The following is a 56518-nucleotide window of genomic DNA, read 5'->3' as shown; positions in this document are numbered from 1 at the left end:
AAAATTTACTTTATAGTTTGTATAATTTTTATATTTTAGTTCAAAGACCTTTAAAGTGCAAAAAAAACTAGGCTTCACTTCTTACTTTGTATTGTGGTGAAAAGATTTAACATTCATCAAAAAACCATGAAGGGACCCGTCCTATAGTCGCCGTTTTACAGATTTATTTACACAGGAATAAATGAATACAATGAATACAACGGCCATGAAGCATCAAATTTACAAAGCCTTGTTCTTATAAATGTCATATCAAAAAGCATTTTCAGAGTGAAACAAGAAAGACAACAGTTTCTCATGCTCCAAGCTGTATCACTTGCAATGTAATCAATAATTGTATTTTCCTCTTTTCCTCCTGTTAATACGGAGTTTCTTTACAAGAAAGTAAACAGCTGGCTGATTGTTGTCCAGTGTTTGCTCACTGCCAAAAATGTAAATTCTATAACTGTCTTGGTACCAGGGTTGCTGTCCCAGGGTTTTGAGTTTGGACTTTTTTCATTTAGTTTTTCTGTTTCTGTTCCCTGTTTTATTTTGGTAGTGTGCTATGTTTAGTTTTGCTTGCCCCATTTAATTAATCAGATTTGTTCCAGCTGTGTTTCCACCTCTTTCTCATTCTCCCATTGTAGTGGAGATATCAGGAATACACACGGTTGTGGCGCTGATTCACTCTTTAGCACTACGGTCCCCCCGGTGTGTCGGCCAGAACACCACTTAAGGCCAAACTGTCTCAGAGTATAGAAGAAGAAGCTTGATGTTTGTTCTGAGGCAGTTTATTCTTTCACAGCTCAAGTCCTGTGGCTGTAATCACATGTGTGTGTGTGTTTTTATCATTCACACACACGTCACATTTCACAGAAATCACTGCACCCCCACTGGATCAACACCGCTCATCCGACACTAAAACTGCCCACCTAAAAATACAGAGAAGAAGATGATCACCTTAAGCAGTCCCACCCGCCCTCTCAGCCACACCACCCCGAGAGCTCACTGTAACACCCCTCTGCTGCAGCAGGCCGGAGACCACACCCCCGCCACATAGATCATATCACAACTGTGAGATAAAAGTGAAAGAGCAGCTCACAGATCAGTGGGAAGTCACATCAGGAGAACATTAAGTATTTGTAGCATGTGATTCCCTTGTGTTTTCAGTCTGTGAAACAGCTGTTTGTCCCTTCACCAGGCAGGTAAGATCAGCAAAACTGCACCATAGGATGGTTTATACCTAAGATTTCAAACAAAAAATATATTATTAACATAACAAGAGGAAACATGATTCTTTATTTATTCATTTCTTTTATTTTATTTCATTTTCTCTTAAGCTCAAAGGCTGTTTTTATTTCCACAGTGATGGCAGCAGCAGCGTTCAGGAGCAGAGGACTGGCTGGTGTCAGAAACAGCAACGTTTTAATCCTCATCTTTCTGCTGTCCCTGGTTTATGTCACAAATTCACTGATGAAAGTAAGAACAAAGTCACTGCTGAATTAACTGTTGCTGAAGGTACTTCTATGAAACATTTATTTGCAAATGTAAAACTACAGTTACTATGTAAGTCATTATAAGCGTATCACAGTTTGGGTGTTTTTCTCTCTATGCAGAGTTGTTAATATGTAGAGCTTAAGCAACTGACGCATCCTGGTTTTGCACATTTCAAAAAATTCTGAAAAGTTTCTTAGAACAATTTAGAAAATCAGAAAAAGCAAAAGCAGCCAGAAGGAAGGCGGATCAGTCAGGTTCATGTAGATTGCATGTTCTCAGTCAAATTTGGTCATGCAGGAAAAAACAGCTGCGTATGAGTCATATCCGTGCACACTAAGAGAACTGCAACTCCTACAGTCCTACAGTCACAGTTTTACAGATTTCTTTACACAGAAAGAATTAATCTACAGTTTAAACATAATGAGAAACAACATAGGAAATCATGTTTTTTAAATATGTGTATGTTTTTGCAAATTTACAATACCGTTCACTTGAAAAAAACTGCATAGTTTGAATCTCAAAATCCTAATATTTGCTAAGTCCTTTTGTAGCTCTTAATATTAAATACAAAAATTTGCTCAAATTCTATGCAACATACATGTTTGTACAGTTTGAATCTGTCATAGGCCCGAGGTGATTTTCACAAAACAAAATGCATGTCCAACATATTTATTCTGTTTACAATCTGTGAAAGGCCACGATCAGAAATGGAAGTCTTTAAAACTATAATAGTGAAAAAAACAGATTTTTTTTTACCTTTGTATTTGTTGAAGAAGTCAACAAAATGTCTCAGTATCTCTTGCTTAATTTTTCCCCCCTCACATAATGTAACATTAAACCTGAAGGCTAACTGAATAAAAATATAATGTTGTATTAGTGTAGAAACAAATTTGTATGAATAAAGTGTATTAAGAGTAAAAACTAGAATTCTATTTGCTACCTATCTTACCAAGGTGAGAAGTTCAGCTTTTCTTTGAAACATTTCCCTCAACGGTGTCTCTGAATTCCAGCCTTGGTTCTTTGCAAATGTGTAAACACACCCAAAGAGATCAGGAAACAATGCCAGAACATCATTTTGGGCTGCTTCCTTGGCACTGTGAACAAGGAAGGTTTGATTACTGCATGGTAAATAAGACAACCAAGGTTATAGATAGATAGAGTCACTTGTCATTTAGTTTAACTCACTAATGCTCATGGAGATTGCGTATGAAGCGCAGTAATCCCAGCGTGTTTTCAGTGTAGGGCTTTTTAATTTCCAAATTCTGAACCATCACTTCTGGAAACTGCAACAAAAACATTAGTCATGAAGTTGATTTTAGGAACATAGACATTTGATCTGTGGTGTTACAGTCACCTTATTTTTCCACTGCTTAAAGGATTCGTCCACAGCACATTTTTCTAGGGAATCAATCAGCTCCTGGCCAGCCTTTCGATAGTTTGCAACCTCTTTCCTGTTACCGATCTTTCTCAAGTATTCAGTTTTCCTGGGAAGTTCAAATTATGCTTTATAAATTAAAACATACAAATTAAACATAAACAAAAGAAGAATTGATGAACATTTAAAAATATAAGAGCAAAAGTGTAGGAAAAGGATTTAGCATTAGCAGAAAATGTTAGCATGCATGCCTAACCAGATTCATCATGGATGATCAACTGTGGCTCAGTTTGTTCTAACATGAAGATCTCTATCCCCGTTTTACAATGAAGCCAGGAATCATACATCTTGTTCCAGTAATCAGGAAAAATTATTTATCAATCACTGATCAGCATGACTTCCTCACTTTTCAGAAGTCCAGAAGAAGGGATGGTTTAAGCATTCTTCTACTTTGGGTCTGTCCTTTGGCTCTTTGTTGATCATCCACTCGATGAGATCCTTTGCCACCTCATCTTGAACATGATCCAAACTGTACTTCCCATCATAAATGTTGGACTCACATTTAAAGGATATGTCACCAAATGGATGGTGGCCTCCAGAGAGGATATAATAGATCAGCATGCCTGCCACCTTAATAATAACACATATTATCAGTTTAGGTACGTTTAGTCATTTTTCAGTTAATCAAGTTTGTGTTCAGACTTTACCTGGATGTCAGTGCTTGACTTGTATGATATCACAGATTCTTCTGCTAAAGTCTCTCGGGCCATCCAGCATCTGGTTCCTGCACTGCGTGTACGTAAAGTTGTTTGGTCTTTGAGTAAGCGTCTGCTTATGCCAAAATCAGCTAATCTTGCTCTACAAGTAACATCTGCAGGAGGAACAACATACAAAACTCATTAAACTAAATCATTAATTTATATTTACCAGACAGGTTTTGTTTAGTTTTTCCCTGAATTTCAAACATGTCTTACCAATCAAAACGTTCTGGGGTTTGAGATCTCGATGAAGAATTTTAGGATTTCCACAGTGAGGCACCTTTAGACTTTTAAGAATTTGTTTGATAAGTTTCTTTAACATCACTGGGTCATGGTCATTGTTCCTGATATATTCTTCCAATGTGTATTCACAAAGTTGCAGACAAAGATATCCAAAGTTCTCGTCCTCCTGAAAATCAACATATCGTACGATATAAGGATGATCGAGTTCAGGGAGTCGTAGGATTCCTTCTTCGTTCTTCAGCTCTTCATAGTTGCTTTTAGACATTCTCTTGATGGCAACTTCTGTGCCGTCCTCTCTCAGCCCCAAGAAGACTTCAGTGCCATCGCTTCCCTTCGCTATTCTGAATTCTGCATCATTCACATAAATAATGCTTCTGATTCTGGATATTTTACTGTCATCTGAACCAACAAGTTTCTCCAGTTTGTCCTTCCACCTCTTGCTGACTGGAAGCCAGTTTTTTTTTTCTGATTCCCCACACTTTCTAAATGGATAAACTCCATTAACTAGAATGCTCTTTAATTTCCAATATACTAACAGTAACACTATGCAATGAAACAGACAGCTAAAATTGTCAATGGAATGTATGTTGATGGGGCGACTGCCACTTGCTCGTCAGGGATAAGACTCATTTTTTTCCTTCAGATTACCTGTGAAAGAGAAATCACTGAAATTAGCCAAGTAATGCAAAATCTGGTTCCAGTTTAATCTTAAGAAAAGCTAAAAAAATATCAATAAAATTTGAGTTTAAAGAATATTAACAGTTTATAATGGTTTTCAGAAGTGAATAATTCTATTTTGGCTACCAGACTGGAAGATTCATGTATATTATATATAATTCACATGCAAACACTGACATCCTTAGTTATAATTCATCAATTTCATCACTTTTGCTTTTGTTATAACTAAACTTTCTGCATTTATCTTTAATAGTTTTTGAGACAGTCATGTTCAAATATTTGCTCAAATTACAATGTGCAAGAAAAATGGCTTGAATGTGGCTTGGTGGGCCTTTAAAACAAAGATATCTACAGGTAAAGGTAAAATGAACAGAAATCACTGTATACTGTGATATTCAAACTTTGAATCATAAAAATCAGAGATAGTGGAGCACAAAATATTCTAAATGTTATGAGGATTTGAGACTGGAGTGACGTAAGTTCCATCTCGAAACGCCAGTATTTTATTCTACGTGGACAGGACAATTTACCGATACTTTGTTTTTGTGATATAACTAGTTATAGCTGTTCTATCAAACATGAAAATTGAATGAAAATAACATTTTCTTTGTGACTGAATTTCCTGTTAAAAAGTATTCTCCATTGTTTATTTTACTGAATTGTGTAATAAAACTATATAGCATTCAGAAATTATCACCAGTTGTCTTCTGTAATTTGAGATTTTTAATAATACGTAACCAAATATGGGATTTTGCAGAAGTGCTGGCCGTTTTTCCCCATGTTATAATTAGGAAAAACTTAAGACATTTTTTGATGTATGTGTCCCAAATTACAGATCCTGTCTTATTTTAGGGAAATATATTCATGTATATATTTCACACATTTCTTTCAGTGTGTGAAAGAAAGGTCTGAAAGTGTGCATCTTCAAATGTATTTGACATGTCAAGCTAATTTTTCACACCAATCATTATAATGTTCCCATTTTTCTGTAACTTGGAGATGGTCGAGTAGAAGGCTTGCTTGATTTCATGATGACCCAGCTGACATGTATACCAAGATTTATGTTGCTGTGATCAAACAATAACATCGGTGTGGTTTTCTTAATCAAGCAGACAGAGCCCACTGTTTCTACTGGTGTCGCTAATCATGTTAATAAAATCTCTGTACCCAAAGAAAACTTTTATTATTATAATTAGTAACACATGTGTTTACCTACAATTTTATTTTAGGTATTACAGAGAACAAAGTAAAGGTTTGAACAGTGAGGACTGCAGCAGTATATGTACTTGAAGCCCTCATATTTATTTTAAAAGTAAAAGCCCTCCGAATTCTCATTTTTGAACTACTCTTTCAAAGACTTCAGAATGCTCTTAAAAGGAACATTTGTGTTTCCATAAGATAATTGCAGTCCATATCAACAGTATACACCCTCACAGAGATACCATGTCAAGTCAATCTGATTTTGGATATCACAATTTCCCTAAATATTACTGTCTTAAAAGAGTTAAGACACAAACTTTTCAAAACTTTACCTTTATTTTATTTTTTCCTGTTATGAAATACAATTACTTTTCAAACACTGATGCACATTTTTCCAAACTTCAAGTAGTGTTCAACTCACCTGATTTGTCATCGAAGGTCCCGATCCTGGTGGCGTTGGAAACGAACACATGGCACAGTTGCTGTTCGTGTCAAATACTAAAATACAGGGTCAAAATAAATTAGGTAGATATTGGACTGAGTGAAACATTGAAGCCAATTTCTACATATGCCAAACTGTTTACTTACGACTTTTGACACTACACTAGATAAATATCTAAATATCTGATAGGACTTGTCATTTTTGGAAACTGGTGTAACTATGTTGCCATTATCTACTGAGTTTCATTCTTTTAATCCAAGATCCCTTGAAGTGAAATTTATCATTAGACTTCTGTAGAACTTCATTTTTGTTTTGCAGGATGAAACTCGACCCTGAGTCCAGACTCTGCAGCCTTTTTTGGTGCTGCAAAGAAAACACAAATAAACTGAGTGTGAGTGTTTTTCTAAAAGTTACACTGAGTATTTGCGCAGACATGCTGACTGTTTGCTGGGAGAGCCAGCTGTCTGTGACGTCATCTCTTCCGCTAATCTGACGAGCGCCGTCAAGCTGACCTGCATTCAGCACGTGTCTGAAAGCACACACTCACCGCTGTAAGCTGAGGAGTCCAAATGGCTGATCACGCTGACCAACGAATAGCGAGCGGTTTCCTGGGAGAGAGCAGCGGCACCACCCGTTAGCTTAGAAATGGGCTCCATCTGTGCTTGAAATGAACTGTGTGCCTTTTCCCTTACCTCTTCACTAAAGGTTGAGTCCTTGCTGATCACCAGCTGCTGCGTCAGAACGATGGCACTGTTCTTCTTCTCCACTGTGAAGGATGGAGTGAATGTAAATCGCTTCAGCTGGAGGATCAGCACACTGGAAGAGATGAGATGGAGAGGAGAGGCTCAGAGGAAGACACAAGGAGGACATGACATGAAAGAAACTGTTAGGCCGACACCGACTGAACTGTGGTGGTTTGAGGCTTTTGGGGACCGATCTGATGTTACTCACTTGGGCAGGTTCAAGAAAGACAGCTCCTCTTTCATCTTCTTGGCTCCGCACTGGCACTCATAGTCCAACAGGCCACCCTGCAGCAGGGAGCAGGAGGAAAAGGTTCATTAGAGTTGAACTCTTTCACAGATGAATTCATATATTTGTGAGAGCAAGCCCGTTCACAGAATGGAGTCTAAACAAGCTCTTACTTTCAGGTATGAGTCCAGGCACTGGCTCACTGAGCCTCGATGTACCAGGTCCAAGGAGAGGTGGAGTTAGTCCTCCCGCCCAAAGAACTGCACACCACATCTGCAGAATCACATCATTTCAAACATTACAGACTCACGGTGATTAAGAAATATCAGCAACATCATGAAAACATTCAAAGTTTACTGTGTTCCTACTTTTTGCAGCTCTTTGCTCAAAATCGTGAAGCCAATGTGAGCTCTAACTGGACAGATGGAAGGTTTGTCCAAGGCAGCTGCTTCAGCCTGCAGCTTAGAGAACTCACACTGGAGCACGTCCAGAGCACAGACGAGGAACTCGTGGGCGTCCTGCACACAGACACAGACAGAACAAAACACAGTTTCATGTGCAAATGTACAAACTATAGCAGAGATGAGCGTGCTGCGTAGTGCAAAAAGACAGCTGCTCACTTTCTGATCATCATCATCAAACTCTGGATGAGACGCAGCAACCGTGTCTCTAAAGGCAGTCAGGACAGAGCTTTTGTGCCAGCTGTCGTTGTTGAAACGGCTCAATTTGATGTCCACAAACTGACTGCAAACAGCAGAAGTGAAGAAGAGACAAAGTTAGTTTGTGTTTCACATTGATCAGCAAATTGGTGGAGAAACCAAAGAGCGACGGTGTCTGCGCTGTACCTGATGTGCAGGCACTCTGGGTGAAACCTCCACAGCTGCAGCTGGCTGCAGAGCTCCTCAGTAAAGACTCTCAGTGTGAGGAGAGTTTGCAGAGCAGGGCCCATGTAGCATGTATGCTTCAGGTTAGGCAATCTTAAACACGAGCACAAAGAGGAAGCAAGTCAGAGGATTTTCCTCTGTTGTTCTTCAAATCACTGACTTTAACCTGATATTCATCTGAACACTGGCTCCATATTCAGTGTGTGTGCATGACTCTTACCTGAGGCAGTCCAGCTCTCATTGGGAGAGGATGTTTGTGCAGGAGGTCAGAGACGTTGAGCGGTATCCATACTCTGTGTCCAACGTAGCCCCCTGGCTCCCACCGTGACCTGCTGGGGTAGACGGCCTGGAAACTGGCTCACCTCTCTCAGGGACTTCAGGACAGAGCGGCTCATCATTGAAGGTCACCTTTTTCTTTGAGGAACACATCACCAGTTAGTTCAATCAAAACGTGTGAGTGTCAATCCTAACATTCAGACTCCACATGTTCCTATAACAGCTGTTCACGTGTCACACTCGGCTCTGTAGAATGTACTGTGCAGAAAAACAGCAGCGAGTTGGGAGAACACGAAACCTCTGTCTGGACACCAACGTCCTTGACTTCACATTTGTCAGTGCTGATGTTACCGTGATAAAAAGACACAAACAGTGCAGTTACAGTGATGAAATTACAGGAGAAGAAACACAAAGCAATCAATCAGCTTTAAACAGCAACACAGTAAAATGACCTTATACCTCAGATCTGTAGCAGAAGGTGGCAGGAATGTTTCACGTGCCACGGCTTCTTTATCAGGTACAGCTGAGACTGGAGGCTTCGGACCTGCTGAGTCCTTCTCCAGAACATCCTCAGACTTCGTCAAAGGAGCTTGCAAAGAAAAGCGTCTGGACTTCTTTAAGTTGCTTCAAGTTGCTGAACTGAAGAAGCTTCTCAGTTCTGAACTGAAGAAGCTTCTCGGATGAGAGGTGAAACGTCTTCAAGCAACTTAAAGAAGTCCAGATGCTTTTCTTTGCAAGCTCCTTTGACTACGATGACCTGGATGACTGAGAACCTTCACAAACAACATCCTCAGACTTCTTGCGCCACCAGGAAGCCTTCTTTGCTGTGTTCCTCTGAGCCTCAGCTGGAGGTGAGGCTGGGGCAGCAGAGGTGGCTGGAGTGTCAGGGACCACATGTTCATTTGTGAGATCCTTTCGTGCACTCACACTGGAAACTCAACGACAACACAGAAGATCAGTCTGCTGTAATGCACTCAAACTGCACTCAGCGCCTCAAGAAAGTCAGCTGAAAGGACTGCATGAAGCTGTGGACTCCACAGAGGGAACAAATCTACAACTTACACATTGAAAACTGATTCAGCTCAAATATTCAGACAAATGAGAAAACTGTGCTTAAATGTAGCTAATGTCCAATAAACAGTGTAGTGGAGGGAGTTTACACCTCCATCAGCCTCTCCAACATAATGATGTAATGCAGACCTGCTGTCAGTGTAAATCTCCAGGACATGTCAGCAAAATAAAAGTTTAATAAACTGAAATGGGGGACGTACCTAACGCTAATATTTCATATACTACTTCAATCCACTAATCAATTCAAGGAGTTTGTTTTAAAATATAGTTGAACAGGAAAACACAATGCACATGTGCAAATAACAGTAGCCAGATGCTGCCACAAGATGGCGGCGAAGTAAAAGTTGGCTGCAAAGCTTTATGACAGAAGCTGTTTGATAAGAAAGCAGAGAGATCGCTTTACTTTGGGACTTTTAATCAATGTGTATTATTACATTCGATTAAACAAGCACTGCTTTTCCTCCAGGCTTTCTGAAGCTCTTTCAAAGTTTTTCTCTTCAGTACCCAAAATTTATTGCAGCATATCTCAGACTGGGGTGTCCTTAAAAGAAATTCATGAAATTGTTTGAGTGGAGGACAAAAGATTTTTCAGGTCTAAACCACCCACACTGTCTCCACCAATAGCCGAATAGCATCTGAAAGTCATGTCTTTAAGAAACAGGAAAAAGTCCAGCTTTGCATTACGTCATTATATACAAAGAGTGAGAGGTATTTGATCATTAGTGCTGATTAAGTTGTTTTATAATATTCATGTGAAATGTGTTCACTGCCCTGTGCAGGTTGGTGTTTTTGTTGGAGTCTAAAATTGCCAGCCAGGATTCAGGATCCCCAGCTGCGATGCAGGAAGGTTTCCAGCAGGGCTGGGCGATATGGCCTAAAATTCATATTGCAATATAATTTGAAGTACGTGCGGTAACGATATATATCACGATATATTCTTTTCTTCTGTATAACGTATTTTCCACACAATAAGGCACACTTAAAATCCTTTAATTTTCTCAAAAATCGAGAGTGTGCCTTATGTATGAATTCTGGTTGTGCTCACTGACCTTGAACCGATTTTGGCGTGCAGAAATCTGTTAAAAATGTTTTAGTACAACTTTGGTAAGCCTGCCGATGGACTGCTTGATGGATTGTCAGAGCATTACGGCTGCCGTAGTAAGGAGTAATCTGGGTCCATAACGTCATACGAACACTGAGAGCTAAAAACAGTCTAACTTCTTTCATCTTTAATTAAATCATCAGCGTTGCTGCTTTATCGGGTGTAACAATTAAGTTTAACATCCATGCATCCATGAAAACAGAATTTATTAAATTTAACGGAGTTAGAAGTTAACAGGAAGTTAGCTCGCTAGTTTATACCTAAACATTTCATACCATGTTCTGATTGAGAGATTTTTTAAACTAATTCAAACGTACAGCTCTGCTATCACTTCCAACATAAATGAAGACAGAAAACTAAACAGCAGTGGCGTTTGCAGGGTTACCGAAGTTAGACTACCTGGTATATAATGTTGTGCTACGTGATTGCTAGCGACACAGCTATGTTAGCATAACATTAGCACAGTGAAGCTGGTGGATGAACGGCAACTTTTTTTCCACTCGTTAAATGTTAACATGAGGGATTCTGGTGGTTTGGGACAAATGCAATCGCAGAGCAGGATGCTATACACGGGCCAAACTTCAGTCAGGAGAACATAATTTACAGATGATAATGGTTGTAGCCGCTGCCATACTTTCGACCAAAACAGGCGCAGCTTGATGACGTCATCAACATGCGCTATCGCGATAGAGCGATATAGTCAAAATCTCTATCGTTGGCCAAATCTATATCGTTTCTATCGTATATCGTTTATATCGCCCACCCCTAGTTTCCAGCCTACTTAGAAGTGACAACTTTGTTACTTCTTGACAGATAAGCTTATGAGATCTTAAAACAACACACTACCTGGGTAGTACCACTAACATTAACACTACACACACACTTCACACACCTGAACTGAAAAGACTGAAAAGAACTCTGAACTCTGGAGTATGAAACTGAATACACGGACTGACAAATATAGACTATTGGAACTGTTGTGAACTGTTGAATGACTGTTTATGGTTTTGTTTAAATAAATCTTAACTGTTCTTTTAGCTGTGTGTCATTTGCTCCTTCGTCGATTCCTAGAGAACATAAGGCCAAGATCCTAACTTTCCCTACATTGTGTAGTGGTAAAGTATCGTGTGATACATTTTCAAAATGTAAAGAAACGAGGTCTGGCTAAAGACTTTTGCACAGTACTGCATATATGATGTGATCCTGTCATCCTTCTGTAAACTGGTTGAACCTCCTAAGACCCGAACTCTTCCACAGCATGCATTTTTAATTTCTCTTTGATATTTGGGCATATTGGGGCCCGATGAATGTAAAAACAAAGAATTACCAGATTTTTGTTTTTAAGAAAAATGAGAGTCACATATGAGGATATTCGTTTAAAATTTTGATAGAACAGAGTATTTTGGTCTAAATAACCCAAAATGTGATGTCCACATATGTGGACGCCAGGTCCTAGGAGGTTAAATAACAGAACGAAAGAGGATTTCCCTTCAAAATCATCAATTTACATTCAGTTTGCAGGAGAACTAAGTGCTGTTTTTTAAGCTCTTGCTGTCAGCAAGTGCTGGGTGTCTGGGGTGGCTTGGACCTCTTTCCTGTCGGGGCGGGGCTCTTTCAGGGGCGGGTCTTGGGTGCTGGGACCTCTGGGACCTTGATCTCGGCTTGCACCGGGTTAGCCGGCCTCTAGTGGGGTTGGCTGTCCATTGCCTCAGGGCTTCCCAACTCTTGGTCATGGGAGCCCCTGTCAGGACCTCCCTCCTGCTCCTGCAGAGATGAGTGCGCAGATATGTGTGGCTTCAGGCCTTTGGTACTCTTGTGGAGCTGCCGATGGCTCGGTTATCCTGAATATATCTCTGTCTGTCTCTTGCTCGTGGGGGGCATTATTGCTGTTTCCCAGCCTCATTTTCAAGTACATTTCATGGCAAAGACACACTCACAGTTGACACTGTCTCTCATTCTCTCTCTCACACTCACACACACAAGAATTATTGTGTTCCAGGTGCTGTATGCTTGTTCTTCTTACAGGTGGACAAACATACAAAACAAATACGAAATCAGGAAAGGGAAAAAACTTTTTCACATGAGAGTAATTGAGAGTGGTGCAGGACATGTATAAGGGCAGCGAAACAGTGTAGTAGAAATGATGGATGGTTTCGAGGTAGGGCTGGGATTACAGTCCAGTTCATCACACAGGATCTTTGTATGCCATCAAATAGGTGAAAGGACGGTTCCACAGTGTGTGGCATTAACTGTCAAACACAGAGGAGGAAGTGTGATGGTCTGGGGCTGTTTTGCTGAATCCAGGGTCGGTGACTCGTACAGAGTGAGAGGCACCCTGAACCAAAACGGCTACCACAGCATTCAGCATTGAACCTGCTTCCCCTCTCAGTGTCTGCCTTGTGCCAGTTTGCAGTGTTGCAAAGAAGTGAACTTAAATCTAATCTACAACAGCAAAGACATACACAGCCTTTCTGCTGTGGGAGAAGCATTAAGTCTGTGTTAAATATACAAGTTGTGGCCATTTTCATAAGATTTGATTGTTTAACATTCATATTGACAAAGTAAGGATTCTGGGGGACACGAGGTGTGCTCCAGGAAATATTTCCTCTGTGGTCCCATTAAAGATGGATTTAAACATGAGAGAGATTCCTCAGTTTAAATACCCTTGGCATGAGATGGCAAAAAAGACATTCTGTACTGACTCAGATATTAGTGGTAAAACCACTCCAGTAAAAGTTGAAGCACTGATTCAACTTGTTTTCTCAAGTAAAAGTGTGAAAGTCTAAAATGTACTCAACGTAAAAAAAGTAAAAAGTAGCTCTTTGGAGGATTTTTCTGCAAGATATTTTTGTGCACAGCTAATAATACATTAATATAGAACAAGGTTTTGTTCTATATTAATGTATTATTAAAGTAACATTAATACATGAGAATAAAAACTTTACTTCCTTAAATTTTAATTCTCATAAATATACTCAGCTTGAATCAGTTTGGTAGAACATGAGCAGAGAAAAAGAAGAAAAATGTTAAAGAATCTCTACATTGTAGAGAGCGAAAATGAGTAAGGAACGAGTTAAAGTGGGATTCAGCAGGTGGGGGAACTCTAAAATCGGTTGCAGTGGCGCAGCAAGAGGTAAAGAATTGCAATTCCTATTCAGAGCTCCAGTAGATTTTCTTTGTGTACAGGCTGTGATCAGCTGATCTGGGCTGCTGGTGCTCTGAGGTTTACTGCTCTTTGTGGATTTACACATCTGAATTTAACAAGATGTGAGCAGTTGTTTTATGAGTTGTCCTGGCTGATTTCCATCGTCTACACTGACAGCACACTATTTGTCTCGTGTTTATACTAAACAGTATGAAGGGTATTCAGTGAATAAATCTAAGCATCATCAGCTTCACTTCAAAATCATCTCAGCTACACTTGATGTGACCTAACTCTCACCATGAGCACCACAGCCACTGTGCACCAGTCACACACACTGCTTTATTTTAAACTACGAGCTGCAAGCCAGTTTATCCTGTACTGAACTGTAGATTATTTTCATGCAACCTTTATAGTTAGTCTAGCTTAGTTTGTTTTGCAGCACTTTTCAATACATAGAAAAATGTAATGTCACATGTACAGATCCAATATGTGATTTTAAAACGTGAGGACTTACATGTAATATTTTAATTTCCAGTTTCTCACATCCCACTCAGCAGTCCTTACCTTTAAATCGAACCTCTCTCCTTCCTCTGCTCTCCTGTCTTTCTTATCTTTCTCCATCTCTGGGTGAAAAACAGCAGCTGGACCTTTCACTAGCAGCACACTGCACACAAAGATTGTGTTTGCTGATGTCTGTTGAGCTGATGGAAACATTGCATCTGAAATGACCTGCTACTTAAAATCATTGCCCTCTTTATGCTCCTCTCACTCCTCTTTTGTAGTGCTGGCTAGATGCTGAAGTACAGCAACCACCTGTCGTTCTGCACCCCTTACTAAGGCACACGAGTTTGCCTTTTTGACTCTTTTTATGCTAAAGGGAGCAGATGAAAGACAAAGTTTTTCATTTTATTTTTAGTCTGAGTTTGTTAATGTTTTCAGAAAATAAAATTCTGTTCAGGCTGCCACACTGAAAGATTCATTCAAGCAAAAATAATAACTTGGAAACACTGACAACCTTAACTGTGATTTAAAGTATTCATGTGTAAAAGGACCCCTTTGATTTCTGTGTTCACACGTGTTAGCAACTGCTGGTTCTGTAAACGACTCAATCACAGAATGATTACGATATCGAACTAAAACAAATGCCTGAATCCTAAATTGTGGATATCCTATTGTGGTGATCTAAAATGTAACACTAAATGTGATTAAAACACGAATAATCTGGACTCCTGGGCTGAACGACCGCGAGGATCACCAGCCCGAGGAAAACACAAAATACACATGACTCTGTGACAAAGACAATTCATTCTTGAATGAAGACACTGATCAGACACATTTAAAATGCAGCCAATTGTGTTTATTATTAAATTATTGAGGAAATAGAAGGGGGGGGGGGGGGGGGGTGTCAAGGAAAGGGGTAGAAAGGAGGAAAGAGATAGAGGAGAGAAAACCCCAACAATCCCCTCTGAGCAAGCACTAGGCGACAGTGGATAGGAAAAACTCCCTTTAAAGGAAGAAACCTATGACAGAACCAGGCTCTAGAGGGGGCAGTCAACTGTCGGGACTGGTTGGGGGGTGAGGGTGAAAAGAGAGAGAGGGGGGAGGGAGATGGGACAGGTGTTAGGAGTTCAAGGGAGCTAGGGGAGGGAGAGGTGTCAGGAGAGAGGGAGAGGGCAGGAGAGGGGAGGTCAAAATTACGATGGAACAGAGGTGGAGGAAGACGAGGTGACATCAGCAGTGGAAAAACCAGACAAAGCATGAGTGTCCTTCCTCCAGAAGAAGCGGAAGCGTTTCTTCTTCTTTTCCAGGAGCTTTTCCACGAGAACCTTTTTCTCTAGGATCAGGTTTCTCAGCTGATCGATTGTTTCTGTATTCTCCTTCTCAAGTCTCCTGCATGTTTTCTCCACTTCTTCTAATTCGGCTTGTTTGTCTTCGAGCCTTTCTTTCAACTCATTAGAAGTTGCCTCCTGCATTACCTTTGCCTCCTGCATCTCTGTATAACTCTCTTGTAATTTGTTGTGAGTGTCTTCTAACTGTTGACTTTTCCTCTCCATTTCTTGAAGTTTGCACTGCAGGTCTTCATTTGTTTTCTGGAGTTGCTGCTTTAGCACCTGCACCTCAGTGTTTTTGCACTTCAAGGTGTTTGAAAGTTCCTCGAGTTCGGTGTTTTTTGTCAGCATGTCATTGAGCTGACTCTGCATCGCTGAGCACTGTTTTCGCAGTTTCTCCTTCTCTCCTTCCATTTCGGCTGCTTTGTAGTTCATTTTCTTGTAAAGTTCTTGCAGCTTTTGGTTTTCCCTCTCAAAGCCCTGGAGTAAACGTTTGTCTTCTTTCTGCTTTATGTCCTGTTGTTCTTTCTCTTGAAGCAGCTCTTGATATTTCTGCTTGTGCACTGCAGTTTTATCAAGTTTTGCTTCCAGGACTCTGCATTTTTCCTCCATGCTTTGGAGTTGGCACCGCATGTCTCTCTGGTTTCTTTCCAGTTGTTCTTTTTCTTGAAGAACCTGGTTATTTCTTTGCAGTGCTTTATCAAGCTTTGTTTTCAGCTCTCTGTAGTTTTCCTCCGAGTCTTCAAGCTTGCTTTCTTTCTGTTTGATCGGTTGTTGCTTTTTCTCTTGAAGCAATGCTTTGTATTTTATCCCCAAGTTTTGGAGTTCTATGTCCTGCCGTTTCTTCTCTTGGAGGATTTCTGTATTTTTTTGCAGAGCTTCATCAAGCTTTAATTGCAGCTCCCGATCCTTTTTGTCCTTGTCTTTCTCATTTTTCTTCTGCTGGAGGATTTCTTTGAGTTTTTCTATTGCTTTATCAAGCTTTGCTTTGAGCTCAAAGTTCCTTCCACGCATGTCTAGGAGTTCCATTTCTTTCTCCTTTTGAATATCTTCCTTTTCAAGAAGCTGGCTGAATAATTTATCTACTTCAGCAGTCTTTCTCTCATTTTCTTGTCTGAGGAAGATAATCTCCTTTCGCTGTTTAAAAAAACTCTGCCAGACGTAATAGATGTACTCTGGCTGGGCCGGGTGTTTCGTGTTGCGATTGTTCATGAGATTTTCCTCATGCATTTCTTCCGAGCACATCTTCTGAACTTGAATATTGTCTTCTTGAGCCAGAAGAGGAGAGCTGGGCTTTACTTTTTCTTTTCTTGTGTGTTTTTTCAGAGACATGTTGGAAAGTGTAAAAAGTCACTCTGAAAAGGATCCAATTGTTTTGAAAGGCTTCTCTGTCAAACGTTTCAATGCTGCGAACATAAATGCTGCGAACAACGAACTAAAAGTTGTTGCTTCTCACTCCTATTTATGGGTTTTAGGATCAAAGGCTCAAAGGATCAAAGTGGTGGTAAGATTCTAAATGGGCGTGATGTCACGATTATGGAAGCCAAAGAGGTTGTCACATGACATTTCTGGGATTTTTTACTTGGACAAATTATCACAACAGTCACCTGAAGTGCAATTCATCCTGATCGGTGATTGGTCAAAAGTCTAGAGTGAAAGAAGAGGCTTGTGATTGGTGGAAAATGTTCAATGAAGAAGCCTTCTTTCATTCATTCATTCAGTCTGTTGTCTGTTTTTTCTTTATCAGGTGATGTTTCCAGCTCCTTTATCTCACCTGACGCCTGGAATGCTGTCTGTGGTCTTCAGCATGATCACAATGTGTTATTTGTGTATTTTGACTGGTTTACAATGACAGGACAGTAAGCATTATCGGTGTATATTCCAATAAAAGCATCTAGTTTTTACTCCAACATCGATGAGGATTTTCTTTTGGCTCTTTTGAACCAACAGGTTGGAAAGTCCCCTGAAATTAAGAGCAACTGAAAATCAATTCCTTTCTTTTCTTCTGTGATTATTATGTGCAAAGACTAGCCATAAGAGGAGTCTTTTAGGTTCTCCTGATGAGACAATGTAATTGTTTTACTTTTCTACTGGTAAAATCTGAAGGATTATTCATGCCATGACACTGTCATTTACAGACAGGCAAGAAATTAAAGGCATGCCCTGAACTCTTGACCCCTACACAGAGAGACATTGTTGCACTTTGCTGCCATGTTAGGGTTCACTTGTCAAAGGTAAAAGAGTTGTAAAATCATTACAAACTTGCTATGAGAGATTATGTTTGTCCCGTGACAAATAGACTGAGTAGTTGATTATGAAAAAGGCGTGATCATACACCATGGCTTTCACAGTCACCTGATGTCAACCAAGACTATTCTGGGGAAATTTGACACACATAACATATAGATAATAGCTCTGTTAGTGTTTACTAAACAATTCCAGGATACACTGAAGTTGTTGTGGAGGCATGTGTTGTACAAATACTTCCAAAACTTGTCTTTGCCTGCTTGTACACATTGCTTCTTTGGTTCAGGTCTGTTATGTGTTTCTACATAGTTGTGTCTACATGTCTAAGGCAGATTAAAGCCCAACTTAGGCATTCATGAAGTAAATCCACAACTCACTGTTACTGTAACACAGGACACTTTATTAAAGTGGATGAAACAGGAATACAGGAAAACAGCACTGCAGGGTAGTCAATCAGTGAACTGAACTACAAAAAGTCAAAAGTGCCTATCAGGTAGGCTGGAATCATACACGTTACCATCAACAATATCATTGTGAATGTTACACATACTTAAAGAAAGTTTACAACGAGCGAGATGTACTGACAATAGCCACACACGGGTAAATGTGTAGTAAATGGCAGTGCGGTAAATCTGCCTAGTATGATATTAAATACACTTACTACTTCATATATCTCAGATGGTTTGTAACGAGCCACGGAAAGCATCATGTTGACTTGAAGGCGCGTGGATACCCTCCGTGCGTGAGTGAAGGCAGCGGCTCGGCTGAGCAGCTGCTGTGTGCAGGTTTGGTGAAGACCATAGTTCTCACCAGGCCTGCTGACGAGGTGCATGGGCATCTGGATTTACAACATGAATTGCTAATGTCGCGATCATCAGTTGTAGCCACTGAAAAGACTAGAAATGGGCGTAATACATTAGATGTCGGCTAGCGCGCGGCTAACATTTACCACAAAGAAAAAGGCTTAAATGCGCTATTCAGCGTCGTGTAATTTCCGCTAAATCCAGAGTCTGTAACTTCACGTAAACATAGAAGAAATGCCAGTTTCCATTTCAAAAAAATAGCGGACTTGCCGGCTTCTTCGCTGTGTGTTGTTGTTGTTTTGGTGACGCAACTTCCGTCGACCAGACGATTGGTCGTCTACAGTGGGTTTCGGCGCAGAATAGGGCTTTGGAGCGTGATGTCACGGGAGGTGGGCCACGCCCCCTTCCGTCATGACAGTAGGCCAGACACAGGATACAGCTTCAGCTATGGTTCGTACGTGTTATGTTGTCAGTTGCAACGTTAGATCACACGATCGTGAAGGCAAGAAGCTGGATAATGGGCTCTCTTTTCATCGTTTTCCATCCTGGAGGCAACGTGAGGGATCCCATGTATCTGATATTACTAAACAAAGACATCAGGCTTGCATTGCAGCGGTGAGACGAGCGGATCGAGTTCTGTGCAAACCCAGCTTTTTGTTGGTTTGCTCGCGGCATTTTCTTTCCGGTGAGTTCTAAATTAATTCATATCACTCTTAAAAGGCTTTTAGTGTTTTTTCAATGTGCTGAGGTCATAGATGATGAGATAATACATGCTAATGTGTGATGCTGCAGAACCACGTCATGCCGTCATGTCGACTGAGTAGCTTATGATTTAGCATTATTGCAGGCAAACCAGCATATGAAATGGATGTAACAAATCCAGACTGGGCACCAACACTGCACATGGACCTCTAAAAACATACTAAATTGCTCTCATTGTACACTAATCCGCACATAACTTCCAGATGAATCACATACCTGTCATTGGAATATTGGTGTACATTTACCTTATGTGTATGCACTAATTTTATCTTACAGGCTTTTATTATGCAGCTGCAGAGTCTGAAGGTGTGCCCCGTGCAGAAGTAATCGATGAAGATCTGACAGAAGACCAACAACAAAATCACCATGTCATGGAGGCAGTGGACAGCAGTTGTGTTGGACAAGTGGAGGTTGAGGTACCAGCTGCAAATGTAGACAGTGGCGATCGGACAGACAGCATCACGGAAGCTAAAGGGCAGACAAAGGATTGTGTGTGCAATGAACAGGGCAGAGCAGAAATAAACACAACACTGCTTGATAAGATTGTTAAGGTTTGCTGTGTTTTGGTTAATATGTGCCCCAGTGCGGTTGTCAAACCAGCGCCAAATGAAACTTGCTCTTGTTGAGTATTCATAAAGCTGTTGTGTTGCATGTGTAGTTCATTGTAAATAACTGTACTTTGTGTGAAGTAGTTTCAATAAAACAGAAAAGAATAGTATCTTTGTTTGTTTTTTATTCTTGATGTGTTCACATGTACTTAGCAAGTACATAAAAATGAAATGCAAACTATTTACATGGCAACACACAGCTGGCATCAATCTTGAACCACAACATGAAACATTACAGGCTATTTAGAGCAGCACGTTGTTTGGAGAAGTATTTCCCAACAAGTTCAGGAAGACACACTTTAAGAAAGAAATCTTGTGCTTGCTTTAAACGTGGTTCCCAGAAATCCACATCAGGGAAGATGCGTATCACAGCAAGGTCTCTCTGTGTCCACACAATGAGGTCACAGTGGTTGGCGCCGATAACAAAGATTTGTGTTTGTACCTGACAGTAGTGTATCCAGTAATGGTGACAAATTCTCCAGCGTTGCAATAGGAATCTGCCTTTTTTGCGATCGCCTCCTTTTGCCTCTCAAAGGCAAAAGGAGGGTGTCTTTATGTTTTCATCAAGACCACGTTTTTGGGCAGCTGCTGAGGAGAAGTCAATGTTATGTGCAACCTCGGGCTGTATCCTGGTCATATTTCCGGGCAATACCCAATATGCTGGCTCGTCTGTTACAGTTCTGGTGCCTCTGATACGCACTGTAGCCTCGACTTTAAACAAAAGAGCAGCGACATGGGTGCAGGTCTCTGCAACTCCAGCCATGCATGTGCAGTGAGCAGCCTCAACCCTCCCATTGGTGCTCACAATGACCCATGGCTGTAATGCAGTTTCATTCAGTCGTTGTGAGTGCAGTACCTGAAACACACAAAAACCGCTTGTTTTGCTTTCTGGCCTACTGACATGGCACCGCGATCCCACAATGCATTGCGGCGTGACGTCAACTCCAAAGCCCTATAAGTTTATAAAGTATCATTAACTAAAAGTGGTGAAATAAATATCTCTAAATCTACTAAATGTGGACAGTTTAGTATTACAGCTGCTGATTAAACAATAGAGACAGATGTGTAGTAAAACTTTTATTTAGTGTTTCAAGTCAAAAACAAACAGAGCAGAGATACAGAGAAAGTCTTTTGATGAAAAAAAGAAGATACTGAACGTTGAGTTTCCCCTAATCATGTGTGTGCAGTTGGGTGAATGAGGCTGTGTCGAGTGTTCAGACTGAGTAGAAATGCACTGTGCTTGTCCATTTACACCCTTTAGATCCAATCTTGACTCTTGCCCACTAAAATAATAAACCAGTACTTTTTTCTGTATGTAATATAATCTAAAGCATCCACAGTAACATTTTCCACCATACGACTGCACTCTAAGGTCAGCACCGTGGTGCAGTGGTTGGTACTGTTGCCTCACAGCAAGAAGGTCGTGCATGTGAATCTGCTGGCTGCTGTTTGCATGTTGTGTTCTCTGAGGGTGCTCCGGCTCCCTCTCACAGTCCAACAACTTGCTCTTTAGGTTAAGGCGATCGTGGCTCAAGACTTGGGCGTTCGCCTTGTAAGGGGAAGGTTGCCGGTTCGAGCCGCGGCTCGGACAGTCGTGGTCGTTGTGTCCTTGGGCAAGACACTTCACCCGTTGCCTACTGGTGGTGGCCAGTATCTGGCAGCCTCGCCTCTTTCAGTGCGCCCCAGGCCCCACCCAGGGTGTCTGTGGCTACAATGTAGCTTGCCATCACCAGTGTGTGAATGGGTGGATGACTGTATGTGTAAAGCGCTTTACAAATACAGGCCGTTTAATTGGTGATTCTTTTGGGAATTACAATCATCTATTGGGAATGGGATCATGAGTGGTGAACTGTCAAGTGTGTACCCTGAGTTTTACCCTGTGAAAGCTGGGATAGTCTTCAACCCCCTCTCCAGCAACCCTTAAGTGCTTAAGAGGAAGGAAGAAGGAAAGGAAGGAAGGATAACTACAGTTTATGATCTCAGCTGTGATTATTAAAGGTTTGTGCTTTCTAGACATTCCCTGTAATAGAAAGAGCAGAGGGGTGTGATACTTCATCACGGCCAGAGGGAGGCACTGTGGAACCATCAAACAAAAGACCCCAGTGCTGATAAGGCAACATGCTGTCCATTACCACCAGGTATGAGGACACAAGGTAGGTGGCAAACTCATCTGATCCATCCTCAGTCGCCCCAAATGAGAGTAAATGTGTTACTTTCCTTCAAGTCCTGTCATATTATTTTGTATCCACAAAACTATTAGAACAGAAATATTTAACTTAAAAAGATAAATCCAAATAGATGAATGGATCTTTTTTTACCTTCATGAATGTCATGAATATTTTCAGGAGAATAGAAGTGGTACTTATATAATGGTAGTGCCCATTGCCTGAGATCCCATGATTGTAAGGTGACTGAGAAATATTTTTAATTACACGGTTGTTGATGTGATTCAGTCTTTAGCACTACGGTCCCCCCGGTGTGTCGGCCACAACACCAATTAAAGCCAAACTGTCTCAGAGTATAGAAGAAGAAGCTTGAGGTTTGTTCTGAAACTTATAAACACCTGTATAAGAACAGAATAGACTTGTCCTATAAACTTTGGGGCCTTTATACACTCATTATCCTTTCTATCTCTGCTCCTGGTCACGTTGCTGTCAACTCCTCGTGTGTGCGCCTGTTTAATTTAGCCATTTGTGTTCAGGTCTCTTAGCTCCTATAATAAAACTGTTCATATTCCAAGCCAGCCTGCAAGTCCTTGCATTTGGTCAGTCCCAGCACCCATACCTGCTCCCAGGGAGAGAATGGCCAGCCGTCAACATGAGCGCCAGTACCAGCATCCAGAGCAGACTGCTAGTCCTGCTCCACCTGAGCCAGAAGTCTCCGCTAAGCAGGCACCTGCCAAGCCGCCCAAGGTCTCCCATCACCTCCGTCGTTCCCCAGTGGAGCATTGCTGGCCATGCGGTCAGCCTCCTGAACTGCTGGATATGATTTTTTTAAATAAAAGGGCCAGGTTATTTTTTCTGGTTTTACCTCAATGCCAGGTGATGAGGATAATGAGCTATCTAGTTAAGTTCCCTTCAGTGCTGCTGGACTAAAAGCAGAGGGTTATTCTTGTCTGAATCTGTGATTTTTATGTAAACTTAAAGCACATGTCTGTGTTGTTTGTTAAGTAGCATTAGTAAAAGACATTCAAATTATTATAATTGCCTAGTTTTACAAATTGTGAAACTCACAAAGAAAGAGGACAGCTGTGGCTCATTACTGAATTGGCTATGTGCAAACATGAATGATGATAAGTATTAATAAACAAATGAGACACTGTTGGAACACAATGTTCTGCTCTTTTGTACTAATAGCAGAGTAAATTGTAAACTATTACAAACAGTTAGGTTCTCGAAACTGTAAAGTTACAGTAGATACATTAAATTTAAAAAAAAAACTTTACGTTTTAAGGATTGTAGAGCACGTCACAAACATACAATCATTATTTAATGATCACATGTACAGAAAAAAAAATTGATGCAAAAAAAAGACTGTAAATTAAGGTCTCAGAGGGTCTGACCAGGGCCTCTTATACTTTTAGTTTTCAGTGTTTGCATCAAATTATAAACACTTGTATCTCCATAGTTAGCTACCAGTAGTACATTAGTTATATGCATATATTGCTCAGTCCTCTGTGATGTCCATTTTTATGTTAAGATATGCTACTGATTATCTGAGAAAGATGAATTGAATATTAAATGAAAAATCTAAAATTTGAATTATTACAAAACTGCACTATGGACTGGTGTCATGTTTAACAAACTTGCTGCTGGCTCTAACATTGGATTGGCTTCTGCTTCATTTCTATATTCTGTTCCAGTGTCCTAAAAACAGAGTTCTTTGTCTTTAAACGTAGTTAATGTTGCAGTCCTTAACTGCATTCATGTGCTTTTTCTGCCACCTGCTGCGATGGCTCTTGATAAAACTTAAATATGTGGGATGATCTTGGACAGTTTAAAGTGGGCCTCTGTTCCTGTAAAGTAGATTGTGGTAAGGACCCGACACGCACACTGGATTTCATTCACTATAGGTTAGTTTTATTTTCGTTCTGATGTTCCAGCATCAGTCACACAGGAACAGCTGCTTCTTCCTCCCAGTCTCCGTCCCCGTCATCACTATTTAAAAATAGAGAGAAGAAGATGATCACCTTGAGCAGTCACACCCGCCCTCTCAGCCACACCTCGGCACCTTCACCAGGCAGGTAAGATCAGCAAAACTACACCATAGGATGGTTTATACCTAAGATTTTTTTAAAAATATATTATTAACATAACAAGAGGAAACATAGATTTGATTCTTTATTTATTCATTTCTTTTATTTTCTTTCATTTTCTCTCAAGCTCAAAGGCTGTTTTTATTTCAACAGTGATGGCAGCAGCAGCGTTCAGGAGCAGAGGACTGGCTGGTGTCAGAAACACCAACGTTTTAATCCTCATCTTTCTGCTGTCCCTGGTTTATGTCACAAATTCACTGACGAAAGTAAGAACAAAGTCAATTGTTGCTGAAGGTACTTCTATGAAACATTTATTTGCAAATGTAAAACTGCAGTCACTATGTAATTCATTATAAACATATCACAGTTTAAACTGACGCATCCTGTTTTTGTAAATTTAAAAAAATTCTGAAAAGTTTCTTAGAACAACTTAGGAAATCAGAAAAAGCAAAAGCAGCCAGAAGGAAGGCGGGTCAGTCAGTTTCATCTCTATTGCATGTTATCAGTAAAATTTGGTCATGTAGGAAACAACAAATGCGTATGAGTCATATCAGTGCTCACTAAGAGAACTGCAACTCAGTCTGACTGTAGAAGTAAATTTGACTTATATCCCCATTAAGTTATTCATATGTAACTTTATTAAATTAATTTGGCACAATGTTGTAGTAAACAGAGAATGTCTTTTGCTTTACTGATATTGACCAATAATTCATTAATGTTCGATTATATTTTTAAACATTATACATGTGTATGTAATTTGTATGTAACTGTATCATGTGAAGATTTTCTCTTGAGCTTTCTTCATCAAGCCCTAAAGTTAAAATAAATCAGAGCTGATGCTTCTTGTACAAACTGTAGCATCCTCCCCCGCCCACTTACAATGGAGACGATGACAGTCTTTCTTTGCTTCCTAACTTTTCTTGAATTGTTCTTGAAATTAACAATTCTGAAGTTTAGGGATTTTATAAAATATAAAACTGCAAAAATTATGTACAAAGCCAGACACAGTACCAGGAAATGTACAGAGGATGAATTGAGGGGAAAATTAAATCTGAAGACTCTTAAAGCACGGACAAGGGTTAAAACCTTTTGTTTTACCATTTGTGAGGTAAAACTGTGGAACAGTTTTCCTGTGGACCTACAGCAATGTTCAAGCATTAGTCAGTTCACAAAGATGTTTCAAAAACTGCTTTTGGAAGAAAATGAAAGTAATAAAGTTGTAGACTTTTAGTCAAGACCGCCTAAATCAAGACCAAGACAATACCAAGATTAGAGGGTATCGAGACCAAGACAAGACAAGACCAAGACAAAGTCGAGACGAGACCAAGACCGAGACAAAAAAGTCTTTAAACTGCAGCCAGATGCTGCTTTGTTTACGGGTGTCAGGCATATTTATGTGTTTTTGCGATGCACTCGCACAGCCCTCCTCACCGCTGTCTACTGTCTCACTCACTTACTGAGAGGACAGACGCACGCTCCACTTGACTGCAAAGCAGATAATGCTATTAGAAATTGAAATAAAGTAGAAAAACTTACTTTTTGGCATACAAATTACTTTTTTTCGTGTTAAATTGTCTGTGTTTGACAAAATGTGCTGATTTTTCACATGTGATAGCAGAACTGAATTGGGCATGCACAGGATGAGTCACATCATTTGAAACTTAGCCCTGATTGGAGAAATTGGAAGTGTTACAACTCACCCACGTTACAACTATCCCCGGTCTCCCCTATTATGTCTGTGTTAAATATACAAGTTGTGGCCATTTTCACAAGATTTGATTGTTTAAAATTCACATGGACAAAGTAAGGATTCTGGGGGACACGAGGTGTGCTCCAGCAAATATTTCCTCTGTGGTCCCATTAAAGATGGATTTAAACATGAAAGAGTGTGAGATGGCAAAAGCAAAGACATTCTGTACTTAATCAGAAGTACAGATATTAGAGGTAAAACTACTCCAGTAAAAGTAGCTCTTTGGAGGATTTTTCTACCAGCTATTTTTGTGCAAAGCTAATTGAACCTTGTGCTATATTAATGTATCATTAAAGTAACATTAATACATAAGAAAATTACCTTTACTTCTTTAAATTTTAATTCTCATAAATATACTCAGCTTGAATCAGTTTGGTAGAACATGAGCAGAGAAAAAGAAGAAAAATTTTAAAATATCTCTACATTATAGAGAGCGACTCTAAACAGAAAATGAGTAAGGAACGGGTTAAAGTGGGATTCAGCAGGTGGGGGAACTCTAAAATTGGTCGTAGTGGCTCAACAAGAGGTTAAGAATCGCAATTTCTATTCAAAGCTTCAGTAGATTTTCTTTGTGTCCAGGCTGTGATCAGCTGATCTGGGCTGCTGGTGCTTTGAGGTCCTGATCTGAATTAGACAGGTTTCAAGGACTTCGAGTGCTCAGGCAAAATAGAAAAGTGCTGTACAAGAACCAGTCCACTTACCATTTGGTTTACTAGCTGGCAAAATGTTGAAATTGATCAAAAAATATACTTTTCTTTTTCTTCTTGTTGATCCACAGATTCATTGAGAGTAACAAACTAGAGACTACATCCAAATATGCCTTCAGAGGACTCAGGGACCTGACTCACTTGTATGTTCCAGTGACTGAAAATACAACTGTTATCTGTTATACATGATTTAATGATGTCTCTTTTCATAATCAACTGCATTTGTTTCCAGGTCTTTGGCAAACAATAACATTAAAGCCTTGCCCAGGGACCTCTTCATTGACCTTGACTCCCTTATAGAGCTGTGAGTTTGTACATAGTAATAGGAAAATAGTGTACTGTGTAATTCTTGCAGTCTGTCTTTCTCCCAGTTTAGCCGTGAAATACAATATGTTTTCTACAGTCATTGGTGCCAACAGAAAGCAGAAGTTTAAATTTGGGTGTTACTTTGCCCAGGCTGCTACCATAGAAGAAGAATGTAGACCAATAGTACCTTAACAATTTCCGCTGATCGTTTCCGTTGTTACGGGTTCACTGTATTGGAGATGGATACAAGAGGAAAACCAAAATGACAACACTGGTCCGGCTTGGTTGAGGTTACCTAAAAAGGTAAACCTGTTTCTCCATCACCTGTTCAGCTCTGATGATTCAGTAAGGACATCTCCTGGTTTCATCTTCATGTTTCCCTCTCACCAGATATACAAACCAATATCATGACCAGCAGGTTTTACAGCTGTGGCTCCAGTAAACCTCAGCTGATACTAGAAATTAATATTAAATAAATTCTAACAACAGCTGATCAAGCTTAAACGTGCTGCTGTTGTTTAGCGCGACATCCGGCGGTTTCCTCTTTCTGGCACAAAGTGGGCATAAACAAACGAGAGAAAAGCCGATCAGCTGATCATTGATCAGTCTCATGATTAAAGTAGCAACAGGAGAGAGAGGGGAGAGAATGAGAGAAGAAGAAACAGCTGTGCAGCATAACGACAGAATAAATCCACCTTTGTGTCTTTTTCCATCCTAGCTGAAGTCCGGGCCAAACTGTGTCCCTTCTCAGCTCAACACGAAACGCGTAATAATTTCTCTGAATGCGGGACAATTCCGTCTTTTTACAGGACGGTTGGCAACTCTACTAACTAACCTTATGAATAAAATAACTATGAATTACTATCAGTAACATCATAGCACCGACCCAGCTGTATAGAAACTACGTCATGCTAGCTAGTACGCAGTACTAGTTCAGTTCACCTGATACTCGGACCAGCCCCGCCTCGGGTCTCTCCTCCTCCTGCCTCCCTTCTCCCTCATCCACCTGCTGGCCTCCACCGCTTGCTAATGTTGCTGAATCTGTGGAAGCTCCGCCATAGCCACCACCAAACAATTGAGTTATTTTTTACACACCGGCCAACATCTGGCCAATCCACCACCTTTCATTGTTTATACCGTTACAAAAAAAAAAAAAAAAAAATCATCAGGCCACCGAGCAAATGCCCGGTATGGCCAGTCCAGCTATGGTCGTGCCATCAGTTAACCACGCGTGCCTAGGGTTGCTGACCCCTGGTGTAAATAAATGAAATGACATAAAAAATGTAATTTAATTTGAATTGCAGTCCCCTTGGGGGAAAAAAGAAAGCAGGATTCAAGTACAGAGCAAGGCTAGGATCAGATCCAGAGCCGCGTGTGAAGCGGTGGATTCGAACCTTTGACCGTGGTATTTGAAACCTGCCCGCATAGCCTGTCAGCCGACAGGCCAAGTGAATAATGGCAAATTTGGTGTATTTAAAGTGCACATTCTTTCTTCATGAAATGAGTACATATGAAATAATTTGCAGTCAAAGTGTTAGAGCTGCAGAGAGCTATTCCGCTATGTTTGGAAGCTGTTTACATAGCAAATAACATATACATGTATGTACATAACATATATGTACATACGTGTATATGTTGCCATGGAGACATAGTCACTCACATTAGCTGGCGGTGCATGTTTAGTACAGTCAATGATGTGATTGTGCGCACAGTGTCATCATGATCATGATCATGTTGAGTTATAAAGCAGGTTAAAACAAGCACAGCTGACAGTCCCCAGCTGCAGATAGCGGGAGCGCAGAGCTGCGCAGCCGCGGGGTGTGCCCTTTAAATAGAGCAGAATTGCTGCCGTTCGATTGGCCTGCCAAATGGCCTATGGGAAACAGTGACTTGGCCTGTAAGCAGAGTTTGAACCCGAGCGGCGATGGTTCGATTCCCATGCTTGCCATCTGCATACGCTCTGTACTCTTCTCAGTACACCTTCAGCCAGCTTAATCTGGCGAGTCTGTAGAGCTCCAGACTTGCCAGCCAAACCTGGCGAGTCTGTAGAGCTCCAGACTCACTCTGCCTTTTTACCGTTTTCTTCAAATCCCTCCTTAACTTTTGCCTGGAAACAGGGCAATTTTTCACACACAACATGGCTTCAATCTCTCAACAAACGCTCCCAACTCACTCAATTTCCGCTCCATCCACACAATTTACACATCAAAACATAGCTATTTTCCTCACTGTCATTAGTTAGTTTTCGTTAGTAGATAGTTTTCCAGTTACACAAGGTTTTGTAACAGCAAGAAACGGCGGTTTTCACTTCTCATTGTACACTAGAAATTTAAGCTTTGTTCATAGAGCTGGCGGTAGCCCACGTTTAGCTCAGCCAGTAGAGAAGGCGTTAGCGGTCCTGGTTCAAAACCTCCCAACAGCAGTATGTTTTGAGCACACACCTCAGCTTTTTTGCCTCTTTTCAGCAGACCATTTGCAGCTACACCAGTCACTACTTTACATCCTTTCTTTTTTGGTGGATATACCAGTGCTTACAGGTAAGACCATTGAAATGCCCACCATTTATAGAGTGCCAGCGAGTGTCAGTAATGTTAATGTGCTTGTGTGGAATAATGACTCTCCCATTGCGCAAAAATGAAGCCGCTTGTCAGAGCTGCACACTTTTGGAGCCGTCACTTCAGGCTCCCGTACACTTTTTAGGTAGGCAGACCGGTCCAGTTTATCTGCTAATGGGTTTACCTCGACTGACTACTCGGTCAATTAAGGTGAATACAACCACGTCATTATGAAAAAGACACACAGCTTATCATCTTATCTTGTACAACACCTAAAATCACTCTGTTAATTTGTTTGCTAGATTAGCCGCTAGCATACACACTGTGTTAGAGGCTTGCTGCTAGCTAGTTAGCATGCTACACCCCTGTTACTCTAATACTCTGTATTTTTTGAATAATTCAGCACTTCTTAGGTTTTGTTCTCCATTTTTAGACAGTAATGAGATCAGCTGCACACTCCACAGAAGTCCAGAGTTACTTTTAATATCAAAAATGTAATGCTGTCCTTTGGGATTTTTAACAGAGATCTTCACCAGCAGCTCCCTCACAAGGAAATCTTCCGAACTCCACTGTAGGCACGGCCCAGAAGATGGATAAAGCCAGCATTTCATGAACACACTGGAACCAATCTATCTTCATAACAGTGAGTTTTATCAACAGATCATATGCTCTTGTTACATAGTCTCATGATTACGATTATACACAAATCAGTGGTGTAATTGAACTGTAGCAGCTATGTGGTGTAGCTTATACCAACATGTACTGTGTGCTCTGGACTTTGTAGGTGAAGGCAGCATAGGTCACTACAAAAAGCTTTCATGGTCAACATTTGTACAACTATGAAGCAAAAACGTTTTTAAGGAAATCATAGATAAAACTTTATGAATCTCTCGGGTGGGTTCAACCTAGCATGCATATTAATCTGCCTTACAATAAACACACTGACATTATTTGGAACTTGAATTGAATGGATTAAGCCTAGTGCTAGGCATAAAGTTGTTTAAATGGAGGTCTTCACTGAATTATTCTTTTAATCTGGGACTAGAAATAATCCATATCTGGGAAACACTTTGAAAACATCTTTAGTAAACATTATAAAAAACATAAAAAATAAAAAATGAAATCCTACCCACAGAAAGGCAGCAGCTCTCTCCTGTGTGTAGAGACAAGGTCCAAGTTTCTGACCGCCAATCATTTACAGAGAAAAAGTAATCTCTGCCTAAATGTAATTGTTTATTATTATGAGGAAACAGTAGCAGTGGCTTACATCAGTCTGTGACGCTGACATATCGCTGTAATTTCCGCAGCCCCTTGTGTCATGGCTGTAGCCAGCAGTGTAATGCAGATGCACACGATTCAACAGCAAGAGGTGCAGTAAGCTGTGTGTGTGTGTTTTCTAAAGCTGCTTTGTTCTCCACCTGCTGAACCTCACACTTCCACTCTTTAGAAGCTTTTAGCGGTTCTGAGTAGTGCTGGGCGATATGGAAAAAATATTTATCACGGTATGAATTATTTTATATCACGATAACGATATATATCACGATATACCACAATGTTTCCAGTTATTCTCTGAAAAGTTTGACAAATTTCATTCCTCACTTTTCTCCAACTTTATTTTGAAGAGACATTTAACGGAACTGTCACAATTGAGAAACATACATTTTAGTATAAATGTATCAAATGAAAACAGCTGTGGCCTTCACATTTGTTTTCCAAAACGTACATTTAAAATGAATTGTCAAAATAAACTTAAAGTGCACAACAGTTTCAAGTTTCTGAGAAGAAAACTCAGATTTGCACAAAAGTTCAGCTATAAAAAATAAACACAAATTATTTCTTAACTTTCTGAAATCTGTAACCTTGTAGTGCAAAGTTTGCAAACCAATATAAAGTGACAAAAGTAAGCATCAGGGTTGAACAGAACTCTGTTTAAGGCATTAACCATAAATTAAAGTGCAAACAGAAAATGGCTACTTTGCAGAAGTAGATATGTTACTGTTGAATTTACAGGTTGAGTGCAAGGAAGACTAGTTGGTCAACGGTGTTTGGCTTAAGACATGACCTCTTATATGTGATGATGTTCCCACTCGCACTGAAAGCCCTTTCAGATGAAGAACTAGTAGCAGGAATGCACAAGTACTTTCTGGCCAGCCTGGCCACCAATGGAAAGTTTGTCTCGTGCTGCTTCCACCGCTCCAGTGGGTCAGTCTCTGAGTCAGGCCCAGGTGTCTGAAGATACATGGAGAGCTCCAGTTCAACGGATGCTCTGCTGGGATGGGAGTGGGTGGTGGATTGACCTGCCTTTTTGAAGTAGCTACCTAAACTTTTCTTTTTCTTTGTGGGACGGGGAAGCTCTGGATCATCTTCAGCAGCTGGGGGTGAACTGGAGGCTGCTGCTGTTTGTGCACTTTCTGGTGCTGTTGCTCCCACCATGTCCACCAGCTCTGCTGCAGCTCTCATCTTTATGAACTCCACCCTCTCTTCCTTGATGTAGGCTGTCTTAAACCGTGGGTCAACAAGTGTTGCCATGTCTAGGAGGTTGTTGGTGGCATGGTCATCATACTTTTCATTGAGGTACTTGAGGATACCGTCTTTGACTGCTTTTGTGAGCTCTGTGTCTCCATCCTTCTGACTGACGATTTCGTTGTTGAAGAGGTGCAGAACTGGCTTCAGAAAAGATACGCTGACGTAACTCTCCCCTGACAAAGCGTCAGTAAACTCGAACAGTGGACCCAGTGCCTTGTTCAAGGACTCTAGCAATGCCACGTCTTGCCAGCTTGGCACCAGATGTCTTGTCTAAGTCAAATAGCAAAAAGAAAGGGGGAAAAAAAGGTTACTTTCATGAGATGGTGAATCTAGGCTGCAAACATAATCAGAATCCACAATGAAAAGAATCAGTGTACAATGTCCAGTGGCTATGTCTCACCTTCTTGTCTGCAAGGAGAACCTGTGAAAGAGCTTTCTCCTGCTCCAGGAACCTGTCTATCATCATCTGCCGTGAGCCCCATCTTGTAGGGCTTTCATGGATGAGCTGATGAGGAGGCAAGCCCAGCACCGCTTGCGCCTTGGCCAATTCACGTTTTTTCTTCCATGACTTGGAGAAGGCACTCACCACCTTTTTACACACTCCAACTGCTCGTTCCACAGCCTGTTTTGTAGATACTGGTGTGAGAGCTTTCAGAGCATTCTGTTGAAATAAAACAAAAAAGTATGTTATAACGTATTTTGACAGCAACTTTATTTTTTTATCGTAATGTATCACTTAAATTACTTATGAATTGATTGAATAATTAGATACTGTGAGCAGCTAGTATCACAATTCATTCTTTACTGTGACAGGCAAAAAATAAAATATAAATAAAACTTGTTCAATAATGTTTTGTACATGGGCTGATCTAATTTAGATTTACTAATATTTTTGTTGCTACTATATTACTCTCAACACAATATTACACTAAGCCATTTTTAGATTGTTTTACACTAACCAATGGCTAGCTGTAGGCGGTGACCAAAGCATTGTAGCCGTTCCCACTGGTTCAGTTCCATTGCAGAGATGTTGTTAGTGGCGTTATCCGTGGTGACACAGACAAGGTGGCATTCTTGCAATCCCCATGACTCCAGTGTATCTCTCAGACCTAGACACATCAATTCTTAATTAGGAGTGACTCAGAATTACTACAGCCAGAACAGTAGCTGAAAATATTTGTTTTACTAACATGCATATCATATATGTTAGTAAACTAGTGTGTGTGTGTGTGTACATATATATATTAGTACTACATGCACGTATATATGCACATAATGTACTTTATGCACGGTTAAATATGTAGCAATGGCAGACTCATACCTTGGGCTAACATGCCTCCAGTGTGGTCTTCTGGAAAGTACGCAGTCTGTAAACAGCGAGCGCAGAGGGTCCAGTCTTTGTTGATGAAATGGATGGTTACGCTCATGTAGGGCTGCGTATCTCTGCTCGTCCATAGGTCGGTAGTCAAGGCATAATGCATGACACTGCAAACATCCTTCTCTACTTTGGCCCGGCATGCGTCATATAAGCGAGGCAACTCAACTTTACTGAAGTGCTTACGACCGGGCATGACGTACCTCGGATCAAGGACTTTGACGAGGTCACGAAAGCTGTCCTTCTCAACTACGTAAACAGGGGCCATGCCTTTACAAATGTAACGCGAGATGGCTTCTGTGATTTGTTTATGGCGCTGGGACGTTTTCTCATACGGCGTCCCTTGTGCGAAAGACTGCTGTATCTTCGGCTGGCTATAGTTTTTCTTTTCCCAAATTGCTCCCGTTGTTCCACAGCTTGGTTTAGCTCGGATTTTCTGGATTCTTGAGTATTCTTTTTCGTGGGCCTTCTGTAGGTGATAGAAGAGATTTGTTGTGTTGCCATCGGGCGCGGGAATAGTTTTATAGCATAGCTTGCAAATGGGCGTCTTCTGCTCTGTGTCAGTGCTGTTGAACCCAAAATGTAACCAAATCACAGATGTACCCCCTCTTTTCGGTAAAAGTGCTTCTTCTTGGGCTGCCTGTGTAGCTGTCTCTGTCTGTTGCATGTCCGGGCATGAAACTGCAACCTGTCGCGTGTCCATCGTTTTGAGCATGTCGCAAATCCGGGTGCACGTAAAGCAGCACCATGTCGCAAAACCACGAGACGGAGTTTCTTTGTGGATATTTCTTTGCCGAAAAATATCATTTTTTTATACTTCATTTTCTCTTGCATAAAGTTAGAGTATGAATAGTGACAAAACAACATTAATATATTTGCCCCCAGGCTATTTAATGATATTTTTTATGTATTAATTTTTAAAATTAGGTTAGAAACGATAGAAGACAAATGGCACGATAGACACTTTTCTATCGTCCACACGATATATATCGTCATATCGCCCAGCACTAGTTCTGAGTCAAACAAACACAAATAGTTTGGGATTTTTACCTGACCTGCGTCTTATTTGTCAAAAACCTAAATGACTTGGTAAACTTTGAATGATGCAGTGTGTCATCTGGAAGTACGGATTAGGTTTGGATGTGCACAAACATGAAATGCTGACAGGACCCGTCAGGATCACAGCGGTTTTTTTGAAGAGAGATGAGAGAAAAAATACATCACAGTACCTCCGGCCATGCTTGTTCTGGCTATTGTGATGTTAGGGTTAGGGATGTGTTCACTGTTTTCTAATGAAGTGTGTAAATCTTTAATAATGTTTATTTGCTTGGGTATTTTAGGAGTGTTTTTCTAAACATGGAGAAAAAAGATGGAAGAAACCGATCTGAATTTCCCGTCTCCTGCCTCCGATGATCACTGTGACCTCAGAGGGCAACTGGTCTGCAAAGCTGGAACTGGAGTGAGGGAGAGAGGAGTCATCATCCAGCCTGAAAGAAAACATCCGGGTAAAGTGATGTGGATCAGTGGATAAATTACTATGTATGTTTACTATTTTATCTCTACTATGTACAGCACTTTGGCTCAACCCGTGTTGTTTTTAAATGTGCTTATGAATAAATTTTGATTTGATTTTTGATTTGACACTGTAATGAGTACAGTTTAGAAATAAATACTGTAATGAATAGTGTTTATAAATAAGTACAGTGCAAGTGTTCATGAGTGTTAACAGCACAGTTAACCTTCAATCAGGGTGGAGGTAGGGCATGTTTGACAGCCTGTGGGTAAAAGCTTCTATTGAGTCTGATTATCTTTGACCTGATGGATCTGTAGCGTTTACCAGAGGGAAGGGGGGAAAACGTGAGTGTCCAGGGTGCGAGGGGTCCTTGATGATGATACTGGCTTTCCGCTACAGTTGAACCAGAGTGTGCAGCCGTAGGTCAGAAGAACATATGAGACACTTTGACTGTTCAATGCAGTGTGGAGCCTAACAAAGATCTGTTTTGTGTCCCAGCTGATCAGCAGGAGGAGAAAAGTCTGAGGGAGCAGCAGAGGAACATTTTCAGCCGTTTGCACTCAGCTCAGCTACTACAGAGAAAATGATGAGCTCAACACAGAAGGTGAGGAAAAAATACCACTGTTTCACCAAATGGATTGAATTGAATTTATCTACATATACACATACATATATATATATATATATACACATACACACACACACACACACACACACACAAAGTACACATTGAAAGCACCACAAACGGTAGCCTGATATCAGACAGAACTGTCACATAATATTAAACAGAAGCTGTCAGCTGAGCTCTGTAGAGTGGGCAGTTATAATGAAGCACTTTATTTGTAAGTTCAAGTTACTCTTCATGTTTTTGGCCAGCAGATGTCACCAAGAGGACGGTGTTGAAATGCTTTGAGTAACGAACCCTTTTTCAATAACAATAATAATAATAATGCTTTATTTAAAAGGAACAGTGCAGTTTAACATAGTCCAAGTATAAAACATAAAACTGATGTACTGCACATGAGTTTATAGCTATTGCTAATTTCCAACCATTGTCCCTTGTTGTGCTTACATTGCTTATAATACAAGCTTCAGTGTTTCAGAAAGCTTCATTTGGCCATCACTGATATCAATAAAATCCGTAAACTCTCTCCATACTCTTTTACGTCCATGCTACAGAGGTAGCCCCTCGTTTAGGAGTAAGGTCCTCGATTTGTTTTGACTGGTCCTTTTGTTTGAAGCTACTTTTTCTCCCTGTGAAATACAGCAGCTGGACCTTTAGCTAGCAACACACTGTTAGACAAACTGCACACATACATTTTGTGTGCTTTCCAATTTTTGTTGAGCTGATAAAAATGCTGCATTTGAAATTAGCTGCCACTTAAAAACTATTACTCCATTTATGCTCGCTCGTCTGTCTGTGTGGCTAGATGCTGAAGTACTGTGACAGCAACGTATGAGCGCTGCAGTCATTCCAGTGTTGTGCCGAAAAAAACCCACTGGCCCACTTTAACCCCTGACTATGGCCCACAGTTTTCTTTCTTTCATTTTCATGTGTCATACTCTGGTGATTAATACACCATCTGGATTGCCTTTCATGTGTTACTGTTTAAGCTCAAATCAGTTAGTCGTTTGATGCCTGCAGTGATGAAATAACTCCTCTCAAAGGCCTTACACCAAGCCTATTCAAATGGCGGCCCGCGGGCCACATGCGGCCCAGAAGCAACCTGCGAGTGGCCCTGCCTGTGGTCCTGGCAGAAACACAAAGAAAATGCAAAAAATTAATAAATTAATAAATTAAAAAAGCTAAAAAAAATTAAAAATTCCTACAGCGTAGTGTAGACTGTGAATGCAACACTCCTAGTAGCCTAGCAATATTTAACCCACAATGCACCGTGATGTAAACATACTAAACTATCATCGTAATATATGATGCGACAACAGCATGTTTTTCTCAGTCCAAAAGTTGACAATGAAAACCGTCGGTTTAACCCTGCCTGGACTGACAAATACTTATTCATTTTACCGCCAAATCCAAATGCCAAACCTACGTGTTTAATTTGCAGTGAGTGTGTTGCGGTACTTACGAAGGCACCACAATGACAAACACCCGACTTCCTACACAAACTTTCCAGAGCAATCTCAGGAGAGGGCTGCAAAAGTACAGTTTAATTGCGAGTTTAATAATCTTACAACCGGAGTTGTACTACCATGGTGAGGGTCCTGTACAGCCCAAGAGAGAGCTGCAGCAGCTTCCCTTCGTGTTTGCTGGATCTTGGCGAAGAAGAAAAGGCCTTTCACAGATTCTGAAACAGTGAAATACTGCATGCTAGCCGTGGTCGATGCGGTGACAAGTGACGAAAAAATTAAAGTAAGTGTGACATCTGCTATTAAAAACGTACCCCTGTCAGACAGTTCAAATATTCGTAGAGTTGAAGTTCTGGCGTCAGACGAGTTTGAAATGCTGTTAGATGACCTGAAGAAAACTGATGTAATGTCTATAGCAGAAGGTGGGTTCACAGACAGAACTGATAATGCACAGTTGTGCATATATGTCCCTTTTTGGATGGCAGATTGCTCGGCTTACTACCGTTAGAGCGACACACAGCTGGCGAAATAATGTTTGAGAAGATTTCAGCTCTTTTTGAGGAAAATGGTCTGGATATGAAGCGTGTCTGTATACTTGTGACGGATGGGGCTCCATCCATGGCAGGAAAAGTGAGTGGTCAGCAAAATATTTCTTTTAATTTGAAAGGGAATTATCAAAATGTCAAAAAAAAATTTTTTGTTATTGTTACAAATGTGCAAAAAAAATAGTTTGGTTATAGCTCCCTTTTTTTAAATGGACCTTTTGGTGTGCATTTGTGAGAGGTCACCAGAATTACAGGGGAAAAAAGAATAAAAAATTACTTGTTTTTCAATACAGTTGTGTGGGTTTGAAATTGATCATGATCTGCTGCTTACTGGCTGCAAAAAATATCTGGCCCAGATAAATTCCTCGGTTTGAAAATTTGGCCCAACTAACTTTTTAGTTGAATAGCCATGCCTTACACCAAAAGTAACACATCTGTTTTGAAAATGTAAGGAGTATAAAGTACAGATTATTTTTTTAATGTCGGGAGTAAAAGTTAAAAAAAACAACAACCTTAGTTTACAAACAGACTCTGACATTTTCCTTCACTGAACCAAGCTTGCCACTATTACACTGGATTTATTATCATTGAATAAACTAGCAAATTATAGAAATATATGATAGGAAACAGGAGAAAGAAATATAAGAGAGTATAGACCTGGTAAACATGTATTACTATTCTGAGTGTGTTAGCATGCTAGCATTAATATTTGTGTACAAGCAGGAGGGATGGGCAGGATTTTAGAGTGTTTGGTGCCACACTCCACCTTCAGGTTTAAAATTAGTGTTAATGGAGGGACTTTGAAGGTTCAGTTTGTTCAGCGACTGCATTTCACTCACTGCCTGCGTTTGTATCTCTGTCGCTGCAGGACCAACACAGACCGAAAAGTCAGCGCTCTCAGGAGGCCGACAAACCTCACAGAAGAAAGAGAGAGAAAAACTACAGCTGTGACGAGTGTGGGAAGGATTTTTCTCGCAAAGCTTCACTAACAACGCTTCAAGTCATGCACACTGGAGAGAGACCGTTCAGCTGTGACTTGTGTGGAAAGTCTTTTCCCTGGGATAGTTGCCTAAGAAAACACCAACTCTTCCACAGAGGAGTTAAAGCATACAGCTGTGATCAGTGTGACAGAGCTTTTGATTGCAGTTGCAGCTTACAGAGGCATCTGGTTACCCACTCTGGAACTCAGGCATAGAGCTGTGACATTTGTGGAAAAACTTTCAGTCGGCGAGACAGCCGAAATAGACACCTACGCATTCACACCAGACATGTTGTGTACTGGTGTGATCAGCGTGGCAAACGGTTTGTAACAGATGTACAGTTACAAAGCCACATGTTTACCCACACTGAGGAGAAACCTTATAAATGTGACCTGTGTGAGAAGACTTTTAAATCTCCACGTTACCTGAGACAACACCAACAGATCCACACCAGAAAGAGACTCTACAAGTGCAGTTACTGTGAGGTGTGTATGTTTATTTTTATCTTATAATTTTAGCCTGACTGTTTGGGAAAACTCAGCTCATTAAATTGTTTTAACATGTTGGAAATTCTACTGGATGGAAAAGCAGCTCTGAGTGATTATTCAGATCTTAATTTCACTTATGATTTTTGCTTACACAGTCATGAAAAACTAAAATTGCTGTAATTTAGTCTTCAGGGAGTTTTGTGGTATATCATGGTTTTGTTGTTATTTCAGCATAAATGAGCTTTGGTTTACAGCGACTCATTCCTCTGTCAGGTGTACATGGAATACAATAAAACACAAAATAAGTACAAAACCAAACCATTCAGTAATCTTCTCTTATGTTAACAAAGTTGTATCGTTACATATTGGCATTGTAGTACTTTAGCTGTAGTATCATTGCTTCCTTGTAGCTCACGTACTTTTAGACATTAGTGTTAAAATACTCATTTAATATTATAATTGCAGTGTCATGGGGGTAGTAGTGTTTTTTCTTGTGTCCCAATCAGCTGAGTACTGTAACTGCACAGTTGCATTGTTTCTAATGCAGTTTTAAATTAGTATTATTGGAGTGTTGCATTAGTAGTTTAGCACTACGTTGGTACCCTGAAAATATTAGCGTAGTGTAACATTAAATAAGTATTACTGTAGTATTATGGTGGTAGTATTGTAGTTATCGTAGCCCTGTGAACTGAAAAAGTAATTGGAGTAAAAAGTAATTGGACGTTGGCAGAGATGCTCTTTATTTCAGGCGACGTTCACGATACAAATGTTGAAGGACTGACTTCAACTGTCTTTGTGTCTTTGTTTAGAAGCAGAGCGACGCAGATGGATCCAGTTCTCAACCCTGTCATCGCTGTGGTGGTGGGAAAGACTTTTGTTGTGACCTTTGTGGAAAATCTTTCGGTCATGCAAAGAGCCTAAAAATACATCAACGTAGACACACTGGAGAGAAACTGAAATACTGCAAAGAATGTGGGAGAAGCTTCACCAGATCACATGAGTTAAAACACCATGAAGTCATTCACAGTGGGGTTAAAAAGCACCTCTGTGATCAGTGTGGGTCATCGTTCACCACTGCAGGTGAGCTTAAAACACACAAACGAGTCCACACAGGAGAGAAACCATACAAGTGCACACACTGTGACAAAAGCTTCTCACAATCAAGTAGTCGTAACCATCATGAACATACCCACGTGGAAGGAAACTACAGCTGTGACCGGTGTGACAAGACTTTCAGGAATCTCAGTTCATACTCCGAACACAAACGATCCCACGCTGCAGATAAACTGTTTCACTGCTACAAATGTGCAAAAACCTTCACTTCACTATCTGTTCTGTGCAAACATCAGCGTGATCACGCGGGGCGGAAATCATTCCCATCTCCGGATCACGGTGAATCTGGTGTCAGGGTCAGAATTAAAACTGTTGAGATCAGGCTCCACAGAGTTCAGCTGGAATCTCATGTAAAGAACTGATGAGGCTGCTGTAAATATAAATGTTCCCGTAGTTACATCTTAAGCTTTCTAAACTCTTCTACTTTAGTGTTCTTATCGAGTGGTTAGCTTTTTTTTTGTTGGAAGAAGAAATCTGTTGTTATGTAATCAAGTTTTTATTGAATGTATTTTGATCCATGTGTTCTGTAGGTGTTCTTTGTTCAGGCTGTCTGTGTTATGAAACGTTGCAACGGTTAAATAAAAAATCAAAATGTTCAATAGAGAAATGGTTTAATGACAGTTTGAGCCATGATGTCATTTCCTGTATTTCAGAGTAAAGACTCGAGGGATGAATGGAAACATGTTTACAGTCAGAGTCAGATGAACTGTTTTCAGTGACACAGATGGAGGTTTATCAGAGGACACTTGGCTTTCCCTCCCTCACACTGAACAGGGTTCCTGCAGCTTATTACAAACTCTGATCTTAAATTTAAGAAAAATAAGATCTTTAAAATCTTGCATTTTTTTTCAAACTTGCTGTTAAAACTTCTGATTTTCTTTTTAAAATGTTTTAGGAAAATAATCTTTTATAGTTGTGGTTTCATTTGCTCAGAGTTTATCAGCGTTTCCTGATACAAGGCAGGATGGATCCATGCTTTTGTGTTTTTTAAGACAAATTCTGACGATATGAGGCTATTGTCCCCTTTTGTGTACAACAGAAGATAACAGTGGAAGGAGAATGAACTGGGAGATCTCAGGTCATTTTTACCTCCCGGGTACGTCAAGCTCTTCCTCTACTAAATGTGCCAAACACGGGAAGCTTTTAGGAACATTTAAAGTTTTTGTTTTTAAGTAAATTTTGTGGAAGCTTCAGTCTGAGATGATGGTTACAGAAACTGTGCAAGGATGACGTTTCGTACTTATTTGATATAGAGAAGTGAGTCACCAGAGAATGGGCCCATGTTAGTTAGTCATGCTGGAGATGGTTTTTGTGTCACAAAAGACTTCCAAATATAAAAATATTCAGACTCACAGACATAATAATGATCAGAAGAGCATAACGAGCATACGGACGCAACTTCCATTTTTTCTCCATTTCATGCATGAGAGCAGATTTTAACAGAAATGCATTGTCAAAGCTGTCGTCAAAGACTGCTTTGAAGGTAAGGACAATAAGAACAGCCAATAGGAGTGAAATAATAAATACACAGAATATACAGTATATACAGTTTTAAAATTACAAAGTTTTAAAATTAAAGTGACTGAAGGTGAATAAATAACTGCAAGTGACTAAAAGTGAATAAAGTGTCAGTAGTGTAAGAAGAATGTAGTTTATGTTTATGGGTGTGGGAAATGTTCTTATTGGCTGGAGTTAAAAAGCAGGGTGGCTTTGGGGACAAAGGTGGCTCTCCTCCTCTCAGTCCTGCATGAAATGCAGCGGAGGCGTCGCCCAGAGGGGAGCCATTGAAATGCGGGGTGAAGAATGTGAGAGGGGTCATTGATGATTTTGGCTGCCTGTCTGAGGGCCTGTTGGCTGAAAACCTGTGCCAGAGTTCTGACAGGCAGTCCAATGATTTTAGAGCACACTGATGCCGTGTGCTGCAGTCTGTTCTTGTTCTGAAGGCTGAGGGAGTGGAACCAGCAGGTGATGGAGAAGGTCATGATGCTTTCCAGGAAGGCATAGTAGAAAGTCATCATGATGGGTGTGCTGACTCCAAAGGAGTTGAGTTTCCTAAGGAGGTATAGCCGTTGGTGACACCTCCTGAGAATCTCCTCTGTGTTGGCAGAGAATTTCAGGAGGTTGTCAAAGATGGTTCCCAGGTATTTGTACTCCTCAACTACCTCCACTGGCTTCCCGTGGATGGTGGTTGTGACTGAAGCAGCCAGATCCCTCTGCCTACTGGAGAAGGTCACCATCATCTCTTTGGTTTTGCTCACGTTCAATTCAAGTTTGGAGCTGTCACACCACTCTACAAACTCCCGAAGAGCGGGCCCGTGGTGTTGTGAGGGGCCTGACAGCAGTGACAGCATATTTAACCAGGTGACAGTTGGGCTGTGTGGATCTGCAGTCATCGGTGTAGAGGATGAAGAGCAGGGGGGAGAGCACACAGCCCTGGGGGGAGCCAGTGAAGGTGGAACGGAGAGAAGAAAGGGAGTTGTTCACCCGAACTTTCTGTGTCCTCTTCTGAGAGGACACACCTCTGCTACCCAAAAAAGCGCAAACAAAGAGACTCAAACTCTTAGCTTATTCCAGGCTGCCCTGTAATCTGCAGTTAAGCCAAACTGTACTAACCCTATTCGCCGATAGGTCAGTGTCCTGCAGCCATAGACAAGGAGGGACCGTAACGTCCGGGCTATGCGCTTCTTGGCAGCCGCACTGCTGTTCTTAAAAATTTATAATACTTTAAAGCAACAATCAACACCTCAGAAGAAGTGTATGACTGACGCAGGTTTAACCTTCTGACCAATTTGGGACTCAAACCCACACAATGACCAATTCCCTATATCCTACGTGAGCCTCGAACTCACATTCACTGTTTTCCTTTTCCTTTTTCTTTAATTAGGGGTATAACATGGCATAAGGTAATATTATAATCCCACACCGTGTAAATCTCAGCTGAGATCAGGATGAGAGAACTCAGCAGAGTCTTTCTAAGATGTGTAGAGGTTATTCATTTAACGTGGCTTTGTTGGTTTGTGAAAAATACATTTCCCAATGTTCCTTTCCACAGATTTCATCCTTCATCAGTCTGTTGCCTCAGAATCGTTGTCTGTTGACACATTCAGCTATAAGAATGATGTCTACGTGGCCATTTCTGCTCCCAGCACAGAGAGCTGTTTGATTTTCCAGTGGGACCACATAGAAATGAACTTCAGGACTTATGATAACATCACAGGTAAAGTTTGATTTCGCCTTCTGCAGGAAATGTGTCCTAACTTACGACATAACTGGAAACCCCTCTTGATCCTGCAGCGCAACCTTCTAACCATTTAAGTCCTTGCAGGCTGTGTCGACCCAACGTGTAGTTACATCTCTGCATGTCAGGTTACGTGGAAGGTTAGGTGGAGGGTTAAAGGGAGTTTCCAGTGACACTGTAAGTTAGGAAGTCTAAATCACACATTAGGCTAACAAACACTCCCAGAATGCTCCCAGTTTCATTCTCACGCGATTCATGTGTTTCTCTGCCCTTTAGGTCAGTCCATTGTGGGGTGCAAATCTGTTATCATCGAAAATGAGGTGTTTGTCATTGTGGCTCAGCTGTTTGGTGGTTCCCACATTTACAAGTTTGATGACGACCAAAGCAGGTTCAGTAAGTTATATCGAGGTGTCCAAGATCTCTAAGCCCAATGATATTGAGGCCTTCCAGATTGGCTCTGATTGGTTCTTTGTGATTGCTGACAGCTCAAAAGCTGGCCTCTCCACCCTCTACAAGTGGAATGATAATGGCTTTTATTCGTACCAGTCACTGCACGAGTGGTACCGCGACACGGATGTAGAGTTTCTCGACTTGGATGGGAAAGCTCACCTTATTCTAGCGAGCCGCTCACAGGTTCCAGTGATCTACCAGTGGAGCCGGAGCAACCAGAAGTTCATCCTGCAGGGTGAGATCCCCAACATGGAGGATGTAGTGGTTGTGAAACACTTCCGGATCAAGGAGGAGCTCTACCTGGCTATGACGCGGTATATCGGTGATTCCAAAGTTCTGCGTTGGGGCACCAAACAGTTTGCTGAGATCCAAGCTTTGCCCTCTCGAGGCTCCGTGATTCTCCAGCCGTTCTCTTTCAAGGAACGTTACTTTCTGGCTCTGGGAAGCGACTACACCTTCTCACAGATCTACCTGTGGGATGAGGACAACAAAATCTTTGACCGCTTTAAGGAGGTGTACATCCAAGCCACACGCTCTTTCACCGTGGTATCTACCGACCGCAGGGACTTTATTTTTTCCTCGAGCTTCAAGGGAAACACGCAGATCTTTGAGCACATCATCATCGACCTGAGCTTGTGAGGGGCTGTGCCTTATTGTCCCGTCTGAAATCAAATGTCTTCCACTTGAAAGACAAATTCAAGAAGGAAAAAAAAAAGAGAAAGGACCTTATAAACTGTCAAATATCCACACCTTCATAGTTTTCACTCACAAATTAGAGCGGGGTCAAGATGTATCGTGACTATTTCTGAATGGCCTTGCACTCATGGATCCTCAGACTTTCTGAAGTACTACCCTTTCATAACTACTACTATTCTCTTAAAATACCACTGAAGTTCATGACGGGTTAAAAAAGAGACATTTAATTGAATCTATTTGGATTAATCTTTTTTTTGTTTAATATCTTTCTCTCAGTAGTTTTATGCAGCTATAAAAATACATCAGGACCTGAATGAACGTAACAAACTTATTCTGATTTGCGGTGACTGATGATGGATTGAATGATTTTGCCACCTACCTGTATCCTCATACCCTGTGGTAACGTACAGTACCTTGCCTTATCAACACTGGGGTCTTTTGTTTGATGGTTACACAGTGCCTCCTTCTGGCCGTGATGAAGTACCACACCCCTCTGCTCTTTCCATTACAGGGAATGTCTAGAAAGCACAAACCTTTAATTATCATAGCTGAGATCATAGAGTGTAGCTGTTTGTTGGAAGGTGTCTTTGTAGATGCTGTAGATTATAATGCATACAGTAGGAAGCAGTGGTTTGTTGTTACAGTTAGTAAAATATCCAGGACTTGACCTTATACAAATTCATTAACGGAGAATCGCCATTTAGATACAACTTCTAGATCTGCTGTAATATAATGTGGCAAAGTACAGAGAAACTTTATCAGTATTGCAAAGGACCTGTGTTTAGATGATGTCAGGGAAAATAAACCTCCTGATATGTTTTTTTAAAAAAAACAGTTTTGCCCAATTAACAATATTTTTTTTTACTAACATCTGAAGTCAGAAGCATCAGAGGCAGAATTTGTGTGACCAAAAGGAAGGAAAATAAATGTACATGTAAATATATCTTCAAGCTTACTGAATTTTTTTTTCAAGTTTTTATTCTGCTTTTGGAAATGCTGAATGTTGACAAGCTCCAAAATGTACATAAACCAAGGATTGTAATGTCACCACCTGTTTGAATGGACCTTTGCACTTACAAAACTCAAATGTTACTGCAGCCTGCAAGAGCATGACATTCAAAAAGGGTGTTTGCCAAATTCTTTTTCGATAAACCTAACAAAGACTAAAAGTGCTTCTAGGTTAACAATATGCAAGCGTTACAATTCTTTTGTATGATTTTGTTTAAGCCTAATGAATGTTCCTCTTAAAAATATGATGTAATATCAAAATAAATCTGTGAAAACATGACTTCTGAATGTGTTTTGTATTGACTGATAATCAGGATTATGGTTATAATTCAAGTTTATTTGTGTCACTGTAATGATTAATCACTGATACTGATCATTAAAAATCAAACTTCCCTTCTTTGCCTAAAAAAACCCCAAAACCCAAAAATGGACATTATGATTGTAAAGTTGCACAAAGAAAGAAGAAACATTCAGTACTGTCTGGTGTTTGAATGGTCACAGATGCAAAAGTGTAAAACCTTATAATGTGCAGTCTGTATGCAATCTAACCAGCATTAAAATCTCACCATTATATTCTGGCGTTCACATGTCAGTATTTCAGACACTCAAACACTTAAACACCTCAAACCCACTGTCAAATATGCTGGTTCAAGTGTGGTGATTTGAGCTTCTTCTGCAGACACAAGCAATAAAGCACCTTGCAGTCAACGAACTCCTCTGTATGCCAAAGTTTTTTAGAGTCAAAGGTGAGGCTGTCTGTCCGACAGATAAAGCTTCTTCTAAATTAGGCCATGCAACAGGATAATGACCCCAAGCACAGCAGCAAATCTACAGCATGGAAGTCCAGACCTCAACCTGACTGAAATGCTGTGTATAAAGGAATGCTTGCAAATGTCATTGATTTGAAGTTATTGCTGCTAACTGCTGGTTCTGTAAACTACTCAATCACAGAATGATTACAATATCAAACTAAAACAAATGCCTGAATCCTAAATTGTGGATATCCTATTGTGGTGATCTAAAATGTAACACTAAATGTGATTAAAACACGAATAATCTGGACTCCTGGGCTGAACGACCGCGAGGATCACCAGCCCGAGGAAAACACAAAATACACATGACTCTGTGACAAAGACAATTCATTCTTGAATGAAGACACTGATCAGACACATTTAAAATGCAGCCAATTGTGTTTATTATTAAATTATTGAGGAAATACAAAGGGGGGGTTGTCAAGGAAAGGGGTAGAAAGGAGGAAAGAGATAGAGGAGAGAAAACCCCAACAATCCCCTCTGAGCAAGCACTAGGCGACGGTGGATAGGAAAAACTCCCTTTAAAGGAAGAAACCTATGACAGAACCAGGCTCTAGAGGGGGCAGTCAACTGTCGGGACTGGTTGGGGGGTGAGGGTGAAAAGAGAGAGAGGGGGAGGGAGATGGGACAGGTGTTAGGAGTTCAAGGGAGCTAGGGGAGGGAGAGGTGTCAAGGTGTCAGGAGAGAGGGAGAGGGCAGGAGAGGGAGGTCAAAATTACGATGGAACAGAGGTGGAGGAAGACGAGGTGACATCAGCAGTGGAAAAACCAGACAAAGCATGAGTGTCCTTCCTCCAGAAGAAGCGGAAGCGTTTCTTCTTCTTTTCCAGGAGCTTTTCCATGAGAACCTTTTTCTCTAGGATGAGGGTTCTCAGCTGATCGATTGTTTCTGTATTCTCCTTCTCAAGTCTCCTGCATGTTTTCTCCACTTCTTCTAATTTGGCTTGTTCTTCTTTGAGCCTTTCTTTTAGTTCTTTAGCTGTTGCCTCCTGTTTTTGCACTTTCTCCTTTTCTCCTTCCAGTTCAGCTGTTGTGTGCTTAATTTTGTTGCAAAGTTCTTGCAGTTTTTGCTTTGTCTTCTCAAAGTCCTGGACAAGAAGAAGTTTTTCTTCGTTCTGCTTTATGTCCTGTTGTTCTTTTTCTTGACACAGCTCTTGATATTTGTTCTGTGTTTCATAATGCATTGCCTGCAGTGCTCTGTATTTTCCTTCCATGCCTTGGAGCTGGCACTGCATTTCTCCCTGGTTTATGACCAGTTGTTCTTTCACTTCAAGGATTTCTGTATTTTTTTGTAAAGCTTCATCGAGCTTTACTCGCAAGCCTTCATTGTTTTTCTCCATGTTCTGAAGCTTGCAATCTAATTCTTTTTGTTTCATCTCCTGTTGCTTTTTCTCTTGCAGCAACTCATCATATTTGTGCATTGTTTTTTCAAGCCTTGCCTGCAGCATCCTGTCTTTTCCCTCCATGTGTTGGAGTTGGCTCTCCATGTCTCGCTGCTTTATGTCCTGTTGGTTTTTCTCTTCGAGGATTGCTTCATTTATTTGCAGAGCTTCATCAAGCTTTACTTGCAGCTCGTCATTTTGTTTCTTGATGTTCTTAAACTCGCGGCCCATTCGCTTTTGTTTGATCTGCTGCTGCCTTTTCTCTTGAAGAACCTCTTTATTTGTTTCCTGATTTTTTTCATCCCTTGCTTTTACCACTCTGTATTTGATCTCCATCTTTTCGAGTTGATCGTGCATCTGTCTTTCTCTCATGTCCTGTTGTTTCTTCTCCTGGAGGATTTCTTTAATTTTTTCTAGAGCTTCATCCAGCTTTCCTTGGAGCTCTTGGTTCCTTTCCTCCATGTCTTTGATATCCCACTGTTTTTCCTCAATAATACTCTCCTTTTCTTGGAGCAGGTAGGACATTTTTTTTAATTGAGCGCTCTGTCTCTCATTTTCCTCCATCAATAAGACAATCTTCTCTCTGTTAAGAAGATTTTCATTCTCCATTTCTTCCAGGCGCTTTTCTTCTAACTCTACTTGTTCATCCCAAGGAAGAGAGGAGAGGTAAGGGTCTTCTGGTTCATCCCAGGGAAGAGCGCCGGGGTCAACTTCTTGACTTTTTGGTTCTTCACCTTGAGACATGTTGGAGTCTGTAGTCAGGATCCAAATGTTTCTAAATGGTGAACAGTTGAGGGCTGCAAACAGAAATGCTGCCAGTAATGGACTAAATGTCGTTGTTTTTGACCGTTATTTGTCGGTTTTAAGATCAAATGATCACGTTGGTGGTAAGACTCTAAATCTGTGTCACGAACAGTCGAAGGCTGCGAACATAAATGCTGCAAATAACGGACTAAAAGTTGTTGCTTCTCACCCCTATTTATGGGTTTAAGGATCAAAGGATCAGAGGATCAAAGTGGTGGTAAGATTCTAAATGGGTGCGATGTCACGATTCTGGACAACATGGTTACCATAGTTATAATAATAAACTTTATGATGTGTTGCTAACATTTTGGTTGTTGTGATGATTCAAATTTGTTCAGTAAACTTCATCAAAATGAACATGTGTTGACATAAGCTTATATTTGGATCTCATATCTTCTTATTAAATGTAGCTAATGTCCAATAAACTGAACTCTGGGACTTACCTAACACTAATATTTCATATATTACTTCAACTCACTAATTTAATTAAAGGGTTTTGTATTAAATTATAATGTAATAAAAACCACAATGCACATGCTTGCAAGTAACAGTAGCCAGCTGCTGCCACAAGAGGGTGACGAATTAAAGGTTCACAGAGAGATCTCTTTACTTTGGGACATTTAAACAATGTGTCTTATTACATTTGATTAAACAAGCACTGCTTTTCCTCCAGGCTTTCTAAAACTCTTTCAAAGTTTCTCTTTTCACTCTTTTTCAGTCCAGTCCTTGTACCAAAACTTTATCTCATGAAACTGGATGAATGAAGGACAAAAGAAGATGTTTTAGACCTAAACCCCCACTATCTACACCAGCTGAATAGCATCTGAAAATCACATCTTTAACAGACAGACAAAGTCCAGCAAAGTTTCCACACAGGACCTGAGAGATGCATCTGAACCTTCAGTTCACTCCAAGATCACACATGTGCAGGAGAACTGAGTGCTGCTGTCAGATTGAAAAGTGCTTTAAACATGATGATACTGTCTTTGTTAAACAGCAGAATAGGTTTATAAAGTATCATTAACTAAAAGTGGTGAAATAAATATCTCTAAATCTTCTAAATGTAGACTTTAACATTTTGGACAGTTTAGTATTACAGCTGCTGATTAAACAATAGAGACAGATGTGCAGTAAAACTTTTATTTAGTGTTTCAAGTCAAAAACAAACAGAGCAGAGATACAGAGAAAGTCTTTTGATGAAAAAATGAAGATACTGAATGTTGAGTTTCCCCTAATCATGTGTGTGCAGCTGGGTGAATGAGGCTGTGTCGAGTGTTCAGACTGAGTAGAAATGCACTGTGCTTGTCCATTTACATCCTTTAGATCCAATCTTGACTCTTTTGCCCACTAAAATAATAAACCAGTACTTTTTTCTGTATGTAATATAATCTAAAGCATCCACAGTAACATTTTCCACCATACGACTGCGCTCTAAGGTCAGCACGGTGGTGCAGTGGTTGGTACTGTTGCCTCACAGCAAGAAGGTCGTGCATGTGAATCTGCTGGCTGCTGTTTGCATGTTGTGTTCTCTGAGGGTGCTCCGGCTCCCTCTCACAGTCCAACAACTTGCTTTTTTAGGTTAATGGTGATTCTTTTGGGAATTACAATCATCTATTGGGAATGTGATCATGAGTGGTGAACTGTAAAGTGTGTACCCTGAGTTTTACCTTGTGAAAGCTGGGATAGTCTTCAAGCCATCTCCAGCAACCCTTAAGTGCTTAAGAGGAAGGAAGAAGGAAAGGAAGGAAGGATAACTACAGTTTATGATCTCAGCTGTGATTATTAAAGGTTTGTGCTTTCTAGACATTCCCTGTAATAGAAAGAGCAGAGGGGTGTAGTACTTCATCACGGCCAGAGGGAGGCACTGTGGAACCATCAAACAAAAGACCCCAGTGCTGATAAGGCAACATGCTGTCCATTACCACCAGGTATGAGGACACAAGGTAGGTGGCAAACTCATCTGATCCATCCTCAGTCCCCCAAATGAGAGTAAATGTGTTACTTTCCTTCAAGTCCTGTCATATTATTTTGTATCCACAAAACTATTAGAACAGAAATATTTAACTTAAAAAAACAAATCCAAATAGATGAATAGATCATTTTTTTTCTTCATGAATATTTTCAGGAGAATAGAAGTAGTACTTATATAATGTGCCTGTTGCCTGAGATCCCATGACTGTAAGGTGATTGAGAAATATTCTAATTTAAGAAAACTATGAAGGAGTTGATATTCGAAAGTTGATAAAGTCAAGAAGTGGAAAGAAAATCCTGAGCTGAATAAACAGGTGGAGAAGAAGAAATAATTTCAGTTGTGGTAACATAAAAAACTGACAACAGATGTGAAAGAAACAGAATAACAATCACCATATAAATACAACATTAAAGAAAGTAATAATCCCCTTAAAATGAGACAAATTACATAAGTCTGTTAGAATGAAATGTAACATGTTACAATTTAGAATTAATTATGAAATAAAAACTAGAGCTGAATTTAAAATCACACTGAAAATTTACTTTATAGTCTGTATAATTTTTATATTTTAGTTCACAGACGTTTAAAGTGCAAAAAAAAACTAGGCTTCACTTCTTACTTTGTATTGTGGTGAAAAGATTTAACATTCATCAAAAAACCATGAAGGGACCCGTCCTATAGTCGCTGTTTTACAGATTTATTTACACAGGAATAAATTAACTTTTAGTTTAGTTTTAGAAACATAATGAGAAAGAAAACAAGAAATCATGTTTGTTAAATATGTTTAATGTACATGTTTACAATACTGTTCATTAGATAAAAATAAACTGTGCATGGTGTGAAACTCAAAACCTCATTATTTATTAAATTCGTTTGCTCTCAATATTAAGTACAAAGACTTGCTTGGAATTTGATGTGACTCACATGTTTGTACAGTTTGGATCTGTCATAGGCCCGAAATGCATGTCTAACGTGTCACTGGGTGTTACAACGGCCATGAAACATCAAATTTACAAAGCCTTGTTCTTATAAATGTCATATCAAAAAGCATTTTCAGAGTGAAACAAGAAAGACAACAGTTTCTCATGCTCCAAGCTGTATCACTTGCAATGTAATCAATAATTGTATTTTCCTCTTTCTTCCTGTTTATAGGGAGTTTCTTTACAAGAAAGTAAACAGCTGGCTGATTGTTGTCCAGTGTTTGCTCACTGCCAAAAATGTAAATTCTATAACTGTCTTGGTACCTGGGTGGCTGCCAAATTGTCCCAGAGTATAGAAGAAGAAGCTTGCTGCTCATCCGACACTAAAACTGCCCACCTTACTAATTGGATGATATCGGCGGGCTGGCTCAAACTAACAGAAGGTTAAATGCTAAATAAACAGCATATAAACTTGGTATATAAAAGCAACTGTGTTCTGACGTTCCGGCCGAACGTTCTTCCTGTCTCCGTCCCGTCACCACTATTGAAAAATAGAGAGAAAGATGATCACCTTAAGCAGTCCCACCCGCCCTCTCAGCCACACCACCCTGAGAGCTCACTGTAACACCCCTCTGCTGCAGCAGGCCGGAGACCACACCCCCGCCACATAGACCACATCACTACTGCGAGATAAAGTGAAAGAGCCGCTCACATCAGGAGAACATTAAGTATTTGTAGCGTGTGATTCCCTTGTGTTTTCAGTCTGTGAAACAGCTGTTTGTCCCTTCACCAGGCAGGTAAGATCAGCAAAACTGCACCATAGGATGGTTTATACCTAAGATTTCAAACAAAAAATATATTATTAACATAACAAGAGGAAACATAGATTTGATTCTTTATTTATTCATTTCTTTTATTTTATTTCATTTTCTCTTAAGCTCAAAGGCTGTTTTATTTCCACAGTGATGGCAGCAGCAGCGTTCAGGAGCAGAGGACTGGCTGGTGTCAGAAACAGCAACGTTTTAATCCTCATCTTTCTGCTGTCCCTGGTTTATGTCACAAATTCACTGACGAAAGTAAGAACAAAGTCACTGCTGAATAATTGTTGCTGAAGGTACTTCTATGAAACATTTATTTGCAAATTAAAACTACAGACACTATGTAAGTCATTATAAGCGTATCACAGTTGGGTGTTTTTCTCTCTATGCAGAGTTGTTAATATGTAGTGCTTAAGCAACTGACGCATCCTGGTTTTGCACATTTCAAAAAATTCTGAAAAGTTTCTTAGAACAATTTAGAAAATCAGAAAAAGCAAAGCAGCCAGAAGGAAGGCGGATCAGTCAGGTTCATGTAATTGCATGTTCTCAGTCAAATTTGGTCATGCAGGAAAAACAGCTGCGTATGAATCATATCCGTGCACACTAAGAGAACTGCAACTCACTCTGACTGTAGAAGTAAATTTGACTTTTGCTAAAAATAAATGTTATTTTCTTCTTCAGGCAGAATAAAGAAGAAAGAAGCAAGTGAACTGATGAAAACTACAGTTTCTTCAATCTTTGGAAGAACTAATAAAGACATCGTCAGTTTTGAGGATTTTCCTGCAATGATGGACGTAGTAAATAGTTTGAGACGCTTCTACAAGAGAACCATCATCCATCAGACAGAGAGGAAGAAGAAAAATGGTGAAAATGGGGAAATAAAAGAGGAAAACATGAAATCATCCTAAAACCAACCGAATAAACTTTAAAGTTTCTATATAATGTCTTTGAAATAAATAATAATACAAAAATAAATCATAAATAATGATAAATCTCATCATTAAATATGATGGTTTTCTGTAAGAGAAATGACAGCTGCATGTTGTTTATGCTGTTCTCACTGGGAAGCAGCTTTATTGCATTTTGCATAATAGACTGATAATCGTGGTGTTATTAAACTCAAACTTAGAAAAAAGTAGTTTCTACTAACTTTTGATAAAAAACAAAAAGAACTTGTGTTCACATATTGTTATCTTAATGTGTTCCCTTTTATTTGTGTCTTTTGGTTAATATAGATCTTCTATTTAACTTGAATATCAACAACAACAATGAAGGCTAGCCCTGAATACTTGTCCTATATTAAATAAATTATATCACACTGACTGCTCTGTGTGTGCTTTTCTTTTTTTACTCTTTTTACTCTTTCTACATCTTCTATGCTTATAAAAATAGTATATATTACTTTATTTCTTCCCCAAACTGAAAGAATTAAAAGTATGTAACTAGTATAGCAAGTTAAGAGTTACACTGATTTTATTTTTTAATTAAAGGAAACGACTCAAATAAGTAATATAATCCAAACTTTTCTAGTACTTATTAAACACTAATAAAATATATAAAACATTTCACAATCCACTTATGATAGTATTATGAAGTGTCATCCTAAAAGCTCAGTGGAAAACGTTTTTGTCCTGGTATGTTCTAACAATAACTGATGAGCTTCTATTCCTATAAAGCAGACGAGACAAACACAAAAGCTTTGTTGAAAACAAAAGTGAAGGGCTGCTCACACGTGAACGTGGGTGAGTTAAGTCACATCGTATATAAAGCATTTGCAGCATGTTATCTCATTATGTTTTCAGTCTTTGCCTGTACGGTACAGCAGCTTTTCCTAGATTCATACAGCAGGTAAATATATATATATATTACATTTTTAACAATCTATTGTTCAAATTTCTTTCTTTTATCAACTTTTTCTCAAACTGAGCACTTGTTCCACTTTTACAAGCGATGGCAGCAGCAGATTTTTCCAGAACCAGGGACCAGCTAGTGCCACAGCTTATTTCTCATCTTCTCTCTGCTGTGTCTCATTTCAGTCTCAACTTCCCTGTATACCGAAGAACAACTGGTGAATTCATTCTTGCTGAATTCCCTTTTATGATACAACCATTACAGACTTCTGTGTACATGTACAGTTACAAGCTCATTAACTGCTGTTATTTTTTTCTTTATTTGCAATGGACTATAGATGCTTGAGTACATGAAGATAGTGTTAAAAGACGCAGACAATCGGAAGGTGGGTCACTCAGGCTCCAAGTTAGTTTTTTAAGATCTGCTGTGTGTATTTACTTAATGAGTGCATTTTACATTGAACTGTTTATAGTGATCAACTGAAAGTATAGTAACTGCAGTGTACATGATGCATCTAGTAAATTTAAATGTGCTATTTTTCTATCAGGCAGAAGACAAATATAGAAAGGAAACAATCACAAAACTGTTTGATCTCTCAAGTTCACTGAATGACAAGGAGCAACTGGTAAATGCTAATGTTTCCTTTATTTTTGTTAGTTTTACATAAATAATATGTTCTTGTTAGAATGTTCTTCTTTTGCTGTGGTTTTCAGTGTGTTCCTCAACCGGCTGTCACACTCACTATGCTCTGCTTTTTCATTTTCAGAAACTATTCAAGGAAACCCTGCACAAAGCTATAAAGGAAGAACAAAGGGTAAAGGTGAGTCAGTCACTCTCCATGTTACTCGCACGTTGACTGAGAAAGTGTTTAATTCATTACATCAGTAACAAAAACCTCCAATAACATCAGCATACATTTACTGATCTGATAATTAGTGATCTGTTTTGGTGATTCTGCTAAAACTTTATTTTTCTCATTCAGGCACAATTCATATACAGAATAGCAACATCAGGTGTTGAGGAAATGTTGAGAACTACGCTCATCGGCTGGAAATGGTGAAGAGATTATTGCCTGTTTGCAAACCACTGAAGGAAATCGTTAACATCTGTTTGCACATGATGAAGAATTAAGAACTATAATAAACAAGAAGATGAGTTTGATGCAAAAATAGAGAGCTGGTGCGACAAGGAGCTTGTCCTCCATGAGTTATTCATATGTAACTTTATTAAATTAATTTGGCACAATGTTGTAGTAAGCAGAGAATGTCTTTTGCTTTACTGATATTGACCAATAATTCATTAATGTTCGAATATATTTAACATTACACATGTGTATGTAATTTGTATGTAATTTGTATGTAACTGTATCATATGAAGATTTTCTCTTGCGCTTCTTCATCAAGCCCTAAAGTTAAAATAAATCAGAGCTGATGCTTCTTGTACAAACTGTAGCATCCTCCCCGCCCTTACAATGGAGACGATGACAGTCTTTCTTTGCTTCCTAACTTTTCTTGAATTTGTTCTTGAAATTAAAAATTCTGAAGTTTATGGATCCTATAAAATATAAAACTGCAAAAAAAAAAATATGTACAAAGCCAGACACAATATGTTACCAGGAAATTACAGAGGATGAATTGAGGTGAAAATTAAATCCAAAGACTCTTAAGCAATTAAACAATGAATAGTGGGATTTAACAGAATGTTGTGCATGGATAGGATTAGTAAGTATGTACATACTTCTTCCTACTCCATTTCAGACTTAATAATTGTAATTTCATGTCATTTAGACTCTATTTATTTATTTCTTTTTTGTTGTGGTTTTGTCTGAGCACATACATGTGTGTATTCACATATGTATTTGTACATGTAAATGCAAGCACATGTAGTGTATCAATTGGTTTGCTGTATATGTCTGAAATAAAGATACAATAACAATAACAATGACTTTTCATTAGAAATCCTGAAGGTCTTGGATTTAAGTGAAACAACCCAGTTTTAATTCAAGAAAAGAATTTTTAGTACACTATGTCATCATCACAGAACCATCCAAACCTCCACCTTCATCTGGGGGTTCCTGTCCAAATTCTAATCACTGCTGAGATTCCATTATCCTGTGATGGGGTTTAACTTGACAAAGTCAAGGTCTATAATTATTGTTAATGATCATGATTGAGCTCTTGTAGTAGTTTCTCCTTGCTGGCATAAAGAATGTTGTTTGACAACAGTATTTGGATTGGACAATACTTATAACAATCTTATGAGTCCTAGAAACCAGTAAGGATGTAAGAAGGAGAATTTTAGATTTACACAAGTTTTTTTAAAAGATTATTTTAATTAAAAAAAAGTTCTTACAGAACACTTATGGCCAATGTTCCCTCTAAGCTGCGCACGTGCGCAATTGCGCACTGCTGGCACGGTCTCTGCGCACAGAAAATCTGCATTGCGCACAAAAAATCTAAATGAATTGAAATTAAATTAATACTTTAACAATTCTGTTTTCCA

At 39.9% G+C, this 56518-nt stretch overlaps 3 protein-coding genes and 3 long non-coding RNA genes across 10 annotated transcripts; 4 read left to right on the top strand and 2 right to left on the bottom strand.

The window, feature by feature from the left end:
* The first annotated feature begins 719 nt into the window (after nucleotides 1-719).
* On the top strand, nucleotides 720-26901 carry LOC109200511 (uncharacterized). Its single transcript, XR_002060675.2, has 4 exons — nucleotides 720-1181; nucleotides 1343-1455; nucleotides 26649-26720; nucleotides 26810-26901. It is a non-coding gene; the product is annotated as an uncharacterized LOC109200511 (long non-coding RNA).
* LOC102081147 (serine/threonine-protein kinase/endoribonuclease IRE1) lies at nucleotides 1199-4379 on the bottom strand. Of its 2 annotated transcripts, XM_019356100.2 has the most exons (7): nucleotides 3823-4379; nucleotides 3556-3719; nucleotides 3255-3478; nucleotides 2828-2957; nucleotides 2659-2756; nucleotides 2423-2567; nucleotides 1199-1219 (listed from the first exon to the last, which is right to left on the bottom strand). In XM_019356100.2, exons 1-7 carry the CDS (start codon nucleotides 4112-4114, stop codon nucleotides 1214-1216), a joined length of 1059 nt encoding a protein of 352 aa, XP_019211645.1. In that variant the 5' UTR covers nucleotides 4115-4379; the 3' UTR covers nucleotides 1199-1213. The 2 variants fall into 2 exon arrangements, with proteins under 2 accessions (XP_019211645.1, XP_005466741.2); XM_005466684.3 differs by lacking the exon at nucleotides 1199-1219 and having other exon boundaries at nucleotides 1852-2567.
* On the top strand, nucleotides 19122-19756 carry LOC112845007 (uncharacterized). The gene is made up of 2 exons (XR_003217781.1): nucleotides 19122-19180; nucleotides 19534-19756. It is a non-coding gene; the product is annotated as an uncharacterized LOC112845007 (long non-coding RNA).
* Nucleotides 26902-32820: 5919 nt separating the features above from the next.
* On the bottom strand, nucleotides 32821-34054 carry LOC109200504 (zinc finger BED domain-containing protein 1-like). Its single transcript, XM_019356094.2, has 2 exons — nucleotides 33286-34054; nucleotides 32821-33073 (listed from the first exon to the last, which is right to left on the bottom strand). Exons 1-2 carry the CDS (start codon nucleotides 34052-34054, stop codon nucleotides 32919-32921), a joined length of 924 nt encoding a protein of 307 aa, XP_019211639.1. The 3' UTR covers nucleotides 32821-32918.
* A 391-nt stretch (nucleotides 34055-34445) lies between these two features.
* Nucleotides 34446-38889, top strand: LOC112845005 (uncharacterized). 4 transcript variants are annotated; one of them, XR_003217777.1, is made up of 3 exons: nucleotides 34446-34844; nucleotides 35351-35456; nucleotides 38354-38889. It is a non-coding gene; the product is annotated as an uncharacterized LOC112845005 (long non-coding RNA). The 4 variants fall into 4 exon arrangements; XR_003217779.1 differs by having other exon boundaries at nucleotides 34814-34878; XR_003217778.1 differs by lacking the exon at nucleotides 34446-34844 and adding an exon at nucleotides 34950-35271.
* A 4353-nt stretch (nucleotides 38890-43242) lies between these two features.
* LOC109200503 (leucine-rich repeat LGI family member 2-like) lies at nucleotides 43243-44393 on the top strand. Its single transcript, XM_019356092.2, has 2 exons — nucleotides 43243-43283; nucleotides 43581-44393. The coding sequence occupies exons 1-2, from the start codon at nucleotides 43269-43271 to the stop codon at nucleotides 44391-44393; spliced, it is 828 nt and encodes a 275-aa protein (XP_019211637.1). The 5' UTR covers nucleotides 43243-43268.
* Nucleotides 44394-56518: the final 12125 nt, after the last annotated feature.

Source organism: Oreochromis niloticus, unplaced genomic scaffold (genome assembly GCF_001858045.2).
Source record: "Oreochromis niloticus isolate F11D_XX unplaced genomic scaffold, O_niloticus_UMD_NMBU tig00002260_pilon, whole genome shotgun sequence".
NCBI lineage: Eukaryota > Metazoa > Chordata > Actinopteri > Cichliformes > Cichlidae > Oreochromis > Oreochromis niloticus.
This window is presented reverse-complemented; position numbering and strand designations above follow the sequence as displayed.

Excerpts from the sequence above, each read along its gene's own strand:
- LOC109200504 (XM_019356094.2), bottom strand. The coding sequence starts at position 34,054 with ATGCTCAAAACGATGGACACGCGACAGGTTGCAGTTTCATGCCCGGAC. Across the intron at positions 33,074-33,285 it reads TGGAGGCATGTTAGCCCAAG|GTCTGAGAGATACACTGGAG; the intron begins GTATGAGTCTGC and ends TGATGTGTCTAG.
- LOC102081147 (XM_005466684.3), bottom strand. The coding sequence starts at position 4,114 with ATGTCTAAAAGCAACTATGAAGAGCTGAAGAACGAAGAAGGAATCCTA. Across the intron at positions 3,720-3,822 it reads ACCCCAGAACGTTTTGATTG|ATGTTACTTGTAGAGCAAGA; the intron begins GTAAGACATGTT and ends TTCCTCCTGCAG. Across the intron at positions 2,757-2,827 it reads TTAAGCAGTGGAAAAATAAG|TTTCCAGAAGTGATGGTTCA; the intron begins GTGACTGTAACA and ends TTTTTGTTGCAG.